Source organism: Tenrec ecaudatus, chromosome 1, assembly GCF_050624435.1.
Source record: "Tenrec ecaudatus isolate mTenEca1 chromosome 1, mTenEca1.hap1, whole genome shotgun sequence".
Taxonomy (NCBI): Eukaryota; Metazoa; Chordata; class Mammalia; order Afrosoricida; family Tenrecidae; genus Tenrec; species Tenrec ecaudatus.
The window spans coordinates 171,690,428-171,762,516 of NC_134530.1; the positions used below are offsets into that span (position 1 = coordinate 171,690,428).

Below are 72,089 nucleotides of genomic sequence, written 5' to 3' on the forward strand. Positions count from 1 at the left end.
TGGCAGGAGAGCAGGCACATAAACTGCACGAAGGGATACCATAGCAAATCCAGACTGCCGACAAACTAGAGGCCCATCACTTACAGTGTGTGGCCAGGGCGCACACACGGAGCTGGGAAGCTCACTGAGGCCAGAGGATTGTGGGATATAAAAAGACTTTCCGCCAGCTTTGTCTCCCCCAAATATATGCCTAACCTAAGAGGATGTTTGCCAGCTCAAGGTGGGAGGTCAGATGCTAAGATATATTCTCCCTGTAGGCCAGGAGTCCTCAAACTTTTTAAACAAGGGGCCAGTTCACTGTCCCTCAGACCCGTTAGAGGGCTGGACTGTAGTTAAAAAAATAAAAACTTGCAGCTGTGTCAAATTCAGTGTCTGCCCCACCCATGGCTGGCACCGGCCCAAAAGGCTGCCACAGAGACACTGTAACTCATAGGCCCTGTTCCTCTGGTGAGGTTCAGGGATAAATTTTGTTACAGACATTGAAAAAACAAAACTATGAACAAATTCCTATGCACACTGCACATATCTTATTTTGAAGTAAAAAACAAAATGGGGCAAAAACACCTGGCAGGTCGGATAAATGTCCGCTGCGGGCCACATGTGGCCCTGGGGCCGTAGTTTGAGGAGGCCTGCTAGGCATTCAGCCACCCAGAGCAATGAGGCACTATTGTTTATCCCACCATAAGTGGGGCTCACTCCCTGCTGTTAAGAGCAGTGGATTCTTTTCCACAGAAAGCTTAGAATAAGTCAAGTCTCCAGTTCAAGGACAATCCAGGTTATGCAACATCTTGAATCTAGGATCTGCCCATCTTGTCACATGTGTACCTCTGATCCCTCCTCTCTCCTCCTGTCCTTTCTCCTCTAGTCCCTAGTCTCCTCCAGCCCTGTCCCCTCTCCTCCGGTCCTCCTTCCCCACTCCCTCTCCCCTCTCCCTTGTGCTCCACATGGACCATCAAGTGGGACTGAGGTAAGCATGCTACCATAAAATGTGTCTGACTCCATCATTTTATTCTCTCTCCTGTCTCTCTTATTCTCTATGACTTTACTATAATCTTTACATAGTATCACTGTATAATTGCGCCTGCCAGGCCTGTGATGATTTGTTAGGGGCTGGCTCCCCTGACAAAAGTACAAAGGGCCCTGTGTATTAGTCTAAACGCCTGGGAATTACTCTGAATGCCTGGCCAAGTGAGGGCAAAGGCAAGCTCTGAATTTAAAAACTCCAGTTAAAATCGCAGACTGCCCATGCCAGCAAAGCTTCCTTAGACAGACACTAACCATTGGTCCAAAAGTACAGACCAGACCAGACCAGTACAGTCCCTCCACCCCTGGAACAGCAGATGTGAACTGAAGGCACTGGAGCTCCCAGGAGAGATGTATCTGCACTGCACCCTCTGGTGGCCAGGCACAGGATCCGGTTTTGTTTGTTTGTTTTTTTAAAGACCAGGCTGACTGATTAGAAAGAGACTGGTGGAACAGCCTGGGACCCTCCACCCAACCCCAAGGACTCTATCCCTAGGCCCCCTTCAGGCCTGGAACTGAACTCATCCCCATGGCTCTGCTTTCAGCCAAACAGTGGCTAGGCCTATCAGGTAAACAGAATGACCAGTGGGGTTCCCACTCCGTGGAGTAATTCACTCAAAGGGCAGCATGTGCCCTGGCTGCAGCTCGGAAGGGAGGAAGGGATAGTGGGGAGGGTGAATAGACGGGAGGAGGGAGGGAACGTGCTGTTGCCTTGCGAGGAGTGCTAGCAGTGGCATGAAAGAAAGTGCACACGGACTGTTAGCTGGAAAAGAAATTTACTCTGTAAACTTTCACCCAATCAAACAAAATTTTTAATCTATGTATATTCCTTACTCATATACACCTACTATTTGTATTTTATTCCATCTGCTTTGTCATTTATTCTATAGATGATGCATACATTTTTTCTGAATCAATTGAAAGTAAATTATATACATCACAGCCCTTCACCCCTAATATTAGGTGTATTTTTAAGTAATAGGGATACTCTCACATATAACTGCAATATAACTAACAACTCCATGTCATTAGCCTTCTCGTCATGTAACTGACACTGCCCTAGGGTGTTCTAGAACAAAGGATTGTCCTCAGTTGGCATCAATACTGACATTTTCTGGTTCTCATTTCCCCCATTTCTGAGGCACTTCCAGCCCATTAAAAGCCCATATTCAGGAGACCTCTCCTGTATGTTAACGACACTCACTGCCTCAAGGCAATTCCAACTCACAGTGACCCTATAGGACAGAGGAGAACTAAATTTAGAGACTAAATGTGGGAGTAGAAAGCCTTGTCCTCCTCCCACTGATCACTGACCCATACAATTGCTCTCCTGGCCACCTCTGATGCCAGTCTGTCCTCTGAGACAAGAGCTGCTATGCAGGGTACATCTTCCTCTCACCCCCAGGCCTTCTCGATCAGCAGCAGGCTCATTGCTGTCCAAGGTGAAGGAAAGGGGACCACCTAACTCCTGTTGGAACGCTTCCGACTTGGGATGCTGACAGCTTTCCCACAGCACCACACCTCGTGCCAGTAGACGCTAGCGTAGCTCTTACAATCACACAAATTACTGGCTTTGGGTTTCTTTTGTTGTTGTTGTTGTTGTTTCGATTAAACATATGGTAAGATAAAGAATGCACAGAGCTTCGCGTCAGTTGCACCACTGTGTAAATAATGTGCACTACAGTGCACGCCTAGGCCATCGGCTTCTCATGCAGTGGTGGCTTGCCTTTTGATGTGATGCTGGAAGCAAGGCCGCTGGCACTTCAACTACAGACAGAGGTCACTGGAGCTTACAGACTACAAAGATAACCTTGAGATCTAGGGCTGAAAAAGCCCGCTGGCCAGTAGAAAGCGTGTGAATGACAGTGGACTATTGCCTGATACTGGGCTGGGAGGGGAGCCCCTCGGGACGGAAAGCACTCAAACCGGGGCTGGGCACCGGCGCCTCCTCAAAGTCAATTCATCATCTTGGTGCAGAGGGGCTGAAGCTCTCAGGATCTTCATTTGCTCATGGGACCTGACTCAAATGAGAAGAACCAATGGCAAACAAACAGCAAACATGCATTTATCATTGGAACATGGAATGTCCAACGTATGAAGCTAGGAAAATTGGAATAGAATGAACTAGGACAGACAGCGTTAAATATCCTAGGTATTAGGGAATTGAAATGGATAGGTGTTGTTATTGTCGTTGTTGTTGTGTGACGTCAAGTCAGTGCCCACTCATAGAGGGGACAACAGAAGGAAACACTGTCTGGTCCTGCACCATCCTCACAATTGTTCTTATATTTGAGTCCACTGGACAGGTGGACAATTCTAATCAGAAGACACGAGACCTGCTCTGTCAGGAATGACAAACTGACGAAGAGTGGCATCACATGCTCTTCTAAAGAACATTTCAGAACCTATCAGGAACTGTCAGTTCATATCCATATACACATACATATCCATAAGAAAGACCAGGTAACACACCTATCATTAAAATGTATGCACCAACTACTAATAGCACACATAAAGAATTTGAGGGTTTTGCCAAATTCTGCCATCTGAACTGATCAAACATACAATATTGCATTGTAGTTCAATAAATGATGCATCCATGCCTACTGGTGTTTGAGATGCAATAATTGGGGACAAAGAAGGACAAGTAGTTGGAAAACAGGCCTTGGTGATGAAAATAATGCCTGAAATCTCAGAAGAGAACTTTTGGAAGATGAATGACTTAATCATTTTAAATAACTTTTGTTTAGCAAAATAAACAGCAGCTACATAGCTGGGCCTTGCCAGGTGAAATATACAGTAATCAAGTTAACTACATCTATGGAAAGAGATGATAGAAAAGCTCAATATAGTCAGGCAAAACAAAGTCAGAGAATGTTGGACCTGGGGTCAGCTCACTGAGAACCTCCTATACCCCCCACGGAAAACTGATGCCAAGACACACAGAGATGTCCAGGGAATGTTGGACACAGATAGTGAAAGGGCACAAGGAAGTTCCCCATGAGCTGACAGAAGAAAAACACTTTCTCCTAGAGCTGGCACCATGAATGGAAACGTCTAGCCTCCTAAATGGTGAGAGAATAAATGTATGTTTGTTAAAGTCATCCACTCATATTTCTGTTATAACAGCACTAAACACTGCAGTGCTATCGACCCAACTCATCGTCTTCTCAGTTGTCAAATAGCATAGTTATTTTCTACTTCAGTCACAAGTGGCATGGAGATAATAATAACTGTTGAGTCTATAAGGGTTGGATGAGCGCCAAATGAATTATAGGTGTAACCCGTGCGGAATGGGAACAGAGGGACTCCACAGTATATGGTCTCACCGCTACCCCAGCAAGGTTTGTAGCTGTTATCTAAGACATCATGGTGCATTTGGGAGGCACATTTGCAATTTTTACTAGAAGATGACAGAGACTTTTCTAAAGCAGAGACCTTCAAAATCTGTTCTCTCACCTACTGCAGAAGACTTCAGCACAGGGCCAGGTCCCACGGCAAAGGGTGAAACAACAAATTGAAGCACCCATCTGGAGGGTCACAAAGAAGGAAGACCTATATGTAGTGGGGAACACCAGCAGACACAGAGTAAACACAAAGGCCCAGTAAAGGTGGTCTGGAAGTGGACCGAGACAATATCACTAAGTGGTGAGAAAAGCAAACCTCTTACAAATGTGCTTGACACAATGGATGGTTTGTGATAAGCGTTGGGTGAGCCCCAATAAGATGATTTTAAAAAGAAAAGAAAACCTTTTTACATCCCCTTGGGGAAGCCCCATTCGTCCTAGGTGCTGCAAACAGATCGTGTGTTTACTGCTAATCAAAAAGTTGATGGTTCTAGTCCACCCAGAGGACCCTCAGGAGAGAGAATTGGTCCATCAGTCAAACTGGATTGAGGACTTTTGGGTTTGGGTTAGTAATTTCTCAAGTGAGGCTATCAATGCATCTCTGTGATAGAGTGAATTGTGAATTACTTTAATATGGCTCTGCTAGCTAGGATGTTTGCAACCCTCACAGAAAGACTGGACCAAACAGAAAGACGATGCAATAAGCTAGTGTGGCCCACAAAGGGGGACTGGGAAGTTTGCCCATAATGTAAATGAGGTGCATGTAACGGTGATGGTGGTGGAACCAGGAAAAAACAGGTGTATGGAACCCAAACTAGAGGATTGGTCAGTTTTACCATTCAGCCAGGCTCAAAGGCAAGCCAATTGCAGAAGCAAAGAAGAAGAGGCACCATGAAGAAGAAATGGTGGGAGCAGTGCATGTAGTTGGCCCCTCTGAGGACCTCCTAAACACAGGAGACAGAGAGAGAACATTAAAACAGACAGTGAGAAGCAACAGCAAAGAATCAGAGGTAGCAGAACCAGGAGACTGGCATGAGTCAATGCTGTGGGCTCCCCAGGCCACAGACTGTGTCATCCTACAAATCAAATGATCGCATTTGGGAAAGAGGAATACTAGCGGAGTGAGGTGTTTCCTAGCACTTGTGGTGACAAAAAATTTCAACACTTTCCCCAGGAGGGCTGAGGTGAGAGAAAGGCCTTCCTACAAACAGAGCTCAGAAGAGGCAGTTCTGATCAAAGGACTGTATCTTGAATTCTTTCTGATTCAGAATTATAACCTGTTACTTCCCTCTGACAAACCTCAAACTGTGAATGTGGTCCTTGAGTTCTATGTGGTCATCACAACAAGTCCCTGAACCCAGCTTAAAAGTAGAGTCAGGTATTTGGGCCTCCACTCAAGTACCCCCTCAATGCAAGATCACTTTGTTCAATTAAACTGGCATTCCATGATGCTCACCTTCCCAACACGGTTGCTGAAGACAAAGCGGGTGCATAAGCAAATGTGGTGAAGAAAGCTGATGGTGCCCGGCTATTAAAAGATATAGCATTCTGGGTCTTAAAGACTTGGAGGTAAACAAATGGCCATCTAGCTCAGAAGTAACAAAGCCCACATGGAGGAAGCACACCAGCCTGTGTGATCACAAGGTGCCGAAGGGATCAGCTACTAGGCATCAAAAAACAAAAAATCAAATCATTGTGAATGAGAGGGAGTGCAGATTGGGAACCCAAGACTCATCCGTAGGTCACTGAAATCCCCTTACAGAAGAGCCGTGGGGAGGAAAAGAGATAGTCAAGGTGCAGTGCAGCAACAATGAAACATACAACTTTCCTCTAGTTCCTAACTACTTCCTCCTTACCCTCACCACCACTATCATGATCCCAATTCTACCTTACAAATCTGGCTAGACCAGAGGATGTACATTGGTACAGACAGGAACTGGAAACACAGGGAATCCAGGGCAAATGATCCCTTCAGGACCAGTGGTGAGAGTGGTGATACCAGGAGGGTGGAGGGAGGGTAGGGTGGAAAGGGGGAACAGATTACAAGGATCTACATATAACCTCCTATCTGGGGGACAGACAACAGAAAAGTGGATGAAGGGAGATGTCAGACTGTGTAAAATATGACAAAATAATAATAATTTATAAATTACCGAGGGTTCATGAGGGATGGGGCGTGGGGAGGGAAGGGAAAAATGAGGAGCTGATACCAAGGGCTCAAGCAGAAAGCAAATGTTTTGAGAATGATGATGGCAACAAATGTACAAGTGTGCTTGACACAATGGATGGATGTATGGATTGTGATAAGAGCCCCCAATTTAAAAAAAAGTTTTTAAGAGTCAGGAGAGGAATCACTGAGGTCAGAATTGAGTGGGTTTTTTATTTTTTTTAAATAGGTTGGAGGATGGAGGTACATCTGACCTCTATCTCATAGCATTGAGCCTTGGGCTGATACTGATGATGGCGATTCTCTCTCCTGCTCTTTGTGAAGTTAGACAGTCTCATGGGGGCTATAATCAGGATCAAACAAGATGATTTATGAGTAGCACTTTGTAAACCATAAACGATTGCACAAACATTCGTTTCTAGATAACATTCATTTCTTTAGAATTCTAAAAACATCTGCTCCCTAGTGTCTGCTCCCCAGATAGTGGGGCATTAAAAGGGAGCTGCACAGGGGAAGCAGAGCAAAGGGATCCCGAGGGAGTATAAAGGATGGACTTTGGGGCCAGGACGTGGCACCTCACAAGTTTCATCTAGAAAATACTCCTAAAGGCCAACAAACTGACCTTGAACTACTAGCAATTTTTCTTTTAATTTTTGCTATCTTTTTGTTTTGTCTTTTTTTTTTACCTTGTAAATTTTGTATGTTAATGGCTTTTCTGATTATCAGCGTGTCAGTGTTGCTGCTGTTGAAGCCATGTTCATAGGTGCCACTTAGGCACTGTCAAAGTCATTTGCATTTGTATGCGCATATTACTATATCAGCAGGTCCACCTAGACAAGATAGGCTGGACAAATAATGAGAGAAGAGAATAACGGGACCAATGGTCCTGGAGGGACAGGAGAGCGTGGGAGGTAGGGGAAGGGAGGAGGTGTTGCCCAACACAGGGACAAGGAAACAGTGAGTGGTTCCAAACCAGAGGAGGGAGGGGAGAGGAGGACTGGTAGGGAGTGACCAAGAGCAAGGTAACTGAGAGGAATTACTGAAACCAGAATGAAGGCTGAACATGGTAGTGGGACAGGAGGAAAGCGAAAGGAAATGGAGGAAAGGAGTAGGAGGCAAAGTGCATACAGAGAAGCCTAAATACAGACATGTACATATGTAAATATATTTATGATTATGGGGGCAATAGACCTATGTGCATATATTTATAGGTTCAGTAGTAGCACAGCAGATGGACATTGGGCCTCCTCATGCATACTCCCCAATACAATAGCACCTCGCCCTGCTAAATGGTCATTGCATGATACCCACCTTCCCAACATGATCACTGAAGACAGACGTGTGTGTAAGCAAATGTGGTGAAGAAAGCTGATGGTGCCCAGCTATCAAAAAGATATAGCGTCTGGGGTCTTAAAGGCTTGAAGGCAAACAAGCGGCCATCTAGCCCAGAAGCAACAAAGCCCACACGGAAGCAGCACACCAACATAGGTGATAGTGAAGGGCAGAGGAGAACAGGTCTCAAGCAACAAAGGCGGGGGGTGGGGGGGAGGTGGGAATCACATCACCGTGAATGAGGGGGAGTGCGTGATGGGGACCCAATGCCCATCTGTAGACAGCTGGACATCCCTTCCAGAGGGGTAGTGGGGAGGAGATGAGTCACTCAGGGTTCAGTGTAGCAACAATGAAACTCAAAACCTTCCTCTAGTTCCTGAATGCTTTCTCCCCTCCCAATTATCATGACCCCAATTCTACCTTGGGGACCTGGTTATACCAGAGGATGTACAGCGGTGCAGTAGGGATCTGGAAACACAGGGAATCTAGGACAGATGAACCCCTTAACACCAGCAGTAGAAGTGGCGACACCAGGAGGGAAGAGGGTGTAGAAAGGGAGAACCGATCTTGGAGATCTATGTGTAACCTCCTCTCTGGGAGATGGACAATGGGAGGTGGGTGAGGGGAGACGCCAGGCAGTGTAAGATAAAATATAATAATTATTTATAAACTATTAAGGGACCAGGGGGGAGGGGGGAGGGAGGGGGGGGAAAAGGAAAACCGAGCTGATTCCAGGAACCCAAGTGGAAGGTGAATTTTGAGAATGACGAGTACAACAAATGTATAAGGGTGCTTTGCTCAATTGATGTATGCACGGATTGTGATAAGAGTTGTATGAGCCCCAATAAAAAGATTTATTAATAAAAATAAATAAAATAAGTTTTCAAGATTAAAAAAAGTGGGGGTAGCTGCAGCCAGCCCAAACAAACTTGACTGAACCCAATTGGGACAAATGGTCTGGGGGGTCAGGAGAAAGAAGAGGAGGGAAGAGGGCACAGATGAGAAGCTGTACCTGAAAAGGTCTCCTTGATAATTCATAAAATCCTTGTTTCCAGGAATCACTTGTTGGTCTCTTATGTTTGTTAACTAACGTCAGAATCTCACCAACATTTCCTTTTACTTGAATAAACAATCAACACCCAGGAAAGCAGCAGTGAAGAAATCAAATGATGCATTTCTCTGGACAAATTTGCTGCAAAAGACCTCTTAAAAGTATCAAAAGGCCAAGATGTCACTTTGAAGACTATGGTGAGCCTGAGCCAAGCCTGACATCTTCAATCACCTTGTCAACAGGGAAAAGCTGGATAATAGATAAAAAGAATTGGTGTCTTTGAATTATAGTTGGCAAAAATACTAACTGTAACTTGGACCACCAGAGGAATAAATCAATAAATCAATCTGCCTGAGGCTTATTAGAAACAAGGAGGCCAAAGCATCCACTCACATATTTTGGACATATTACCAGGATGGATCAGCCCTGACGAAATTGGTAAAATCGAGGGTCAAAGTAAAGAGAAAGACCCTTACGGTGCTGGATTAACACAGTAGCTGCAACAAGGATTCAAACACAGCAACCACTGTGAGGACAGCACAACATGGACAGGATTTCATTCTGTTGCCATGTACCATCACTGTAAGTTGGAAACAACTCAATGGCACTTAACAACAGCAATTCAATATAAGATATGTGATATTATATGGCATACACAATACACAATGTAACAATATACACTTTGCCCACAAATCATAAGGGCAATGTTCTGTATGTGACCAAAAGTCCATATATTTTCACATCCTTGTTACCAGCAACCAGATCAAATAATAGAATATAACCAGACACTCACAGCTCCTCTTGTTGTGGTTGTTGGGTGTCATCCAGTCCATTCCAACCCAGAGGGACCTTATGCACTACAGGACAGAACACTGCTGGGCCTGCACCATACTCCTAAGTGCACCTATCTACGCTTGAGCCCATTATTGCAGCCACTTGGTCAAACGATCTCATGGAGGGCCTTCCTCCTTCTCACTGCCCCACTGCTTTGTCAAGCACGCTGTCCTTCTCCGGGGACTGCCCTCTCCTGACAACATGTCCAAGTCATATCGGTTGAAACCTCGCCATCCTTGCCTCTAAGGAGCACCCTGGCTGGACTTCTTCCAAGTTTGTCCTTTGGGTAGTCTACGGTACTTTCAATCTTCTTTCCAATCACCGCAATCCAAACGTAACAATTCCTCTTCAGTCTTCCTTATTCAATGTCTACTTTTCATATGCATATTAGGCTGTTGAAAATACCAGATGATGTACACTGGTACAAATGGGACCTGGAAACGCAGGGAATCCAGGACGGGTGATCCCTTCAAGACCAGTGGTGTGAGTGGCGATACTGGGAGGGTGGGTTAGAAAGGGGGAACCGATGACAAGGATCTACATGTGACCTCCTCCCTAGGGTATGGACAGCAGAAAAGTAGGGGAAGGGAGACGTCGGACAGGGTAAGACATGACAAATAATTTATAAATTATCAAGGGTTTATGAGGGAAAGGGGAGTGGAGAGGGAGGGGAAAAACGAGGAGCTGATGCCAGGGGCTTTGGTGGAGAGCAAATGTTTTGAGAATGATGAGAGCAATGAATGTACAAATGTGCTTTACACAATTGATGTATGTATGGATTGTGATAAGAGTTGTATGAGCCCCTAATAAAACGATTTTTAAAAAAACTTGAACTGCCTCAGTGAGGGGAGTCATAATAGTGGCGTTTGTGGGGTTTGTTTTTGTTTTTGGTGAGTATTTTTGTCTGTTTGTTTTAAATCATCTTATTGAGGCTCTTACAGCTCTTATAACATTCCATACATCAATTATATCAAGCATATTTGTACATACATTGCCATCATCATTTTCTAAACATGTACATTCTACTTCAGCCCTTGATATCAGCTCCTCTTTTTTCCTCTCCCCCATCCTCGTTACCCCTTATTAAGTTATAAATTATTATCATTATTATAGCTTACACCAATCTCTGTCTCCTTTTGCCCACGTTTCTATTGTTCATCCCCCAGTGGTGACGGATTGTGCTCAATGACCTACTCTGATAATCTGGTGGTCTGGCTTTAACTGTCCAGGCCTATTTGCATGCTCTCCAGCTCTAGCAGGTCCTGTTTCTCTTGTCTGGTATAAACAAAGCCATGGCATTCTAACAGCTGAGGAAATAACTGAGGATAAATTTGACAAATTCTTTCTTAAATTTTTCAAGCTTTTCAGAGAGGTTTTAGCTTCTCCTTACAAGAGCTCAGATCTCCATGAACAGTTTTTAATAGAGATGTGATATTCGTTGAAGGCTTTTATTACTGTTACCTGACGTTGAAAATCTTCCATAGAGAATCCACCCCTAGAATGTATTCTGCCAAAAGGATGGCCTGAGATTGCTCTTTTTCTTTTTTAAAGAAAAGGGTACATTTTACACCTGTGATAGGTAGGTTTATTGTGCCAACATGGCCAATGAACACATGTGGGATTGATTGAAGGGCAAAGAGATCAATGGCTCAGTGAGCCTCGCCTTTCTTGTCTCTTGCTCTTTGATGATCAGACCAGTGTGCAGCTGCCTTGCTTGTTCTGTGCCTCAATTTGCAAGCTACACTACCTGTGGGACACCTAACCCATGTACTGTGCCGCTGTAATTTGACGTTCCTTCAAGACCTGCTTCGCCACGCTATTGGAATATACATCTCTCTCGAGCTGGGGACTGTCAGACCCTGACATCTTCTGATTGTTGGTGACCTGCCTTGCTGTTTGCTGACTGTGACCGGATAGCCTGAATTGTTCTACAGAGGATTACCCCGCGCGGCCCTCAAGACTTGAAGGACTGCCAGTGTACTAGCTGTCTCATGAAAGTGAGTTGCACTGAGCCATTTGTGCTGCGTTATAGATTAATTAACTATTTCTTATGTTACATATATGTCTCTCTCTCTCTCTCTCTCTCTATATATATATATATATATATATATGTGTGTGTGTGTGTATATATATATATATATATATGTGTGTGTGTGTGTATATATATGTATATTTATTAGTGTCCTGGTTTTATTTCTCTAGAGAACCCTGTCTAACATAATTGGTACCATAGACCCAAAAACGGGGTGTCCTGAGGACATACCCTTCACCACAACTATAAGGAACAATTTGTGAAGTGGGCCCCAGCAACTCAGGAGACTCCTATAATTGTTATTTTACGTGCACCAGGATTACTAGTGGGCACTGCCCTAAGAGAACTCTGACATTTGCCCACAATGAGGCTGATTGGGCCTCGTGGTGGTAGAGGGCAGGTGTCAGCATTGAATCAACAAAGACTGGGTGGGCGTGGTTATAATTGACAACAAGTTTTCCACAGTAATCAAAGCAGCCTGTCTCCTGTGGACTTATGTCATTGACTACTTAGCCACGGTATCCCTAGGAGTGAAATACATGGGACACCTACTAAATATTTATGGCGGAAGATCTATACAGGCAGAAGAATGCTAGATCTGGTGAACAGCAGAATAGACAGTCACGATCACTCAATCAATTCCAAGACCTGAGCCACAACCCACAACCCCTTGAATGAGGGAGAGGCTGGGTCCCTTTGAAGGAGGACCCTGCTACATCGTCGAAGTTCTATACTGCTAGTCTTTCTTCTAGCCTTCCCCAAAGGAAGCCTTTCACAAAAGTGACTGTTCATTGGGGGAATGTAAATAATCAAACTGTTCAGGGATTACTGGACACTGGTTCTGAACTGACACTAATTCCAGGAGACCCAAAGTGTTTCCAAGGCCCACTAGCCAAGACTGGGGGCTTATGGAGGTCAAGTTATTGATGGAGTTTTATCTCAGGTACCCCTCATTGTGGGTCAAGTGGGCCCCCAAGCTCATCCTGTGGTTATTTCCCCAGTTCTAGAATGCATCATTGGAATAGACATACTTAGTAACTGGAAGAACCCCCATATAGGATCCCTGAAATGTGGAATAAGGGCTATCATGGTAGGAAAGGCTAAGTGGACACCATTAGAATTGCCATTGCCTAGGAAAATAGTAAACCAAAAGCAGTACCGCATTCCTGGAGGGATTGCAGAGATCAGTGCCACCATCAAAGACTTCAAAGATGCAGGGGTGGTGATTCCTACTACATCCCCATTTAACTCACCTATTTGGCCTATAAAGAAGACAGATGGATCCTGGAGAATGACCGTGGATTATCGTAAACTTAACCAGGTGTGACTCCAATTGCAGCTGCCATTCCAGATGTGATTTTATTGCTTGAGCAAATTAATACTTCTCCTGGTACTTGGTACACAGCTGTTGATCTAGTCAATGCCTTCTACTCAATACCAATCACAAAGTACCGCCAGGGGCAACAATACACTTTCAAAACTCTCCTCCAGGGGTGCATCACCTCTTCCACCTTGTGCCATAATTTAGATTGAAGGGTCCTTTGATCACCTGTCTATTCCACAAAATGTCACACTGGTCCATTATATTGATAACATTATGCTGATTGGAGCCACTAAGGAGGCTGTATCAAAGACTCTAGATTCATTGGTACAACATCAGAGTACAAGAGGTTGGGAAATAAACCTAATGAAGATTCAGGCACCCTCCAACTCAATAAAATTTCAAGGGGTCCAATGGTTGGGGCAGGTCGAGATATTTCTACTAAAGTGAAGAATAAACTATTACATCTGGCCCATCCATCAACTAAATAGGAGCTACAATGCCTAGTGGGCCTCTTCAGATTTTGGAGGCAACATATCCCTCACTTGGGTGTTCTACTTTGAACTATTTGTCAAGTGACATGAAAGGCCTCCAATTTTGAGTGGGGCCCAGAAAAAGAAAAGGCTCTTCAACAGATTCAGGCTGCCGTGCAAGCTACTTTGCCACTGGGACCATATGATCCAGATGACCCGATGGTGCTAGAGGTGTCAGTTGTACATAAAGATGCAGTGTGGACCGAGGCAAAGCACTGGGGGAGTGCAGAGGAACAGCAAGGGAATGGAGCGGCAAGGTCCCCAGGGAATGCTGAAAGTGGACTTTGGGGCCAGGGCGTGGTGCCCCAACACACTGGACTGGAAAACACTCCTAAGGGCCAACAAACGATCCTTGAACTAACTACAAGCTTTTCTTTTGTGAAGTGTTTTGTTCTGTTCTTTGTCAGCGGGTTGTTTTTGTTGTCTGGTTGTGTACTGCTGCTTTGTTTCCTCTGTCTTGTTTTCGTGCATGTTAGTGTCTCCACAGGTCTGCGTGAATAGGACAGGCTGGATGAACTATCTGGAGGAAAAACAATGGGACCAACAGTTCGGGGGGGGGGGGACTTGGGGTGGGGGGGTGGGGGGGTAAGGAAGTGGTGTTAACAAACACAGGGACAAGGGAAAAACATGGGACCCAAAATGGTAGGTAGGGGGGAGTGGCAGGCCTGGTGGGGAATGATCAAGGGTAAGGTTCCGTAGAGAAGAGGTATAGCTGTAGCCCAGGTGGGGACAGAGCATGGTAGTAAGGCAGGAGGAAAGTCAAGGGAGATGGAGGAAAGAGCTAGGAGTCAAGGGGAATTTATGGAGGTCTAGACAAAGACATGTACATATGCAAATATATATATGAGGCATCATGCAATATATATATATATTGCAATATATACATATATATATATATACCATAGTGAATGAAGGGGGAAGTGCAGAGTGGAGACCCAAGGCCCATTTGTCGGCCACTGGAGATCCTCTCATAGAGGGGTTTAGGAGAGGAGATGGGTCGGTCAGGGTGTGATGTAGTACCGATGAAGAACACAGCTCTCCCCCAGATCCTGGATGCTTCCTCCCACCAACTACCATGACCCGAATTCTACCTTGCAGGACTGGGTAGGGCAGAGGTTCTACACTGGTGCATATGGGAGCTGGAGGCACAGGGATTCCAGGGTGGATGATACCTTCAGGATCAGGGGTGTGAGCGGCGATGCTGGGAGAGTGGAGGGTGAGTGGGTTGGAAAGGGAGAACTGATTATAAGGATCCACATGTGACCTCCTCCCTGGGAGATGGACGGCAGAGAAGGGGAGAAGGGAGACTCCGGATAGGGCAAGATATGACAAAATAACAATCTATAAATTATCAAGAGCTCCCTGAAAAGAATTTGTTCCAAAGGACGACATTGACTCAGCAGCTCCGGGAGATGAACATATCTGATCAGAGCACACGGGAGAAGATGAAGGGGCAAGAGGAGAGAGTGGAGCACAGCCTGGCCCACCAGGTTGTGATGATGATGTTCCTGAGTAGAGCAGCCAGTCCACAGAGAGAACATCATGGCTGGCCCCACTATGAGAAATGATGCCAATCAGTGACTAAGGGCGATACAGGGGACTGCACCGGAGACACAGTGTGGGAATTGCACCTGACCTGATCCCACCACACCGAGGCAAATCACTGGGGGAGTGCAGCGGAACAGCAAGGGAATGGAGTGGCAAGGTCCCCAGGGAATGCTGAAAGTGGACTTTGGGGCCAGGGCGTGGTGCCCCAAAAGACTGGACTGGAAAATGCTCCTAAGGGCCAGCAAACGATCCCTGAACTAACTACAAGCTTTTCTCTTGTGAACTGTTTTGTTCTGTTCTTTGTCAGTGGTTTGATTTTGTTGTTTTGTTGCCTGGTTGTATATGGTTGCTTTGTTTTCCTCTGTCTTGTTTTCGTGCATGTTAGTGTCTCCACAGGTCTGCGTGAATAGGACAGGCTGGATGAACTATCTGGAGGAAAAACAACGGGACCGACATTTCCTGTGGGACTTGGGGTGGGAGGGGTAGAGGGGGTAAGGAAGTGGTGTTAACAAACCCAGGGACAAGGGAAAAACATGGGACCCCAAATTGTAGAGAAGGGGGAGTGGCAGGCCTGGTGGGAAACGATCAAGGGTAAGGTTGCTTAGAGAAGAGGTATACTCTAGCCCAGGTGGCGACGAAGCATGGTAGTAGGGCAGGAGGAAAGTCAAGGGAGATGGAGGAAAGAGCTAGGAGTCAAAGGGCATTCTTGGAGGTCTAGATAAATACATGAACATGCAAGTATATATAGGAGGATGGGGAAATAGATCTATGTGTCTATATTTATAGGTCAAGTATTAAGGTGGCGGAAGGACCTTGGGCCTCTACTCAAACGCTCCCTGAATGCATGAATACTTTCTTTTATTAAATTGGAACTCTATGATGCCCACTCTCCCGACACAACTGCTGGAGCCAAAGGGGGTGAACAAGTAAATGTGATGAAGAAAGCTGATGGTGCCCGGCTATCAAAAGAGATAGTGACTGGGGTCTTAAAGGCTTGAAGATAAACAAGCGGCCATCTAGCTCAGAAGCAAAAAAGCCCACATGGAAGAAGCACACCGGCCAGTGCGATCACGAGGTGCCAAGGGACCAGGTATAAGGCATCATGCAAAAAAAAAAAAGATATAAGTGTGTGTATGTATGTGTATATATGTGTATATGTATATATGTATATGTATATATATATCATATTAAATGAAGGGGAAAGTGCAGAGTGGAGACCCAAGGCCCAAGTGTCAGCCAATGGAGATCCCCTCATAGAGGGGTTTAGGAGAGGAGATGGGTTAATTAGGGTGTGAGGTAGTACCGATGAAGAACACAGCTTTCCCCCAGATCCTGGATGCTTCCTCCCCCCAACTACCATGATCCGAATTCTACCTTGCGGGGCTGGATAGGACAGAGGCTGTACACTGGTACATATGAGGGCTGGAGGTACAGGGAATCCAGGGTGGATGATACCTTCAGGACCAAGGGTGTGAGGGACAATGCTGGGAGAGTGGAGGGTGAGTGGGTTGGAAAGGGGGAACTGATTACAGGGATCCACATGTGACCTCTTCCCTGGGAGAGGGACAGCAGAGAAGGGGGGGAAGGGAGACTCCGGATAGGGCAAGATATGACAAAATAACGATGTATAAATTACCAAGGGCACATGAGGGAGGGGGGAAAGGGGAGGGAGGGGGGAAAAAAAGAGGACCTGGTGCAAGGGGCTTAAGTGGAGAGCAAATGCCTTGAGAATGATTGGGGCAGGGAATGTAAGGATGTGCTTTATACAATTGATGTGTGTATATGTATGGATGGTGATAGGAGTTGTATGAGTCCCTAATAAAATGTAAAAAAAGAAAGGAGAAAAAAATGATTAGGGCAAAGACTGTACAGATGTGCTTTATACAATTGATGTATGTATTAGTATGAACTGTGAAAAGAATTGTATCAGCCCCAATAAATTGTTAAAAAAAAATTATAAGGGCTCATGAGGGAGGGGGGAGCAGGGAGGGAGGGGAAAAAAGAGGACCTGATGCAAAGGACTTGAGTGGAGAGCAAATGCTTTGAAAATGATTAGGGCAGAGAATGTACGGATGTGCTTTATACAATTGATGTATGTATATGTATGGATCGTGATAAGAGTTGTATGAGCCCCTAATAAAATGTAAAATAAAAATTTTTTTTAAAAGATGCAGTGTGGAGTCTTTGGCAGACCCCTATTGGTGAACCACAGCGTAGACTGTTGGGATTTTGGAGTAAAGTCCTACCATCCTCTGCAGACAACTACTCCCCTTTTGAAAAACAGCTGTTGGCTTATTACTAGGCCTTGGTGGAGACTGAACGCCTCACCATGGGCCACCAAGTCACCAGGAGGCCTGAACTACCCATCATGAACTGGGTATTGTCTGACCCACAGAATCATAAAGTTGAACATGTGCAGCAACACTCCATTGTTAAATGGAAATGGTATATACGAGATCGGGCCAAAGCAGGACCTGAAGGAACAAGTGGCATGAAGAAGTGGCCCAAATGCCCAGTCTCCACTCCTGTCACATTACCTTCTTTCTCCCAGTCTGTACCTATGGCCTCCTGGGGAGTTCCTTACCATACTGTAACTGAAGACCAAAAGAGTCATTCTTGCTTTACAGATGGCTCTGCACGATATGCAGGTGCCACTCGTAAGTGGACAGCAGCAGCATTACTGCCCCTTTCTGGGATCTCCCTAAAGGACAGTGGTGAAGGGAAATCCTCCCAATGGGCATAACTTCTAGCACTGCACCTGGCCGTTCAGTTTGCACATAAGGAAAAATGGCCAGATGTGAGACTGTATGCTGATTCATGGCCTGTGGCTAATGGCTTGGCTGGATGGTCAGGGAATTGGAAGGACCATGATTGGAAAATTGGTGACAAGGAGGTGTGGGCAAGTGTTATGTGGATAGACCCCTCTGAATAGGCCAAGAAAGTAAAGGTAATTATATCTCACATGAACGCTCACCAAAGGATTACCTCTGAAGAGGAGGACTTTAATAATCAAGTGGATAAGATGACACACGCTGTGGAGACTGGTCCTCCTCTTTCCTCTGCCACTCCTGTTATCACCCAATGGGCACATGAACAAAGTAGACATGGTGGCAGAGATGGAGGTTATGCATGGGCTCAGCAACATGGACTTCCACTCACCAAGGCTGACTTGGCCACTGCCACTGCTAAGTGCCCCATTTGCCAGCAGCAGCAAACAACATTAAGTCCAACATATGGGACCATGCCTTGGGGAGATAAAACAGCAATGTGGTGGTATATTGATTACATAGAATCATTTCCATCATGGAGGGGGCAGTGTTTTGCTCTTACTGGAATAGACACCTACTCTGGATATAGATTTGCCTTCCCTGCACGCGATGCTTCTGCCAAAACTGCTATTCGTGGATTTACAGAATGCCTCGTCCACTGGCATGGCATCCCACATAGCATTGCTTCAGATCAAGGAACTCACTTCACAGCAAATGCAGTGTGGCAATGGACACATTCCCATGGAATCCACTGGTCATGTCATGTTCCTCATCATCCTGAAGCTACTGGCTTGATAGAATGATGGAATGGGCTCCTAAAGACATAGTTACTGGGGCCAGGGCGTGATGCCCCAACAGACTGGACTGAAAAACGCTCCTAAGGGCCAGCAAACAATCCCTGAACTAACTACAAGCTTTTCTCTTGTGAACTGTTTTGTTCTGTTCTTTGTCAGTGGCTCGTTTTTGTTGTTTTGTTGTCTGGTTGTATACTGTTGCTTTGTTTTCCTCTGTCTTGTTTTTGTGCATGTTAGTGTCTCCACAGGTCTGCGTGAATAGGACAGGCTGGATGAACTATCTGGAGGAAAAACAACGGGACCGACAGTTCTGGGGGGACTTGGGGTGGGGGGGTAGGGGGGGTAAGGAAGTGGTGTTAACAAACACAGGGACAAGGGAAAAACATGGGACCAAAAATGGTAGAGAGGGGGGAGTGGCATGCCTGGTGGGGAATGATCAAGGGTAAGGTTGCTTAGAGAAGAGGTATACTCTAGCCCAGGTGGCGACGAAGCATGGTAGTAGGGCAGGAGGAAAGTCAAGGGAGATGGAGGAAAGAGCTAGGAGTCAAAGGGCATTTATGGAGGTCTAGACAAAGACATGTACATGCAAATATATATAGGAGGATGGGGAAATAGATCTATGTGTCTATATTTATAGGTCAAGTATTAAGGTGGCGGAAGGACCTTGGGCCTCTACTCAAACACTCCCTGAATGCATGAATACTTTCTTTTATTAAATTGGAACTCTATGATGCCCACTCTCCCGACACAACTGCTGGAGCCAAAGGGGGTGAACAATTAAATGTGGTGAAGAAAGCTGATGGTGCCCGGCTATCAAAAGAGATAGTGTCTGGGTCTTAAAGGCTTGAAGGTGAACAAGCGGCCATCTAGCTCAGAAGCAAAAAAGCCCACATGGAAGAAGCACACCGGCCAGTGCGATCACGAGGTGCCAAGGGACCAGGTATAAGGCATCATGCAAAAAAAAAAAAAAAAAAGATATAAGTGTGTGTATGTATGTGTATATATGTGTATATATGTGTATATGTATATATGTATATGTATATATATACCATATTAAATGAAGGGGAAAGTGCAGAGTGGAGACCCAAGGCCCAAGTGTTGGCCAATGGAGATCCCCTCATAGAGGGGTTTAGGAGAGCAGATGGGTTAATTAGGGTGTGAGGTAGTACCGATGAAGAACACAGCTTTCCCCCAGATCCTGGATGCTTCCTCCCCCCAACTACCATGATCCGAATTCTACCTTGCAGGGCTGGATAGGGCAGAGGCTGTACACTGGTACATATGAGGGCTGGAGACACAGGGAATCCAGGGTGGATGATACCTTCAGGACCAAGGGTGTGAGAGACGATGCTGGGAGAGTGGAGGGTGAGTGGGTTGGAAAGGGGGAACTGATTACAGGGATCCACATGTGACCTCTTCCCTGGGAGAGGGACAGCAGAGAAGGGGGGGAAGGGAGACTCCGGATAGGGCAAGATATGACAAAATAACGATGTATAAATTACCAAGGGCATATGACGGAGGGGGGAATGGGGAGGGAGGGGGAAAAAAAAAGAGGACCTGATGCAAGGGGCTTAAGTGGAGAGCAAATGCCTTGAGAATGATTGGGGCAGGGAATGTATGGATGTGCTTTATACAATTGATGTATGTATATGTATGAACTGTGAAAAGAATTGTATGAGCCCCAATAAATTGTTTAAAAAAAAAATTAACAAGGGCACATGAGGGAGGGGGGAGAGGGGAGGGAGGGGAAAAAAAGAAGAGGACCTGATGCAAAGGGCTTAAGTGGAGAGCAAATGCTTTGAGAATGATTGGGACAGGGAAAGTATGGATGTGCTTTGTAAAATTGATGTATGTATATGTATGGATTGTGATAAGAGTTGTATGAGTCCCTAATAAAATGTAAAAAAAGAAAAGAGGAGAAAAAAAGAAAAAAGTGCTAATAAAACTTTTTTAAAAGGTCCTCTAAAAAAAAAAAAAAAGACATAGTTACAGTGCCAATCAGGAGGCAACAACTTGCAGGGCTGGGGCAATGTTCTCCAGGAAGCTGTATACGCTCTAAACCAGCGGCCAATATATGATGCTGTGTCTCCAATAACCAGAATTCATGGGTCCAGGAACCAAGGGGTGGAAGTTGGAGTGTCACCACTCACTATTACTCCTAGTGATCCCCTTTCAGCATTTTTGCTTCTTGTCCCAGCAACCCTGTGCTCCTCAGGCCTGGAGGTCCTGGTATCAAAGGAAGGAACTCTCCACCTGGAGACGCAGCATGAATTCCACTGAACTAGCAGCTGAGAATGCCCCCTGGCCACTTTGGGCTTCTCATGCCTTTGGATCAAAAGGTCAGGAAGGGTGTTATTGTACTAAGTGGTGTGATTGATCCTGATTACTAAGGAGAAATTGTACTGGTGTTACATAATGGAGGTAAAGAAGAATATGTCTGGAATCCAGGAGATCCCATAGGCTGACTCTTAGTGATACCATGCCTTGTGATTAAAGTAAATGGTAAGTTATAGCAACCCAATCCTGACAAGATGTCTATGACTCAGACCCCTCAGGAATGAAGGTTTGGGTCACCCCACCAGGCAAAAAAACACAGCCAGCTGAGGTGCTTGCTGAGAGCAAAGGTAATACAGAATGGGTAGTAGAAGAAGGTAGTTCTACCTATCAGTTATGACCACGTGATCAATTGTAAAAGCGAGGTTTGTGATTGTCAATGTGTTTTATTTATATGTGCTTATTGAATATCTTTCATTTGTTCATATTTTTTCATTTATATGTATGATAGATGCTTGACGTTAAGTATAAGTGTGATTTCCTTAATGTCTGAAAAGTATATGTGGCTAAAGAATTGTGTACAGGTGCCAAGTTGACAAGGGGTGGATTGTGATAAGTAGGTTTATTGTGCCAACATGATCATTGAACACATGTGGGACTGATTGAAGGGCAAAGAGATCAATGGCTCAGTGAGCCTCCCTTTCCTTGTCTCTTGCTCTTTGATGATCAGACCAGTGTGCAGCTGCCTTGTGTGTTCTGTTCCTCAAATTACAAGTTACACTACCTGTGGGACACCTAACCCGTGGACTGTGTCGCTGTAATTTGAGGTTCCTTCAAGACCTGCTTCGCCACGCTATTGGAATATACATCTCTCTTGAGCTGGGGACTGTCAGAACCTGACATCTTCTGATTGTTGGTGACCTGCCTTGCTGTTTGCTCCCTGCAGCCAGAGAGCCTGAATTGCTCTACAGAGGACTTCCCAGTGGCCCTCAAGACTTAAAAGACTGCCAGTGTACTAGCTGTCCCATGGAAGTGAGTTGCACTGAGCCATTTGTACTGCTTTATAGATTAATTAACCATTTATTTCTTATGTTATATATCTACCTATTTATAACATAAACAGTCAGTGTCTGTTCTTTTCCGCATCCTGTGCCCTTGCTTACTGAATAACAATCCACTGTTCTTTACCAGCCTTCCTTCTCTTTCCTTTTTACTCTTAGTTCTCTCTTTCTCTGTTCGCTTTTCTCCCCCAGTCCCCCCACCCCCTTTCTCCCTCCATTTCTTCCTCCTAATTCAGGGTTCTGGAAGAAATATACAGTACACTCAAACAGAAATGATGAAGAGTTTAATAAAAAGAGTATTTACCAAGCTATGGGTAGAGTTAAAAGGAACCAAGAGACGTGCAGTGTCCTAAAGTTAACAGTTGTTAGTTGCTGTTGAGTTGGTTCTGATTCTTACTGACCCTTTGTACAACAGAATGAAACGGTGCCCAGTTTCCTACTTGACCGTGCACGCATGATGTCCTTCTCCAGCACTGGTTTCTGCTGACAACCTGTCCAAAGTATGTGAGACCAAGTCTAGCCGTTCTTGCTTCAAAGGATCATTGTGGCTATGCTTCTTCCAGGGTAGATTTGCTGGTTCTTTTGGCAATCGATTGTCAGTCCAAAGGAGCGCTGGTGGTGCAGTGGTTCTGTGTTGGACTGTGATTCACCTGGTGGGCAATCAAACCACCAGCAGCTGCTCGGGAGAAAGACTGGGCTGTCTGCTCCCACGAACAGTTACAGTCTCACAAACCCACAGGGGCTCACGATGAGTCAGTAATGATTTGATGGCAGTGAGTTTTTGGAAATCCATGGGATTTTCCATATTCCTTGCCAGTACCATAATTTAAATATATAGATTCCTCTTCAGGCTTTATTTTTCAATGTTCAACTTTCATATGCATCTGAGGTGATTGAAATACCATGACTTGGGTATTTTCAATACCTTAATCTTCAAAATACACTCTTGCTTTTTAACATTTTAAAAAGATCATGTGCATTAGGTTTACCCCATGCAATGTGTCCTTTGGTCTCTTGGACTACTGCTTCCATGAGCATTGATTGTGGATCCAAGCCACATGACTTCTTTGACAACTTCAACCTTTTCTCTATCATGTTACCTTATTGGTCGAGTTAGTGGCCTTAAAACTGAAGGGTCGGGAGTGGGAACAATTATAAGAAGCCCAGAAGAAAACAATGTAAGAGAAATATGCCAGGCAAGAACTTGGTCTTTAGCAGAGTGATGTAGCCAACCCATGGGGAGGGAGCTAGGGATTTATTATCTCATTGTTGTGCTCCTAGATATTGTTGGTACCTTTTTCTGGGTAAGCCCAACCAGAAGCAGAGGGCACAGGCTCCCATGAATGTATTTCATAATAGTTATCCTCCTGAGTAATTAAACAGTGAAGAAAATGGTGGAGAATGAATCTTGAGGATGAATGAAAAATATCCAGCAAAGTCCATCATGTTTGTTTATTATTACTGATGGTGGTGAAAGGTCAAAATGACTCATTTTTTCTGTAATTTTTGAATAATGCTAGACCCATTTTCTTTATTCCCTAAAGCATAGATTCCCAAATTTATTTAGCTTATTACTACAATCACAAGAGACACCACAAGGGACAAGAGACAGTATGCAACAGGGTCATAATACAGAAGTTAAAAAAGTGCACAGACAAGTCCTAACATGATTGACATAGGTGTTATGCTAGACAGAGTTCTCTAGAGAAACAAAACCAGGACACTGTGCATTAGTCAGTAGTGCTCCACCCTCTTGCTCAACAGCGGTCAAGTGAAGGATCTTCAGAAATTAGCAAATTTTCCCCTGGGGCAGGGTTTCCAGATATAAAAATTGCATTGGACATATGTATACTAAAAATGTTACGTGTTGCTCATTGGAAATTCACATCTCAGTGGACCCCTATGTTTTACTTTGCTAAGTATAGGAACTCTGCCAGGTGGTTAGGCTCCCCCTTCCCAATCAACTGAAGAACCGCTAATCTCGTCAAGGAGCAATGGACACAACGAGTGGTAATTTGGGTGGGAGATGTTATGATCAGATTTGCATTTTGGGAAAAACCATATAAAAGGTCTTGTGAGTCCTAGTCACAATCCAGGCCTGGGGAAGTTATCATCCTGTCTACCCAGATGTTATGTTGAGACTGACTTGAATTCTCATCCCCCTTTTGAATATGGAGCCAACGATGGAAGCCCAGAACTTGCCAGCCACAGTGACTATTCCAGTTGCCAAAAGTGGAATAGTAAATATTGGTTGTGGTTCCTATTTCCTTTTTATCCCCCTGTTATGTCTAAATAATAGTAATATTTTCTTCTTTACAATATCTATATTGTTAGAGGCTGGTTATGGAAGCAATTGTATAATTATTTTTAATATGATTGAACTATGGAATGAGATGGCATATGTATTAACTCCCAAGTTAATGCAAATTAAAAAAAATAGATCCAGAATGAATTTTGTATTCACATTAAATGCTAGCTCCAACTTTAAGGATAATCAGTTCTTACATGATGGCCCTGTTTGGTATTCACCTTCATGCAATGATCACTGAAGATAAGGGCACTACAGTAAAGTGTGGTGAAGAAAGCAGATGGTGCCCAGCTATCAATCAGAATAGTGTCTGGGTTCCCCCAGAAGAATTTCTTTCAGAGGACAACACTGAAGCTGCAGCTCAGGGAGAGGGACATGTTTGATCAGAGCATACAGGAACAAAGGAAGGGGGAGGAAGAGAGAATGGAGCACATCCTGGCCCACCAAGCCTTGAGGACGATATTTCTGTTCAGAGTAGCCAATCCACAGAGAGGACCACATGGCTGGCCCCACTATGAGATAAGACATCCCTCACTAACCCATACACCTACAGGGGACAACACTTGAGACACAGTGTGGGAATTGAGCCTGATCTGATCCCACCACACTCAGGCAAAACACTAAGGGTGTGCAACAGAACATCAAGAGGAACAGAGCAATGAAGTCCCCAGGGAATACCAAAAATATACTTTGGGGCCAGGGCTTGCAACCCCATCAGACTCAACTGGAAAACACTCCTAAAGGCCAACAAACAATTCTTAAACTAACCACAGCTTTTATTTTTTTGTTATAGGTGTGTTCTGGTTTTTTTTTGTTTGTTTTATTTTTGTCATTGGTTTTTTGCTGTTGTTTTATTTTCTTTTGTTGCTTGGTTTTGCTCTGTCTTGTTTTTGTGCATGTTATTATCTCTGCAGCTCTAAATAAGATAGGCTGGATGAACAATCTGGAGGAGAAAACAACGGGACCAACAGTTCCAGGGGAACATAGGAGAGGGGGAAATGGGGGGAAAGGAAGTGGTCTTAACAAACCCAGGGACAAAGGAACAAGTGATCCAAATTGGTGATGAGGAGGGTGTAGGAGGCCAGGTAGGGCGTAACCAAGGGTAATGTAACTGAGAGGAATTACTGAAACCCTAATGAAGGCTGAACATGGTAGTGGGATAAGAGGAAAGTAAAAGAAAATATAGGAAAGAACTAGGAGGCCAAGGACATTTATAGAGGTCTAAATAAAGGCATGTACATATGTAAATGTATTTATATACGAGGATGTGGAAATAGATCTATTTGCATATATGTGTAGAGTTAGTATTAAGGTAGCAGATGTACATTGGGCCTCCACTCAATTACTCCCTCAATGCAAGAATATTTTATTCCATTAAACTGGCATTCCAAGATGCTCACCTTCCCGACAAGATCGCTGAAGACAAAGTGGGTGCATAAGCAAATGTGGTGAAGAAAGCTAATGGTGCTCGACTATCGAAAGATATAGTGTCTGGGGTCTTAAATGATTGAAAGTAAAAAGTGGCCATCTAGCTCAGAAGCAACAAAGCCCACATGGAAGAAGCACACCAGCCTGTGTGATCACGAGGTGCTGAAGGGTTCAGGTATCAGGCATCAAAGAACAAAAAATTATATCATTGTGAATGAGGGGGAATGTGGAGTTGAGACCCAAAGTCCATCTGTAGGCAACTGGACATCCCCTTGTGGAAGAGTCACGGGGAAGAGACGAGCCAGCCAGCCACTATAATGATTCCAATTCTGCCTGGCTAGACCGGAGGATGTACACTGGTACAGACAGAAACTGGAAACACAGGGAATCCAAGGCAGATGATCCCTTCAGGACAAGTGGTGGGAGTGGCGATACCCAGAGAGTGCAGGGAAGGTGGGGAGGAAAGGGGGAACTGATTGCAAGGATCTACATATAACCTCCTCCCTGGGGTACAGAACAGCAGAAGAGTGGGTAAGGAGAGAGGTCAGGCGGTGCAAGATGTGATAAAGTAATGATTTATCAATCATCAAGGGCTCATGAGGGAGGGGGGAGCGGGGAGGGTAAGGTGAAAATGAAGAGCTGATGCTAGGGGCTTAAGTGGAGAGTAGGGGTTTTGAGAATGATGAGGGCAATGAATGTACAAATGTGCTTTACACAATTGATGTATGCATGGATTTTGATAAGAGTTGTATGCGCCCCCAATAAAATGATTTAAATAAATAAATGATTTTTTTTAAAAGAATAGTGTCTGGGGTCTCAGGCAAGCAGCCATCTAAGTGAAGAGCCAACTAAGTCCACATGGAAGAAGCACACCAGCTTGTGTGATCAAAAATGACAATTATAAAATTTGAATACAGTGAAGGAGAAAAGCATCAGGGCTAAAATTATGAACACCCAAGTTGTGGAAGTTTATAGGGGACGGTGAGAGCCCCAAACCCATCTGCAGAGTATTTAGTCAGACTGAGCCACTGGCAGATCCTATCTAGCCACAGGCAAGAGTTGTGATCAGCCTTACTATCAGGCAGAGACCATTGCAAGCTTGATTATGCTGACTCAAAGCCGACCCTTGGCCGGTTGACCATCTTACAGACGGACGTGATTTGTTCTGGATGCGAGTACCTCCTACTGGTTCCATGACAGAAATTCTTCCCTGGCTTTTTGAATGTTGATGGAGGTCTTTTCCTTCTTGCACATCATTTATATTTTTGTCTTTGTACCATTATATTTTTATCCTTACCACCTTAGTCCAGTTTTGTTTTTCGTTGTTTTCCATCAGCTCTCCCAGCTGTGAGGCACAGTAGTAGTGGATACATAGTGATAATAACTGATGCAGGGGGATATAGGGAACACACAGGTGGGTAATAAGGGCAAAAGGGGATTTCGGGAGTAAATCATGGAGGTGGGAGGGGGAAGGGAGCATCAGAATGGATTGTGATTGTATAACTCATCTTAAAGATGATGTAATCATGGGGGGTTGGCAGGTGGAATGCTCTAAAATTGATGTGGTAATGATTGTACAATTCTCCTTGATATGATTGAACGAGTTAAACTAATGAATTGTATGATATGTAAACTATGCGCCAATAAACTGTTGGGGGGAAATATATTTATCTTGAGGGCTTCATTTGATTAGACCATAAGGGTGAGTTAGATGAAATTAAGAAGAAATTATTTTCCGCTGCCTTAAATCTAATTCCGAGTGTCCTGGAAAGAGGGGCATACTATGTTCTGGGAAACCTACGACTTCAAATTCCAAAGCCCAGAAACTCTCAAGCACAACAGGTCTTCTTGTAAAACAGCCCTCAGGATCTCAGGCAACTTGTCAGAGGAATTCAAAGACACCCAGAGTCATCCATTGATGCCATTTATTACTCTCCTCCTCATTAGCATTCCAGCTTTTCCGTCTCCAGGACTGGGCGCCAGGTGAGGGCTCGCAGCGCACGGCTCTCACCGGTAGAACAGGAGCACGGCGGCCTCCGTTATCTGCCGGCTATTGCTGTAGCATTGCTGAGTTCCATATCCATCCGCATCAAAGGCAGAGAAATCGCCACACTGGTGGGGACTCTGTTCTGGGAAGTAGCCTCCTCCTCCAATGCAGTGCTAGAAAACCAGAAGAGGGCAGTGTTGCGACACCAACAGGCTTCCTGGAATCTTTGATTCCTCCTCCTTGGCTGGACCACGTGCTTCACGTAGTGTTATCACTGCAAGGTCTTGATATCCGCCCTCTAGTAACCGGTACCGTCCTCTCTCCTAATGTTCTTTCCCCTTACTTACATTCATGCTTAAAGTGCCTTTCCCGGCCTCTCCTCCTCTGCCTAATCCGGGAATGTTATTCCTCAAACTCAGTCCACACTTCACATACTCCACGTTGGCACACATCTTCTCCCATGACTGTAACTATGAACTGTATGCTGGAGATGCCCAGATCTCTGGGACTAGCTCACGCTGTCTCATGTTTAAGACCTCCATCTCCAACCAGCCTTTGCCTGGATGCCTCCCCATAGATGTCGCACTGATATCTCATGTTCCACCTGAGCAAAAGAAAATGGTCACCTCTTGGCTTTCACCTGTCCCACAGTCTGTTATCCTATCTGGAATAATCATTAGTAGCACTCAGTCACCCAGAACAAAAGCGTGGATGATGCACGCTTTTTCACTTCCTGGCTCCAGAAATCACCAGGTCATCAAGAACTGTTGATTCCCTGTCACCTGTGTCCCTGGAAACCTCCCCACGCCCATCCTTCCCTCTCAAGAAAGCCCTAGTGAAGGCCCTGAGCACTTCACATCCGGGCCTTTGCACCTGCCTCATAGAGGAACTGCTGGTACCTAACTTCCCTGCTCTAGAACGCAGGGCCTCCGCACGGCTCTCAGAGGGGTGTTTGTGAACCAAAAGCTGATCCAGTCACTGCCACTGCTTTATTCAAAATTCTGCACTGATTCTTATCACACAGCCCCTGCCGATATTTCCAGAATCAGTTCCTACCTCTACTCAGCATACACCAATGCCCGAAATGTACAAAACAGCTGACCGCTTCCTCAACACTCCATATTCTCCCAAGCACCTCGATTGTGCTAAGATCACAGTGCTATCCCTTGCTAGGCAGTTCTGCAGGTGTGCTGGTTCCGTGTTTGGCTGCTAACCCAATGGGTGGCAGTTCAAACCCTGCAGGGAAGCTCTGCTCTCTCACATGAGGTCCCACTGCATTGCAATCAACTCCACAGCACCTAGCAGCAACGACAACAACCTTGACTATTTTTTGAACTCCAGACTGCTTCTGACATTCAACACAATGCCACCATCCCTGGAGAATCAGCTATGTGCCTCTAGTAGAGATAGGCGAACTTCGGTTGTGTCCCCAGAGCATTTCTCTGATAGTTCACACCACGAGATGGCAACTATGCATTTACATTCCTGCTCCCCTCTATCTGAGCTCCTTTAGGGAAAAGGCTATGTCTAACACCAAACACATAGTAGGTTCTCATGTTTTTAAGGAAAAGATTCATGCAAGCATCGATGCAGACATGCACTGATGAACAGTGTAAGGGGCCATGGAAGCCAGTGTCAAGGAAGAGAGTACAGACTCACCTGCCCCTTTGCCCATATTCCCATCATGCTCTAACTGAGTCTAAGGCTCTTTCCATGAAAACGGAGCTGCCTCATCCTGGCTGGGCGGTGGGGCTAACTGATTGCGGAGCGGGCAGTGAAGCTGGGACTGCCCTTCTCTTGGTTTCTTAGTTGGGAGCAGGAAGAGGCTACTGAGTGAAAGACCTCATTCATTCTAGATAGACGTGACTCCCTCCTGTCCCCAGTCACAGATGTCCCTCAAAGAGAGCCTCTCCTCTACCAGACTGAAATATATACATGCACATAACTTCTAGAAACTAATATGGGGAGATAACTTCATGACCTCAAAATAGTGAAATACTTCTCTAAACACAAAAGCAGTTCTCACAAGTGAGTATCAATACATGGGACTTGATTAAAAGAAAGTATATCCAGGAGACACCATCAAGGGAGTAAAAAGGCACATCACTGAACACACACACACACACACACACACACACACAATCTCCCTAAAGACTCACGTGCTCGGTGTTGCAGCCGGTGACTCTCATCCCGGCACACAGGGCATTGGCTGCTCCCTCTCTATTAAACACTCTGAACTGGACAAATCCTGCAACAAATTCTTCTGCAAGGCAAAAGGCAGAGAGATGACTGACATGTTCAAAGGACAAACCAGGGGCCGCTTTTCTTTGACCAGCTCTGGGATTCCCACACCAAAAGCTCAGGCTTCAGGCTTGCATTTCAGTCTGTGGGGTAGAGCCTGGCTCATCCGTGACAGAGGTTGGTGGACAGGCGAGGCGGTAACCTCTGCCCAGAGCCCAGAGAAGATTGAGAGCACCGTTGTCTGTCTGTCTAAGGCTAAAAGGGATATAAAACCTTACAGAAAGATCATTTACGGAAAGACTTCAAAGGATACAACAGGAACACACAACTACCGAGGGCGGCCACAGGTTTCAGTTTACACATTTCTCAATCGATTCCATCGGTTTGTTTTCCCGACAGCCACCTGCTTTCGTTGACATGCCAAATGCCAAACGTGATGGCTTTGATTTTCCCATCAAAGACTCAACTTGTATGACTTCCTTAACCTAAACTCTGTTGACCAACACTAATTATACTTGACCTTGAGTCAGCAATCAGAAACCACCAGCCTTCCTTGGGAGAAAGATGAGGTTTTGAATTCCTGTTAACAGTTCGTTTCAGAAACTCGCAGGGACATCTCGTCCCTGCCCTGTGGTGTCTCTGTGAGTTAGCATTGACTCGATGGCAGCAAATTTGGGGCTTGGGGGGGATTTTTTGGACCATAAGAAAATGAAGATTTTATTTCTTTTATAATAAAGGCCACTTTGCTAGTTCTCCTTTCCTATGAGCGCTAGCCCACACTTTTTCTTAACTCCTCTAGTAACTCATACATAAGAGTTCAGAGAACAGGCTCTTGGCTCAGTGGCTGCCTATAGACCCTGGCTCTGCTGCTTATGCGCCATGTGGTTCTCAGAACGTCCACTCGCTCTCGGTGTCCGTCTCCCACTATATAAAGTGGGCACAATCGCCATTCTAAGGTCAGAGGGATCTCATCATAAGTAAATGGCACAAACCCATGTGAAGATCCTAAGAAAACGTCGGCCACGTTTTAAGTGCTCAGCAAATGTTGACAGTTCGTATTCTTGCCAGCGACAGTCCTTTCCCCAAGGTCACCCAGAACGGATGGCTGAGCTTCGGGAGCGAGCACTTACTTTGACCAAGCGGTGAGTAGTAAGATGCCGTTTCCTTAGCATCGCCAAAGTCATAGACCACAGGTATCGCTGGGCCGTTGTTAGTCCAACACTTCCCTGTTCCATATTTGACTGGGTAGTTCTGCAGACACCAAAGTTAGAGTTTGTGTGAGAACAACAGGCAGAGATGCTGCGATGATCAAATGTGGAGGTGAGAGTGGCTGGGGTTTCTTCAGAAACGCGTGGCCCCTCTTCCTGTGACTATGTTTTTCCACTAACAGAAGTGCCCTTGTTCTTCTCCCTCTCTCTCTCCCCCCACCCTTGACTCCCACAGAGCTGACTCTGAGTTCCTAGAGAGGAACATGAGATCACAGAGAAGCAGACAGAGAAAGTTAGTCCAGGTACCTCGCAGTGACTTGGGACTGTGGGAAAGAGGCTCACTCCCCACCACAAATCCTTTAAGAAGAGGTACCCAAAAAATAAACAGAATTTTTTTCAAAGCTAGGTATTTAAAGTTTTTTTACAGAGCAACCTTATCACCTTCAAAGTACTCTCCATTATACTTAGTATATTTGTCAAATCTACAATCCCATTCTTGGAAACATTTTTCAAACTCATCTCTTTGGGTGGCTGACAGCACCTCCCCTCATCTTTTCCTTCACCTCTTCTACATCTCCAAATTGTGGTCCTTTCATGTCCCTCTTCATTTGAGGAAACAAAAAGAAGTCGCACAGAGTGAGGTCAGGTGAAAGGTGTGGGGCAAGAGAGGCATGCTGGTTTTGTGCCAACAACTGGCACACTAAGAATGCTGTGTAAGCAGATGCAACAATTTGTGGTGGCAAAACCAGTCCGCTGTCTGCCACAAATCAGGCCTTTTTTGTTGCACTCTGTTACACAATCTTTTCATAACCTCTAAAAAGAAAGCTTGATTAACAGTCTGACCTGGTGGAACAAACTCTAAATGCACTACAAGATCACATTTTTGTCTGTTTGGGAAGTTGATGGACATCCAGAATGAGATTTGTCATCAGTCAACATTTCACCTTTTTGAAATGAGAAACCCATTCACACACGAGTTTTTCCCATAGCACTGTCCTTGTAACAACATCACAACAGTTTCTGCAGCATTTTTTCCTGAGCAGGATATAAAATTTTACAGTTGTACAGGGTTCTCTTAAATTGGCCATCACAAAACAAAAACAGAGGTTTGAGGGAAACTGCTTTTAGGAAAAAAATTACTGTGACCAGAGAGAACCTTCCCAGGTGATTCCACTGGGTGCACTACCTCAGAGCAAGTCTCTCAATGATCACCTAGTGGGAAAATGCATGCTAAGAAACCTCCACTCTGCCCAGCGCAATTCTGGGTTTGGGGGTGCACCCTCACGTACTTTCTGACCGCCAAACAAACTGACTCCTACCCAGCAGCCCACTTACCTGGTAAAGGCCAAACAGATTATCGTAACCCAGATTCTGGAGGAATCCATTGTTGGTGCGGTACCTCAGCAGAGATTGTCTCCGCCAACTTTTCAATGGTGCTAGGTTGGGCACATGCCAGATGCCCAGGTTCTTCGCCTGAATGTCATAGTAGCCAGGGTTCTAGAGAGCAAAAGACACCAATCCTAGACAGCCTGAAGGTCACATGACACCACAGACTCAACACACAATTGCACTGACAGGGCTGGGATCCAGGTGACCAGATGGTCAACAAGGCTCAGACTAGCAGAAGAAGTTGGGATTCAAGACATGCAAATACTCCACTCTTTTTCTCCAGTCCCAGCTCCACATCCCCATCTTCCAGCCACATCAACTCGTCCCCATTTCACAAGTGGGTGGTGAGTGATACCTACCTTGTAGTCATCGCTTGTGGCCGCCTCTGCAGACCCAAAGGTGTTGTAATTGGCCCAGTTGTTGTCCCCCTCTGGGTAGTCTGCTCTGTTGCCCTGCTGACTCGACCAGCGATCGCCCACCGTGCACTTCCCTTTCATGTGGTTCTCGTGTACACTGGCCACCAGGGTCCAGCCGCCACCCGCAGAGGTCATGTCACAGAAGGTCTGGTAGATGACACCATTCTCAGTGCGGAGGAAATACAGGCCATCTGCAGAGGGAACCACCCAGAACCTTTCTATCTGAGAGCACATGGCCCAACTCAGGCCCATAACCAGGAACACTCTGGGAAGTTAAGACTATGCGCTTACTGTTTCCACACAAGCACCTGTTAGAAGATAACTGGCTTCTGGTCTCCATCATACCTGCTCCTCTTATTGGCTGACTGACTAACTGGCTGCTTTGTTCCATACATTTTTACTGGAGATATTTATATAACAAAGAAACAGAGAAAATATTGTGTCTCCCTCTGGGTAGACATTGGATAAAATTGAGGGGGTGGGGTGGGAAACAATAAGAAAAAACTCACTGACATTGAGTCAACCTTGGGGAAAAGAGTAGAGCTGCCTCTGTGGGTTTCCAAGACAGCAAGTCTTTACAAGAGCAGACAAGCTCATCTTTCTCCCATGGAGCACCTGGTGGTTTCAAACTGCTGATCTTTTGGTTAGCAGCCCACCCTGTAACCTACCATTCTACCAGGGCTCCTGGCCTCAGTGTCAGAGAGGGACCCTCCACTTCCCCACTCTCCAGCCTTTAACTGCTAAACTCTGTGCATCTCAGAGCAAAGGGCACCTGCTGATCTTTTGGTTAGCAGCCCACCCTGTAACCTACCATTCTACCAGGGCTCCTGACCTCAGTGTCAGAGAGGGACCCTCCACTTCCCCACTCTCCAGCCTTTAACTGCTAAACTCTGTGCATCTCAGAGCAAAGGGCAGACCTGGCTGCTTCCCTTGTAAACAGAGTCACACTGCCCGTGACTCTGACAGTCCTCTCTGGCAACACAGCACTATGGGAGCAGGGCTCCACCCTGGCACTGGTGCCCTCCCCTGTGCTGTCTCTACTGAAGTAAGGCCTAGCCACAGCTGACCTAGCCTTCACACAACACAGGTCATCCTCCCAAACATGGGCGCCTTGTGGGGGCGCTGTTTCAAGGTCCCTTCTCACCCACTGCCCAAACTACTGGAGGTGCTGTGGTGGGGAAGCTCCTCCTCACCTCCCGGGGCCTGAGGAAGAGCCAGGTACCATCCCCACCGCAAGGTGTTGCCCAGCAGCCGCCCCGATTTCTAAGCAGCATGGACTGACTCCCCAGCAACAGAGCACCCCAGCGCCTGTGCGACATTTGCACTGGGACCTTGTGTTTGAATGGTTGTTTCTTTACTGGTCAGATTTGTGTCCCTGCTTGACAAAGCCACTACCTGCGCAGATGCACCTGGTTTTCTCTGCATCCTCCTGTGGGAATTAGGACTCGGAGAACCAGCCCACACACAAATGCTGATAGTCAGGCTACTGCTAGTGCTGTGAGCCAGGATGCTTATCGAGGACCCTGTGGGCTCAGATGCCAGGTCAGCATCTATACGAGTATAGCAGGCGACCTTATGGGTTTACAAGGAGAGTCTCAGACCCTCCACGTTTTTGCCACCAGCTCCAAGATGGGGTCTGATGTGACTGCGGTGGCCTATGGAGGCCTCAAACTCCTCCCAGGGTTTGAAAGCACTTGGACTAGGAGTCAGAGTCAGATTGACGGTATTGGTGGGTGGTTACTGGGCCCCACTCTGCGAAAAAGTGCCCTCAGAGAGATCCCATGCTAGCAAATACCACTCACCACTTGCTTGGTGGCAGCTGTCTTTGATTTCCTTGCAGCTTCTAAACGAAGGATGAAGGGAGTGTCCGCAGGCGGTGGTCTCCTGGGTCGAGGCTAGAAAACGTGATCCTTCTCATTAACGGTCTTGAACCACTGACGCCATGTTTCTTGGCCCCGGTTCCCAGCCCCTGCCCACTGCAGCAGTCACTCACTGCTCTCGGTGTGAGTCAGGGATGCTTTTACCAAGACTGTCCACCCCAAGATCTGGTGCAAACTTCCCACCTGAATTCTTCCACTCAGTTAGCTTTAGCAAAGGCCGTCTTACAAACACCACATAAGCACTGGGCAGTAGAGAGGGTACGACACGTTGGTTGAAGAGATGGAGTTCTGGAGGGAGGGAGCACTTAGAAATGGGGCCCAACCGAGACGGGCTCCCGAGAGGAAGGAAACTTTCAGAAGAAGGGGCCGGTGTAATTCGGAGAAGGTTGACTGTGACAGGACAAAGAGGAGCTGGCAGAGAGGAAGGGGAAAGGATGCTCTTGGAAGAGGGGCGAAGGAGAGAAGGTAAATGTCATAAAGCATGGTCCAACTCTGATGGTTCACTTTCTCTGGCACAGTAAATGCGGTCATGCCAGGGGGGAGGAGTGAAACACAGAGCTGAGAAAGTAGCTTAGGTCAGAGGATGAGAGGCTTTGTTTATTAGTCTAAAACCAGATCCCAAAGCCAGACTCTGCCGTTAAGTCGATGCCGACACATACCGACCCTATAGGACAAGGTCAAAATGCCCCTGTGGGTTTCCAAGACTTGTGACTCTCCACAGGAGGAGAGAGCCCAGTCTTTCTTAGTCTAGGAGCCTAGATATTATCCGGAAGACCTGGCCAAGTGAGAAAAGAAGGCGAGTTTTGAATGAGATAATTCAGGTTGAAATCCCAGAGGGTGCACAATGACAAGGCTCTCCCCAGGACAGACGCTTAAGCATACCTCTCCCCTCCCCCACCCCACCCTGCAATCGGTAAAGGGTGACTAATAAGCGCTTTTTGCCCCTGGAGATCAAACAGGATATGTGCTTTTTCGATTACTTTTTAAATAATGGAGCCTAATAACCATGAACACTGTCAACATGATACCTGGTGGGAGGAACAGTAATAGGAGGCCAAGTATTAGTGGAGGACAGTCCCTGAGCACATCACTGACCACACAGCTCCCTCCTGCTGAGACCGCAGGAGCCAGACCACGGGGAAGGAGACCCATCCATCTCTGAGTCCCAGAGCATGGGCCCTAGGACATGTCTCGGCTACCACCCTGACTTTGTGAAACTGGGCCCCAAGAAAGGCCAGAAATCAGCACCCAGTCCGTGTCTCACACCTGCTGCTAAGTGTGGTCTCTTGTACCTCAGTGGCTCCTCTTCACGTCCAGATGGACAAACCAGCCCAGACCAGCCCAACGCATTCCCTCCCTCCACTCAACACAAAACAACACAACTCAACACACAACAGCAGGGATGAGCTAAAGAAAAGGCTGCTCCCTTGAGTTAGTTACCTGCTCCCTTGGGTTAGTTACCTGCACTGGGGCACCCTCTGGTGGCCAAAGCCAGGAACATCAGGAAGCAGAGTTGGGCCATTGTCCTCTATATGGAAACAAGAGGCACAAGATCATTGGCTAAACTATCCTTTCTGAATTAGGAATTCCCAAATGGGAAGTGATGAGGTCTGGACATTCTAGCGCTTCGCAGAGTACTCTCCACCCCTAGCCACCTCGCACAGACTCAATGGGCCATGAGTTCCTTTCCTGACACTCCCCATCCCTCCACACAAGGACCTTGCCTCAACCGCAGAAGCCCCTTCCCACCAGCACTGGAAGCGCCCTCCTTCCGGCTGAGAGTTCTCTGCCAGTCAGGGCCTCTCACAGTCTCCCCTGAAGAGAGTCCTCATGTACAGCAAAACGCAGCGCTTTTTATGGAGAGAATCAAACTAGGTAAGCCCAACCCAGTCCTGCTCCACGTTGCCAAGCCCTGCCCAACCACGGTTGTAGGCCCCTCCCGCTGCCATCTTTCCTTGAAGGGTGCCACTGTAGAATGAACAAGGGGGTGTAAATGGATGGAGGAACAGGAGCGGTGGTCTTGGCCTCACACGAAGTGCTCTCACTCACTCCCTGAGAGAAGAGGAATCCTGCTCTGTCAGGTGTTTCAGGGATAAGCTGGATAGATAGACAGACACCCAGTGTGACATCTCATAATGAGACGGTCAGGAAAGGTCAGACCGCATAGTGCTTCCCTGCATCCTACCTCCAACCAGATGCACTAGGACCCCAGGCCCAAGGGTCAAGCCATCACTATGAAGGATTTCTCTATAAACTTCTCTGCAAAGCCTTTTCTGTTTGATATCCCAACCCCTGGCAAAGCTGTTATCTTCTTCCTCTGTCGGAACATCAATTGCTGTGTGTATCTAACTATAATTGTATTACTTAATTAACTCTTTTCTTTGAAATTATTTGTAACAGACAAACATTGCAAAGACATAAGAACAGTACCCAGCCTCCAGTAACCTGAGACCAGAAGAACGAGATGGTACCCAGCCGCCACTGCGGTCCACTCAAACTTAGCTGGGTTCACAGTAGAGGGGCCCAGATAGAATGAGACGAAAAGATAGAAGACATTTCAAGTTCACTAAGAAATAATTAAAAACAGACGCACTACTCTGATAGAAACTAGTGGAATCCTGAAATTACGTTTCTTACACATCGCTCCACCTTAGAATTCAGGATGCTCCAGAAATCATCTTTCAGCCACCGAAAAGACAGGCCTATAAATTGGACAATAACAGGGGAACCGATTACAAGAATCTACATATAGCCTCCTCCCTGGGGGATGGACAGCAGAGAAGAGGGCAGGGAGAGATGTCGGACAGTGTAACATATGACAAAATAATAATAATTTATTAATTATGAAGGGTTCATGAGGGAGGGGGAGGGGTGAGACGGGGAAAAATGAGCAGCCAATATTAAGGGCTCAAATAGAAGGCAAATGTTTTGAGAATGGTGACAACAAATGTACATATGTGCTTGACACATGTATGTATGTGTGGATTGTAATAAGAATTGTATGAGCCCCCAATAAAATGATTTTTTTAATTGGAAAATAACAGCCTGTAGGAAAATGTCCCTAAGGATAGTCAACTGTATCCAGACCAAAAGAGCATCATTTGACCAAAAGCAAACTTAGACAGGAGACAGAAAAGGGCAGGGGGGAAAAATGGGTGAATGGGAACCCAAGCTGGAAATATCCGGTACATTATGGGGATTACCAGCAATGTCGTGGAAAATCTATGTCAAAATTGTTTGTATGGTGAAAAACAAATAAACTTTCACCTAAACCACAATAAATACATGTGTTATATATATATATATATATATATATATATATATATATATATATATATATATATATATAACATTACATTACAAGAAGGCTTCTAAAAGTTCTTGGAAATTTTCTGTTATCTTTCCATTTCATTTTTCCATGAATTTTTTAGCCCCCTCATATAGCCTTTACCTGGATTCACATATTCATTTATTATCTCAGCTACCTCACCAATTACACCAGATATGTAGATAGTTACACATCCACTTCTTTAGCCACTTTGAGGCCAAATTATATACTTTGTGGCCTTCAATGATAAATATCCCATTGTACATATTTTAACAATACAGTGTCCTTATTTTATAATCACAGTACAATGATCACTTTTATGTCATTAGCTTTTTCTTAATTTTTTAAATCCTTTTATTGGGGGCCCATACAATTCTTATCACAATCCATACAGACATCCATTGTGTCAAACACATTTGTACATTCATTGCTGTCATCATTCTCCAAACATTTGCTTTCTACTTGAGCCCTTGATATCAGCTCCTCTTTTCCCCCTCCCTCCCAGCTCTCCCTTCCCTCATAAAGCCTTGATAATTTATAAATTATTATTATTTTGTCATATCTTACACTTTCCGACATCTCCCTTCACCCACTTTTCTGTTGCCCATACCCCAGGGAGGAGATCATATGTAGAGCCTTGTAATCAGTTCCCCCTTTCCACCCCACCCTCCCTCCACCCTCCAGGTATCGCCATTCTCACCACTGGTCCTGAAAGGGTCATCTCTCCTGGATTCCCTGTGTTTCCAGTTCCTATCTGTACCAATGTACATCCTCTGGTCTAGCCAGATTTGTAAGATAGAATTGGGATCATGATAGTGGGGGGGGAGGAAGCATTTAAGAAGTTGAGGAAAGTTGTGTGTTTCATCGTTGCTACCATGCAACCTGACTGGCTCGTTGCCTCCCTGTGACCCTTCAGTAAGGGGGCATCCAGGTGCCTACAAATGGGCTTTGGGTCTCCACTCTGCACTCACCATCATTTACAATGATATGATTTTTTTGTTCTTTGATGCCTGATACCTGATCCCTTCAACACCTCGTGATCGCGCAGGCTGATGTGCTTCTTCCGTGTGGGCTTTGTTGCTTCTGAGCTAGATGGCTGCTTGTTTACCTTCAAGCCTTTAAGACCCCACATGCTACATCTTTTAATAGCCAGGCACCATCAGCTTTCTTCATCACATTTGTTTATGCACACATTTGTCTAAGCACTTTCTTAATTTAACTGATACCTCTCTAGGTAGTACCAGCCCTGAGGATTATACTTAGTTGTCATTAAAGGTGCTGAAATTTCTCTGGTTTTAACTTCTCCGTTGTTGGGAGCTTTCCAGCATGTTGGAAGCTCACAATCCCCATAAGACCCACACCAACAAACAAGAGTGTTTGAAAAAAAGAGTGTTTGAAGCCATACACACTTCAACCTACCATGGCTCCTTTCAGCACCGTCTGTTGCTAAGATCCAGACTGACCACTGAACCATACACACAGCGGCCTCCCAGCCAACTCTGCCATTTGGTCTACTCTCTGGGACATAAACTGATGCTCGGGCACAGCTCCCTTTCACTCTCAGTCCTCCTTCTCCAGCACTTCTCATTTCTACCCAAGGAGTGGGAGCCACAACCTTGTTCTGTGATGGATACCAAAGCAGGTTTATTCCCTGTTGTCCAAATGAAATCGACGAAGCTACTATTTCTGTGGCCTGCCAAGGGGATTAAACAGCCTGTTGATGCTAATGGGATGCATAGAGTCCTAGTGAGGATGAGACTAGGCAGATAGATGTTTGGACCCCTAATGAGACGGTCAATTTTACCATCCTGCTGGGCTTACAAGCTGAGAGTGAACCTCACTACCATGGAGAAGAAGGGCTGAGAGTGGAGCGCATCCCTGGCACTCAGGAGACAGGGAAAGAGCTGGAACGCCAGAGCTGGCAAGAAGCAGTGGCAGAGAAAACGAGGCAGCAGAACCAGCAGATGGACAGAGACAACACAGTGGGAACCCTGGCCCATGGAGGGAGATGGCAACAGTGAGTGTGCTGGCACACAGAGCAAGAGAGTTCAGCGGCCTGGCAGGAGGCTTACCAGAAGAGTTCAGAATCTCCGTACTCTTGGTGAGACTGAAATGTGTAACCATCATCTGAGCAAGGCAAAGGCGAGTGAGCCAGCCCAGAACTGGGTGGGTCTTAAGGGACAGTTATGGAATGGAACGGAATAATTAAACAGACACCAGACAAGGCATGCAAGGGTTCACCTCTTCCATGGCAGTAGGAACCAGAGAGAGAGAGCTAATATATCCTTTTACAAGCTTGTATATCCTTAGGATTTACAGACCTCTTCATTACATACGAAATAAAGTGGGCAGTATCTTAACCCTAGAGGTCCCTGATCTCACTGGGGGAGAAGCCTAATACTAGCATTGGAGGCAGGGAGAGGGAACTTGACTGCCCCTTGAGCAGGGAGAGCAAAAGAAACATGTCTGCTTCTATCACTAAAGGCTTTGGCCTTATAGTGATCAGCCATGGGCTTGTAAGAGGTCATTATTTTACTTAGGAGGATGTGACTGGGACTCTTCTCCAACTCACAGATGTGAAGGCCTCCCTCCACCCAGAACCCTGGCCTCCCAGACTTCCTGGATCATGAAAATAGAGAATTTGTCTGCATATACTCTCTTCCCAGTCCTCAGTTTCCCACATAGGAGTTGGGCAGAGAGGCCAGAAAAAGGCTTGCCTATGAGCATGACTCAGAAAAATGCTGTTCTGGTCAAAGAATGAAACCCTAAATCAGTTTTACCCTAAACTGTACCCAGTTACTTCACTAATAAACCTCATAGCTCTAAGTAGAGTCTTTGAGTCTGGTGTGGTCATTGCAGTGAATTATTGGACCCAGCAGAGAAGTAGAGACTGTGGGGAAGGGACTGCTGAGGCCAAAATAGGTATAGAAGTTGGAGGATGAAGGTATATCTGTCCCCCACCTCAAAGCACTCAGCCTTGAGCTGATGCTGATGGTGGTGAGTCTCCCACCCCACCCCGGCCCTTGTGAGGTTAGACAAAAAGGACTGGTGATACCTCTTCACTTTCACAATCTCCTAGAACTATTGTGAGGATCAAATGGATGGTTTATGGGTGAAATTCACAGCCATCGAGCAGATTCAGACTCATAATGACCCTATAGGGCAGAGTAGAGCTGCCTGTGTGGGCTTCCAAAATTACAAATCCTTATCAGAGCAGAAAGTCTCATCGTTCTCCCACGGAGCGGCTGATAGATTTGAACCTCCAACCTTGCAGTTGGCAGCCAAATGCATAAACCACTTTGTAAACCATTAAACGTTGCACAAACATCAGATAACATTTATTTCTTAGAAATTGTGAAACATACCATCTGTTACCTAGTGCCTGCCTCACCCAACCCAAACTCAATTGAATGAGCTTTGTTGTGTCAACTGATCTGTGGGTTGAGAACGAAGGAGGAGGAAAGGAGCCCAGGTGAGGAGTCGAACCTGAAAGGCTTGGTTCACAAATACCCTGTGTCCTGTCATCACTTGGGATCGCTTCGTGTTGATTGACTAATGCCAGAAACTCACTCATTGTATTTAGATCCACAAGCAGCAGTCAAGAAATCAAATGACATATAGTTATGCATATTATGCCCACAAATTGTAAGGGGACTTTTCTATATGCATGCAACAGAAAATCAATAGACTGTCACAATTGCTCTACAATAAAGAAATAATTCTAAAAAATAAAAGTGGGACTACCTGAATAAAATGTAAGTAAAAACTCTAGTCAAAGAGCAATCACAAATTTCAATTGAACATAGTTTTATTAAATATACTTTCAGTATCATTACAGCTTATTGATTTATTATGCGTGACAAAAATTGAGAGATTCTAATTGTCTTAAATTATCAACTGTGAAAAAAAATTATCAACTGTGCCCTGAAAACTCAAGAAATAGAACCTACTCCATTTCCCTAGAAGAATAATCTTCATAAAAGTTCATACACATCGAGAACAACATGGCTGGCCCCACTATGAGAAATGATGCCAATCAGTGGCTAAGGGCGATACAGGGGACTGCACCGGAGACACAGTGTGGGAATTGCACCTGACCTGATCCCACCACACCGAGGCAAAGCACTGGGGGAGTGCAGCGGAACAGCAAGGGAATGGAGTGGCAAGGTCCCCAGGGAATGCTGAAAGTGGACTTTGGGGCCAGGGCATGGTGCCCCAACAGACTGGACTGGAAAACGCTCCTAAGGGCCAGCAAACGATCCCTGAACTAACTACAAGCTTTTCTCTTGTGAACTGTTTTGTTCTGTTCTTTGTCAGTGGTTTGTTTTTGTTGTTTTGTTGTCTGGTTGCATACTGTTGCTTTGTTTTCCTCTGTCTTGTTTTCGTGCATGTTAGTGTCTCCACAGGTCTGTCTGAATAGGACAGGCTGGATGAACTATCTGGAGGAGAAACAACGGGACCGACAGTTCTGGGGGGACTTGGGGTATGGGGGTAGGGGGGTAGGGGAGTGGTGTTAACAAACCCAGGGACAAGGGAAAAACATGGGACCCCAAATGGTAGAGAAGGGGGAGTGGCAGGCCTGGTGGGTAATGATCAAGGGTAAGGTTGCTTAGAGAAGAGGTATACTCTAGCCCAGGTGGCGACGAAGCATGGTAGTAGGGCAGGAGGAAAGTCAAGGGAGATGGAGGAAAGAGCTAGGAGTCAAAGGGCATTCTTGGAGGTCTAGATAAATACATGTACATGCATATATATATAGGAGGATGGGGAAGTAGATCGATGTGTCTATATTTATAGGTCAAGTATTAAGGTGGCGGAAGGACCTTGGGCCTCTACTCAAACACTCCCTCAATGCATGAATACCTTCTTTTATTAAATTGGAACTCTATGATGCTCACTCTCCCAACACAACGGCTGGAGCCAAAGTGGGTGAACAAGTAAATGTGGTGAAGAAAGCTGATAGTGCCCGGCTATCAAAAGAGATAGTGACTGGGGTCTTAAAGGCTTGAAGATAAACAAGCGGCCATCTAGCTCAGAAGCAACAAAGTCCACATGGAAGAACACACCAGCCTGTGTGATCGAGTGGTCCCGAAGGGATCAGTTACCAGGCATCAAAGAACAAAAAATCATATCACTGACTGCACACCTCCATGATAGGATCGCTGAAGACAATTGGGTGCATAAGCAAATGTAGTGAAGAAAGCTGATGGTGTCCGGCTATCAAAAGAGATAGTGTCTGGGGTCTTAAAGGCTTGAAGGTGAACAAGCGGCCATCTAGCTCAGAAGCAAATAAGCCCACATGAAAGAAGCACACCGGCCAGTGCGATCACGAGGTGCCAAGGGACCAGGTATAAGGCATCATGCAAAAAAAAAAGATATAAGTATGTGTATGTATGTGTATATGCATATATGTATATATATATACCATATTAAATGAAGGGGGAAGTGCAGAGTGGAAACCCAAGGCCCAAGTGTCGGCCAATGGAGATCCCCTCATAGAGGGGTTTAGGAGAGGAGATGGGTTAATTAGGGTGCGAGGTAGTACCGATGAAGAACACAGCTTTCCCCCAGATCCTGGATGCTTCCTCCCTCCAACTATCATGATCCGAATTCTAGCTTGCAGGGCTGGATAGGACAGAGGCTGTACACTGGTACATATGAGGGCTGGAGGTACAGGGAATCCAGGGTGGATGATACCTTCGGGACCAAGGGTGTGAGGGAAGATGCTGGGAGAGTGGAGGGTGAGTGGGTTGGAAAGGGGGAACTGATTACAAGGATCCACATGTGACCTCTTCCCTGGGAGAGGGACAGCAGAGAAGGGGGGAAGAGAGACTCCAGATAGGGCAAGATATGACAAAATAACGATGTATAAATTACCAAGGGCACATGAGGGAGGGGGGAAAGGGGAGGGAGGGGGAAAAAAAGAGGACCTGATGCAAGGGGCTTAAGTGGAGAGCAAATGCCTTGAGAATGATTGGGGCAGGGAATGTACGGATGTGCTTTATACAATTGATGTATGTATATGTATGGATTGTGATAAGAGTTGTATGAGTCCCTAATAAAATGTTAAAAAAGAAAAGAGGAGGAAAAAATGATTAGGGCAAAGACTGTACAGATGTGCTTTATACAATTGATGTATGTATATGTATGAACTGTGATAAGAATTGTATGAGCCCCAATAAATTGTTAAAAAAAAGTTCATACACATCTAAATACTTACAATCTCACTTGTGCTGCCATCAGGTACCATTGTAGTACCATCTTGCTTGGGTCCACAATGAAGGCCCATGGAAGCAGAAGTCAGGAGACAAAATGACAGATTGCACTGGGAAAATTTGCTGCACAAAACCTCCTTAGAGGGTTGAAAAGCAGGGAGGTTACTTTGAGGACTAAGCTGTGCCTGAACTAAGCTACGGTATTCCTATGCACGTGAAACTTGGACACTGACTAAGAAACCCTGACAAGAATCGATGCATTTGAATTCGGATGCTAGCAAAGAATATTAAAAGTGCCATGGGTTGCCAAAAGAACCAGCAAATCTATTTTGGAAGAAATGCAATCAGATTGCTCCTTAGAAGCAAGGATGGCGAGACTATTGTCTCACTTTGGATATGTTGTCAGGAGAGCATCATCCTGGAAAAGGTCATCATGCTTGGTAAAGCAGAGGAACCGCAAAAAAAAAAAAAAAAAAAAAAAGAGAGAGAGAGAGAGAGAGAGAGAAGAAGGAGGAGGAGGACGAGGACGAGGACGAGGAGAACGAGGAGGAGGAGGAGGAGGAGGCAGGGGCCCTGGACAGGATGGGTTGACACAATGGCTCCCCAATGAGCTCAAACAGTCAGAAATGGCAGTAGTTCATGATGTTGTACATGGATAGGGTCACTGTAAGTTGGAGCTGACTCAGTGGCCCCTAACAACAACAGCAACATGTGAGAGAGTGCATTTATGTTTGTTGAAGCCCTCCACTCGGTTATTTCATGAGAGCCCTAGATAACTCAAACAATAACTAAGGGACGATGTAAGATAAGGAAAAATCATCTTTAACTTATCAAGGGTTTGTGAGGGAGGGTATACGGGAAGTGGGGGGAAGAAATGGGGAGCAGATATCAGGGGCTCAAGTGGGAAGAGAATTCTTTGAAAATGATGATGGCGGCTTATGCGCAAATGTATGTGACACACTGGAGGAATGTATGGATTGTGATAAGAGATGTAAGAGCCCCCAATAAAAGTATTTTTTTTAAAACATGAATGAGAGAAATAAAAGGAGACAAAGACGTAAAAAAATACTAACAATTATAACTAAGGTTCAGCTGGTCTAAGCCATTGTCTTTTCAATTGCCAAGCTGTAACATAAAAAAATGCAAAACCTTAAAGCCATTGAGTTGATTCTGACTCGTAACTGTTAAACAGGGTTCTATGAGCCAAAGTGTACTGTAAGTACAAACCACACAAAATTGAAACTACAAGGTTTCCATAGTACATGTTCGCACTAGTACCCCAATAACGCTTGTTACTTTTACCCAAGATATCATCGTGTTTGGGTGATATATTTGCAATTTTTAATAACAATTGGAAGAGATTTTTCTACCCAGTGGTGCCTCAGAAGAGAGGCCTAGACATTCAAATGGGAAGGCAACTGATTTTTCGGTGGGAGGGGGTTGGGGGGGTTGTTTTTTACATGAAGGTATTACTGTATCTCCACGGAGTATTAATTACTTTAACGTGGACCTCTTGACAATCCATTTTCCTCTTTTCTTGAACTTCTTAATATCAGTTCCCCTTTGTCCCCCATGTAAATGATGATGGCAACAGTTACACAGCCACTCCTGATCTAATGGAACTATGAATTGTAATGACATCTGTAAGAGCTCCTAGTAGAGTGTTTTCATAAATAAATAAGTAATTTTTTAAATATGGCCCTTCTAATCACAATCTTTGTGACTCTCAGAAAATTCCATGGTGAGACTATGCAAATAATCTGCTATGGCCAGCCAAGGGGATTGAACAGACTGCTAATAAAGCAAATAAAGTGTTTAAAATCCTAACAATAGATTTAGTCAATTTTGACATCTCACAGAGCTCTCAAAACAGAGCCAATTCTAGAAGTAGGGGGTGGACCTTACTACCATCAAGAAGAAGAGCCTGCACCTTCCCGACACGATCGCTGAAGACAAAATGGGTACATAGCAAATGCAGTGTAGAAAGCTGATGGTGCTTGGCTCTTACAAGATACAGTGCCTGGGGTCTTAAAGGCTTGAAATTAAACAAGCAGCCATCTAGCTGGGAAGTAACAAATCCCACAGAGAAGAAGTACGCCAGCCTGTTTGAGCATGAGATACTGATGGGATCAGGTATCAGGCATCAGAAGATCCAAAACAAACAATTATATTGATATGAACAAGGGGAGACAGAGCAAAAACTCAAAGACCATCTGTAGACAATTGGACATCACCTCACAGAAAGATCACAAGGAAGGGAGGAGTCAGCCATGGTGCAGTATAGCACTGACGAAACACACAACTTCTTCTAATTCTTTAATTCTTCCTCTCCACCCACCCACCCCACCACCACTTTCATGACCTCAGTTGTACCTTTCAAATCCGGCTCCACCAGAGCATGTCCACTAGAACAGATAAGAGCTCTCGACACACAGAATCCAGGATAGATAAGCCCCTCCAGAACAGTAATGGGAGTAGCAATACCATGAAGGTGGAGAAGAAGAGGGAGAAAGAGGGGAACTGATCACAATGATTGGTGTGTTATAGCCGCCACCACTCCTCCACCTTCCAGGGAAACAAACAACAGAAACATGGGTGATGGGAGGCAATTGATGGTGTAAGATGTGAAAAGAATGATCATTTATCAAGGACTCACAAGGGTGGAAGGGAAGGGAGAGAGGGAAAAAAGAGTAGCTGATACCAAGGGCTTAAGTAGAAATAAAATATTTTGAAAAGGATGATGGCAACCTAAGTACAAATGTGCTTAATAAAATTGATGTAGGGATGGTTACAGAGCTGTAAGAGCCCAAATAAAGTGGTTTCTTTTAAAAAGAGGAAGAAGAGCCTGGAGTGCAGCATGTCCTTTGCACCCAAAGTCCCTGCACTAAGAACATCCTGGACCCAGCAGGCAGAAGGAAAGCTATGGCACCAGAGAAATGAGGAGCAGCAACAGAGAAATTGGGTCACCACAACCAGGAGACTAGCATGAGACAATGCAGTAGGCTTCCCAATGTACAGCAGAGACTCACTACAACAGGTATCCAAACATACACAGAAAAAGATGAGCATCTTTGGGCAAGAACCTTATTGGAGGAGTGGAGTGCCTCCAGCACTTATTGGTGGGGCTAAGAAGTTGCAACGTACCCAAGCAGAGTAAGAGAAAGGCCTGGCTTCGGTATAACTCACGACAAGCTGTTTTCATCAAAAAGTGGTGTCTTGAGTCCTTCCTGATCCTCCATTATAACCTGTTACTTCATCAAAGCAAGTAATGAAGAAGTTAAATAATTCAATAATACCTTCCATCAAAAGCTGAACATACGTGCAATCAAGATGCACTGATGATTCTTGGCAATTGGAATGCAAAAGTTGTACACACAGAGGAACAATATTTAGGAAACATGGTGTAGTACTTAGGGATTATGTCAAGAAGACACTCCGGACTAGGGGTGGAGTCAAATGTGGTAACTTGATGACACCTCCTTGAGAGTATGGTCTTTTATATAAGGGTGAGAGACCCTGAGAACTACCTCTCTTCCTGCTCCATCGCCTTCCTACTTGCTAGGATTCTGCTACCAATTCTGAGATCTGTTGATGCCCTGCCATGTTTCCACCAACTTTGGCTACACATGAAATGGAATTTGGAATATGCACCCACTGGCCTGTGATCTCTCTGCTCCCTGGTTCACCATTCTGTGTTACCAGCATGTGGCTGCATGTGAATCTCAAGAGGGACTTATGGGCTAGCATGAGACTTATGGACATGAGTTGGACTGGGCTGGGGTAACTTCTTCATATAAACTTGCTTCCTAATATAAAGATCTTTCTTATACAAAGATGAGTGGCACTGGATTTGTTTCTCTAGACAACCCAGCCTAACACACAAAGTCTTGGTGATAGAAACAGAGTCAAACACCCTCAACTTGGTGGATGACTGCAGTAAGAAGCTCAAAAGTTTAAAAACAATTAAAAAGAAGAAGAAGTTCAAAGGTAGCAGCAATTTTAATGAAGGTGCAGGACTGGGCAGGCTTTCCTGTTAGAGCTATACTATTAACAGGTTGTAACTCAGGTTACAGTTCCTTGGTCACGGCAGTCCTACTTCTGCTCTGCTTGGTCTAGCAACTATTTAGCTACACCAAATACTTGGAGGCACTCCATTCCTGTCTGCGACCTGTTAGTTCTGTGACAGCCACCATTTGTTTGTCAATTGGTCGACTGTGGTAGCTTGTGTGTTGATGTGATGCTGAAAGCTAAGCCACCAGCATTTCAAATTCCAGCAGGGTCACCAACAGTGTATAGGTTTCAGAATAGCATACAGACTACAAAGGAGGAATTGGTTGGCCACTTCATAGAAAGTAGCTGCTGAAAACTTTATGCATACAGTCAAAACATTGTCAGATACTAAAGTCCTGACGAATGGAACATTATCAGAGGTAGCGCCAGAGAATGGTCCCCTGGGTCAGAAGGCCCTTGAAATATGACTCAGGAGGAGCTGTCTTCTCAATGTAGAATCAACCATGGTGACATGAATGGAGCAAAGCCTGTGGAAGTAAAGCCAGCATCTTCATTTGCTGACGGGGCACAAGGCAGAAGAAGAAGAAACCGCTGCAAGCACCAATTAATAAAAGCAAGTTGGAATGCACAAAGCATGAATCTAGGAAAATTGGAGGTCATCCAAAATGAAATAGAACTCCCGATGATTGATATTCTAGGCATTAGAGAGGTAAAGTGGACAGCTACTGGCCATTTTGAATCAGAAAATTATAAGGCTTACTATACTGGGAATGACAGCTTCCAGAGGAATGGTATTGCATTTATCATCAAAAAGGACATTTGAAAGTCAACCTTGAAGTACAAAGCTGCCTGCAATAGGATTATATCTGTACACATGCAAGAAAATCCAATCAATAGAATTATTATTCAAAATTATGTACCAACCAATAAAGCTAATGATGAAAAAAATTGAAGAATTCTACCAATGTCTTCAGTCTGAAATTGATAGTTATTGGTGATTGCAATGCAAAAGCAGGAAACAAGAAGAAGGAACAATAAATGGAAAAGATAGTGTTGATGATAGAACCAAAGCTGGATATTGCATGACAGAATTTTGCAAGACGAACAACGTGTTCATAGAAAAATACCTCTTTTTCAACAACACAAAAGGCAACTATGCAAATTGACTACATCTGTGAGAAGGGACAAGGGAGATGTTCAATATAAATAGCTACAACCAGACCAGGGGCTGACTGTGAAATAGACCATCAATTACTCATATTAAGTTCAGGTTAAAGCTGAAGAAAATTAAAACAAGTCCATGCGAGTCCACAGCTTTGACTCTATCCCACCTGAATTTCAAGACCATCTCAAGAACAGATTTGATGCACTGAACACTAATGACAGGCAGCCTGGTGAGCTGTGTGAGGAAATCACGGGGATCACACATTGAATTTTGGCCTTGCCCTGAATTCTAGCCCCAATCTAAGAACGATTAGACATGGCCCTACTTTGTGCTTGCTATCATGAAGAGCTCACTGATGTCATGAGTGCTATAGCAAAGTGTGGCAAAGAAACTAGATGGTGCCCAGCAATCCGAAGGAATAGCATCTGGGGTCTTAAAGGATTGTCTTCAAACAAGAAGCTATTTATCTAAGTGAATTAGCAACCAAGTGTACATAGAAGAAGCACACTAACCTGTGTGAACCAAGAATTGTAAATAATATAACCCAAGTTCAAAAGAGGAAATCAAGTGACAGAGTAAAAATAATGACAATTGGACCTATAAGAGGTTCAATTAAAATCTTGGGATCTGGAAGTGGAAAGGATGAAGAAACAGATGTCTTTAAATAAAGGTTTGCATATATTTTTTCTTAAAAGATATGAGAGCTTAAATTGTGAACACCTGGTTTATAGAAAGCTATGAAGAACAGTGGAAGCCCAAGTCCATTTGCAGGGTCCACACTTGGGTTAAACCCTTGGTGAATCCCCTCTGACCATAGTTGAGGGACATGAATACCTTCATTATCTCACCCGATGAGAGTACTGTAAAGTCAATTGTGGTGGGTGTAGTTAGGTTGAAATGTACATCTGATCATTTGATCTCCCTTTTGATCCATTTTTAAATCATTTGGGATTTTTGGTTGTTGTTGTTTTTAAGTGAATGGGGAAATACACATGGATTAAGCCTCTGGTGAACCCCCAGGACCAGGGATTAGACATGTTAATAGCCTTCCTGACATGCAGATGCATTGGAAAGTGGACTATTGTAGATGCAGTTCGGTTAAAATGTAGCATCTTATCCTTTGATCACCCCTATGATCCATTTTAAGTTTGTTCTACTTTTTAATATTTCCTCCTTTTTATTGAGGTTTTATCTGTTTTATTTTGTTGTTAGTATTGTTTAATGCTTTTCTATATAATAACTCCAGGATGAGTAAGTCTGTAGAGACAGTAACTAGACTAAGATGCCTTGACGGGATGGTCGGGGTGGATGAAGGGCTAATAGCAATGAGTACAAGAAAAGTAACAAGTTCTAAAACTGATTATGGTACTGATTACATGACTTTTCTTGGTGTGATTGAATTTTATGTGCTTTGAATTATATGATATGTGAGTTATATGCCACTAAAGTTTTTTAAAGAACATCATTCCCATAGAAAGCAAAAGTCATTAAAAAGATAGGAAAGAAAGAAACATCAAAGTAGATGCTAGAAGAGACTCCAAAATGTGCTCGTAATTATAAAGTAGCTAAGACAGAAGGAAGAAATGATGAAGCCAAAGAGAGCTGAATAGAACATTCCAATGGGCAGCTCAAGAAGACAAAGTGAAATGTTATAACGAAATGTGCGAAGACCTAGAGTTAGGAAATCACAAAGGAAGAACATGTTCAGCATGTATTAAACTGAAAGGACTCCAGGAAAACGTAAAGCCTAGAGGTGCAAACTTGAAAGATTCTATGGAGGAAATATTGAATGATGCAGGAAGCATCAAAAGACAATGAAAAGAACACTGACTCGCTGAAACAAAAGAATCAGTAGACATTCAACCATTTCTGTTTTTAATTGTTTTATTAGGGGCTCATACAACTCTTATCACAATCCATACATACATCAATTGTGTAAAGCACATTTGTACATTCATTGCCCTCATCATTCTCAAAACATTTGCTCTCCACTTAAGCCCCTGGCATCAGCTCCTCATTTTCCCCTCCCTCCCCGCTCCCGCCTCCTTCATGAGCCCTTGATAATTTATAAATCATTATTTTGTCATATCTTGCCCTGTACAACGTCTCCCTTCACCCCCTTTTCTGTTGTCCATCTCCCAGGGAGGAGGTCACATGTAGATCCTTGTAATCGGTTCCCTCTTTCCAACCCACCCTCCCTCTATGCTCCCAGTATCACCACTCACACCACTGGTCCTGTAGGGATCATTCTCCCTGAATTCCCTGTGTTTCCAGTTCCTATCTGTACCAGTGTACATCCTCTGGTCTAGCCAGACTTGCACGGGAGAATTCGGATCATGATAGTGGGCAGAGGAAGCATTTAGGAATTAGAGGAAAGTTGTATGTTTCGTCGTTGTTACATTGCACCCTATCTGGCTCATCTCCTCCCCGAGACCTCTCTGCAAGGGGATCTCCAGTGGACTACAAATGGGCTTTGGGTCTCCACCCCGCACTCCCCCCACCCCACTCATTCACTATGGTAATATTTTTTGTTCTGATGATGCCTGATACCTGATCCCTTCGACACCTCGTAATCGCACAGGCTGGTGTGCTTCTTCCATGTGGGCTTTGTTGCTTCTGAGCTAGATGGCCGCTTGTTTACCAGCAGTCAACCATTTCAAGAGATTCTTATGAGCAAGAATCAATGGCACTGAAGGAAAAAGTACAAGTTGCACTGAAAGCATTAGCCAAAATCAAAACTCCAGGAATTGACTGAGTACCAATTAAAATGTTTCAACAATCTGATGAAGCACTGGAAGCACTCACTTTTCTAGGCCAGGAAATTTGGAAGACAGCTACTTGGCCCACTGACTGGAAGAGATCAATATCTGTGCCCTTTCCAAAGAAAGGTGACCCAACAGAATGCTCAAATTATAAAACAATATTAATATCACATTGTGGGATACAGAAAGATTTCTCCCAACTTGTCTCCCCCAAATATATGCCAAACCCAAGACATTGCTTGCTACACATGGTAAATGACTGTACACTAGGTGGTCAGCGAAAGTAGGTCAAAGGTTACTGACTTTAAGGGTATCAGCCATCTAGAGCAACCAGATGTTATAGTCTGACTCACCCTAAGTAGGGCCAACAACCTTCTAATATTGTTCCCTTGAAGGAGTGCCCAAAGGCAAGCCCGGGACCATTCACAAATGACTACAGTTAGGCTACTGTATTGAATCTAGGGTCCTCCCATCTTGCCACACATGTACCCCTATTCCCTCCCTTTACTATTGCGTGTACACCCCTAGGTCATCCTCCTCCTGTTGCTTCTATTGCCTATGTTACAACCCCTTCCTATGACATAGGTCATTATCTGTAATCAGGGGGCTTGCATGCCCCCAGAGATAGATAAGCTTTGGTTAGAAATAAAACCTCATGAGCGCTCTCTCCTGCCCTCTCTGCCTTTGCTGTACACAGACCTGACTGGTGAGAACATGGCCGTTCAGGAGGTGAGCATGCTACCATGAAATGTGTCTGATTTCCTTATTTTACTCTCTCTCTCCCATCTCTTCCATTTCTCTATGATTTTACCATAATCTCTATATATCTTAACCGTACAATTGCACCTACTGAATCCGCGATCAGTTGTGGGGGGCTGGCTACCCCCACATCACATGCAAGAAAACTTTTTCTGAAGGTCATCTAACAATAGTTTCATCACTACAGTGAAGGGAGCTACCAGACAGCTTCCAGCAGGGGTCAAAAGAGGGCATGGAACAAGGGATACCATTGCTGATGTCCGATGGATCTTGACTAAAAACAGTACCATAAAGATGCCTACTTGTGTTTTAATGATTAGGTGTGATCATAACAACTATGGGTATCCTTGAGAAGGATAGGAATTCCAGAACGCTTCATTGTGCTCATGGAGAACTTGAACATGGGTCAAGAGGCAGTTGTGTGAACACAACAAGTGAATACTGTATGGCTTAAAATCAGGAAAGATGTGCTTCAGGGTTGCATTCTCTCACCATGTGTATTCCATCTGTATGCTGAGAAAATCATCAGACAAGTTGAAGTATATGAAGAATTGGAGGAAGGCTTATTAACAACAACCTGCACTATGCAGATGTCACAACTTTGCTTGCTGAAAATGAGGAGGACTTGAAGTACTTGCGGATGAAGATCAAGGATTGCAGTCTTCAGTGTGGATTACAACTCAATGTAAAGACACCAAAGCCCTTACAATTGGACCAATAGGCAAACTCATGAAAAATGAAGTAAGGATTGAAGCTCTCAAGGATTTCATCTTGCTTGCATCCATAATCAATATCTATGGAAGCAGCAGTCAAGAGATCAAATAATGTATGTATTGGGTAAATCTGAGCTCTTAAGAGTGTTGAAAAGCAAAGATGTTATTTTAAGGACTAAAGTGCACCTGAACTAAGTCATGGTATTTTCAAATGCTGCATCCGCATGTGAAAGTTGGACATTGAATAAGGAAGACCAAAGAAGAATAGATGAGTTTGAATTGTGGTGCTGGCAAAGAATATTGAAAGTACCATGGACTGCCAAAAGACACACAAATTTGAAAGAAGTATGGCCAGCGTGCTCCTTAAAGGCAAGAATGGTAAGACTTTATCGACATACTTTGTGCATGTTGCCAGGTGAGCCCAATACCTGGAGAAGAACATCATTCTTGGTAAAGTAGAGGGGCAGTGAAAAAGATGAAGATCCCCAACAAGATGAGTCGACACAGTGGCTGCACCAATGGGCTCAGGCATAGGAACAATTGTGAGGATGGTGCAGGACCAGGCAGTGTTTAGGTCTATTGTGTATACAATCACTATGGGTCAGAACCTAGTGGATGGACCTAACGACTAACAACAATTCTGTAATAGATACCATAATTGTGAGCACTGTCTATGAGCTCTGTGTACTATTGCAATGACAATCAGACCAAACAGAGTAGAGAGTGCCAGAGAATGGACTGCTGGTGTCAGAATCAGTAAAAAGGATGGAGGCTATGTCTACATCTCTACACCGACAGAGCAATCAGTCATGGCTGATGCTAATGATGGTGATTCTCTCTCCTCGCTCCTGAAATCAAATGAGAAAGTTTGACAACACACTAGCCACTTTTCTAATTTCTAAAGCTATTATGAGGAACAAAAGGGTTGGTTTGTGTGCTTCACTTAGTCAATCATAAAACTTTGAACAAACACTAGATTATACTTGCTTCATTAGAACTATAAAGCATAACATCTGCTCTCTAGTGCCTGCTCCCCAGGTGGTATACATCCAAGTAGAGTCTCCCCAAACCAAACAGCCTGGATAGAGCGTGTCATGTCAAACAGTTTGCTGGTTCAAGGGGAAGAAGAGAGAAGAGAGGACACACTTAAGAATTTGGATCTGGCCATCCTCTTTCCACCTCATTTCGCCATCTTTCCCTGCCGCCCTAGTGGTGCACAAGAACATCCCTCTCAAGAGCATCAATACTGCCAAGAAGAGAGGCAAGCCCAATTTCTTATCAGGCCATTGTCCAAAGTCATTGTCTGGTTTCTAACTTCGAGGATGAAGCACGGCTACCTTGGCAAATTTGATGTCATTGATGATCACAGAGCTGGGAAATTAGTTGTGAATCCTATGGCAGGTTAAAGAAGTGTGGAGTGTTCAGCCCTAGACTTGATGTGCAACTCAAAGATCTAGGTAAGTGCTGGAATAATCTGCTCCTGCCCCATCCCATCAGTTCGATTTGGTTGTGCTGACCACCTCAGCTGGCATCATGGACCGTGCGGAAGCCTGGCAAAACTGCATGAGGGGAAAGTCCTGGACTCCTTTTGATAAAGGCGCAATGCATTGAAACAAATAACACGCCTAATGGACTCCCCTCCAAAAAAAACTGGACCCGAAAAATCTCCTTGATGGTTTAGAGAAATCTCCGATTCCCAAGAACCCCTTGTTGATCTCTTGAGTTTGTTAACTAATGTCAGAATCTCATCGAGAGTTCATTTTACTTCAATCCACAATCAGAGACCATGGAAGCAGCAATGGAAGAAATCAAACAACAAATTCCATTGGATAAATTTGCTCCAAAAGATATTTTGAAAGCACTCAAAAGCAAAGATGTCACTTTGAGGACTAAGATGCACCTGACCCAAACCAGGGTATTTTCAATTACCTCATATACATGTTTAAACACTGGACCATGAATAAGAATAACTAAAGGAAAGTTAATGCCTTTGCATAATGATGTTGGTGAAGAATATTAAATCTACCGTGGACAGTTACAAACAACAACCTGTCTTGAAAGAAATACAGTCAGAATGTTCCTTAGCAGTAGAAATGTCGAGACTTCGTCTCACATAATCTAGACGTTTTAGAAGTGACCAGTTCCTGGGGAGACACATCAGGCGTGGTAAAGTAGAGAGTCGGACAAAAAACGAGGAAGTCCTTCAACCAGATGAGATGATACAGAGGCCGCAAAAAGGAGCTCAAATATAGCTATGATTGTGAGGGATGGTGGCCAACCAGGCAGGGTTCTGTTGCAGATAGGAGCGAAAGGAGTTGAAACTAATTAGATGGCACCTAATCACAAACAAAGCAATATATAGGATATCATCTATGTGAAATATATGTTAGCATACAATTTACACACACATCATAAGGGCAATTTTCTACATGTAAAAGAAAGTGAACGTATTTTCCCAGCACTATATCCAGCAATCAGATCAAGAAACAGAACATAAGCAGCTACCCAGCAGCCTCCGTTATGCCTCTTTATTAACAATTCCATTGGTCCGCAATAGGTCACCACTGTTCGTTTCTGGTTTTGACACCTAGCAAGTTATTTTGTCTTCATTCCCATTTCAGAACATTTTTTTGTATTGGGGAACTGCAGATAAAGAATTGTGGACTTGTACTGGCTCTGTGAGATTTCTAACTCATAGGCCACACACACTTTGAACACTATCAAACACTGGAAATCATTAGAGAGTATTTATTTCGTTAGATCTGTTGAGTTTACCATCTGCTCCCTAGTGCCTGCTTTCCAAATAGTGTGACATCAAAGGGGAGATAACACAAGCCCTCTTGAACATGCCTTTTGTGTCAAACGGCCTCTTGGATTGAGACGATGGGGAAGGGCATGGATGACAAGGGAGTCTGTGGAAATTTCTGTGGCCCAGTGCACGTCACGAAACGCCCTGTTTGCAGGAATCACCAATAGGTCCCTTTGATGTGGAAAGTCAGTACCTGCCCAGCACTGTGAATATATATGGTGTGCTGGTACAAAATTCTAGATATTCCTCTGAATAGTTTTTAATTGATTGGGTTCAATATTCCTTAGAGTGGTTCCACAAGGGAAAATACTTATTAAAAAGGTGGTAACAACTGAGTAAAATAAAAAATTATTATTATTTCAAGCAGGACAGCACATTTGAACTGAATGTATTTTTATTAAATTTGTTTTTAATATCACCCCAGTATTATTAAATATTTTTTAATCTCTGACAAAAACTAGGAAATTCTCATTGCTGTAATAAATTGTAAACTATGCTTTAAAAATTTTTTTTAAATAAAATAAAACAGAATCCATTCCCTTTCCCCCAAAAGAATATCCATAAAAGTTCATCCTAAAAATAAAAAAATTGAAAATTCATTCTAACTCTAATGTTTGCCATTTCACCTAGAGGTTGGTTGGGCCAGGAAGAGGAACCTTGAAAATATATTCATACTTGCCACTAGCTAAATTTATTACTTCGCCGGTCACTTGTGGGCTACAGAAAGATTTCTCCCAAGTTGTCTCCCCCAAATATATGCCAAACCTATCTGCTTGCTACACGTGGTAAATGACTATACACTTGGAGATCAAGGAAAGTGGGTCAGAGGTTATTCTCCCTAAGGGTCATCAGCCATCTAGAGCAATCAGACTGCGGGGCCCACTCCCTTCTGATAAGGATAGTCGTAGATTGTTTTCCTGAAGGAGAGCCCACGGAGGTCAAGTCCACTCAAGGGTGACCAAGGTTAGGCTGCCATATTGAGTCTAGGGTCTGCCCTTCTTGTCACATGTACACCCTTAGTCCCTCCCCTTCCTCTTAAGTGAACACCCTAGCTCATCCCCTTCCTGTGATGTGTATGCCTATTGTACAACCCCTTCCTGTGACGTATGTCTTTACCTGTAATTAGGAGGCATGCACGCCCCCAAAGGTATATAAGCCTTGGTTAGTAATACATTTCGCTCACTCTCCTGCCCTCTCTGCCCGCGCTGTGCACAGACCTGGCTGATAAGATCATGGCCATCCAGGAGGTGAGCATGCTACTATGAAATGTGCCTGACTCTCATTTTACTCTCGCTCCTGTCTCTCTATGACTTTACTGTAATCTTACATACATTTTAACTGTTCAATTGCGCTTACTGAGCCCGTGATAGTGGGAGGGGCTGGCTTCCCCCACAGTCACTAATTTCACTATTCTCACCAGCTACATGTTGGTAGTTACCATCGAGTCAGCTCCAACCCAAGGAAGGAGACCTTTGTGTATGACAATGAAATGTTGCCAGCTCCTGAGCAATCTTCTTGGTCAGTGGTGTATGAGTCTATTGTTGCAGCTATTTTGTTAATCCATCTCATTGACTGATTCCCTCATTTTCACTGACCTCCTACTGTAGCAACCACCATGTCCTTTTCCAGCAAAGGGTCTTCCCTGCTGACCCATCCAAAGTAAACCAGTTGAAGTCTCTCCATCCTCACTGCTGAGGACAATTCAAGTTGAATATCTTCTAGGACTGATTGTTCTATTAACCGCCCATAGCTTATTTCATATTCTTTGCCAGCACTGCTGTTTGAGCACAGCAATACTTCTGTCTTTATTATCCAACTTTGCCATGCATATGAAACTAAGGAAATGATGAGTTAGTTAACGTTTATTGTGCCAACCTGGCCGATAAGCACATGTGGAGTTTATTGAAGGGCGGAAAGATAAATGGCTCGGTGAGCCTCGCCTTTCTAGTTCTTGGGTCTCTTGTTTTGTGATGGTCAGACCAGGGCGCAGCTGCCTTAGCCAGTTCTCTGCTTCAGCTGGCAAGGCTCACTTCCTGCAAGACAGCCCTGAGGAAAAGCCGCATGGACCTACCCCGATGCAGCCCTGGGTGCTGGAGCAGCCGTGTGGAGACCCCTGCCAGCGCTGAGATGCTTACATGTTCACTGATGCAGCTTTCCTCCTGCAGTCGGCATCATTGCATCTGTTTTTTGAGATGGAGGAGGACTTTGTGGTTTAGTGTTGGACATATTGGTTAATGGGTTAATGTTGGACTTGTGGGCTTGGGCAACACTGGGTTGGGATGTTTTCTTGATGTGCACTTACCCTTTAGATAAAACTTTCTCTTGTACATGAGTTTCCGTGGACTTGTTTGTCTAATGTACCCAGACTAACTCATGATGAGAGGGGGGCTATGAGAGTATTGCATTGGACAAATCGGCTACAAAAGACCTCTTTAACGTTTTCAAAGCAAAAATGTCACTTTGATGACAATTATGGATTGACCCACATCTAAAAGAAATAGTGTCAACTTGGATGACAGTATTATGTCATTCATTATCCACTATTTTATGAACTGATGCAGTTATCCTATGCATTATCATTCTTTTTTATTTTTAAGATCATTTTTGTGAGGACTCTTATAACATTCCATACATCAATTGTATCAAGCATATTTGTACATGTTGCCATCATTATTTTCTAAACATTTACTTTCTATTTGAGCCCTTGGTATCAGCTTTTCTTTTGCATTAGAATTCTTAACTTCTACAACATTTGCCATGCCCTGGTTGGGCAGTGGGTTATGTATTGGTTGTTAATCTCCAGGTCAATGAGTTAACTACCAGCCTTAGAAGCAGCTATGTTCAAATGGCAGGATACATTCTACTGGGTTTAGTTGTTTAGTCCATCTCTTTTAAAATATAAAAGAGATTAAACAAGTTACCAGGGATTAAAGAAGGCTCAATATGACCAAGAAAGTAGAACCAGGGGCAGAGTGCAGCCTTTCTACTTGGGGTCCCTTTACTGAGACTGTCCTAGACCCAGAACAGATTGATGCCACAGCGCATGGAGACCTCCAATAGATGTTGAAAGGAGTCAAAGACCAAGGGGTGGGGGGGGAAAGGCCGGGTAGGGCACGATATGACAAAATAATAATCTATAAATTATCAAGGGCTCATGAGGGAGGGGGGAGCAGGGAGGGAGGGGAAAAAAGAGGACCTGATGCAAAGGGCTTAAGTGGAGAGCAAATGCTTTGAATGATTAAGGCAAAGAATGTACAGATGTGCTTTATACAATTGATGTATGTATATGTATGGATTGTGATAAGAGTTGTATGAACCCCTAATAAAATGTGTTTTTTTTTTAAAAAAAGGGAGTCGGCAGGACGGCCCTGAGCCTGGCCTGAGTGATGGCGACGTGGAGCTGCAGGATCGCTTCGAGATGACAGAGGTGGAAGAAACCCTGACGCGACTGCAGAGCCAGAAGGGTGTGCAGGGGATCATCGTGGTGAACACGAAGGCACTCCCATCCAAAGCACCATGGACAGTCCCACCACCGCACAGTACACCAACCTCATGCACAACTTCATCTTGAAGGCCAGGAGCACTGTGCGAGGAATTGACCCCCAGAATGACCTCACCTTCCTTTGAATTCATTCCAAGAAAAATGAAATTATGGTTGCACCAGATAAAGACTATTTCCTGATTGTGGTTCAGAATCCAACCGAATAAGCTACTCGGCTCCTTATGTTCGTCCTTAATCCCCTGCCCCCAAGCATTAATCATCCCAATCCACTACAAATGGAATCATACACTTGAACCAATCCAGTGACCAAGAGAGAGCTGCTGCCCCACCTGTGGAGGGAACCCTCTGCCCCACCTGTGGCTGCAGAGAAGGTCCCGCTGCTGGGCCTTCTCCTTCCATGAGACCCCCCCCCCCAACATGGCACCTGGGGGTCGGAGCAAGAGCTGTGAGGAGCCCCCACCTGCTTCCTCCTGACCTTCAGTTCACATGTCCCTTGGAAAAGTCTGTTTTTCTTTACCTAAAAATAAATTAAATGCTTGTTTCAAAAAAAAGGGGGGGGGGGAGTCAAAGACCTACCCCTTGAGCCAACACAGAAAGAAAGTCGCGCATAGAACTGACACTCTCAATGTGGACCGCTAGCCTCTGAAACTGACAGTATAGATGTAGGTCTGTTAAAGCCATCCACTTGGAGTATTTCTGTTACAGCAACCCTAAATAATACGACAAAGATAAAGGCGCAACTGACTCGAGCCATGGTCTTGTCGATTGCTAACCATAACATAGAGTGTGGTAGTTACCTAATCCGGTGCCATCTTGAGACTACTAAGAGTGAAAGGGTGGAGTCTAGCCTGGCAATCAGGTCACAGCTTGAACACCTCATGTGGAGACACTAAGGAGATAAATAGCTCACTGGAGGCCAGATACAGAGAATACTCCCTGCAAGACATTCCATTATTTTTTTTGCTTCCACAAAAATATAATAAGCTTGTATATAAAAACCACACACTTAACATTTTCAACACTTCATCAGTAATTGAAACAGAATCTAACTAGGAGTACTTTGTATTTCTGAAGACTACCTAAACTATATTTACTTATTTACAAAACAGGTAAATGAAACTGAATAGCAACTTTGACGAATGTTAAAATTCACCAAATCCTAGAGACGTAGTTAAGGGCTGAAAATGTCTACATCTGTCTGTAATCAAATGTATGCACTAATCAGGAATAACATCTGGACAACTATTCAACCAAAAGGAACAAAAATTGGGAAAGAAATACACGTTTTTACAGTCCTGTGACAAACTCGTAGAAGATATAAAAGTAATGGAAAATGCAATTAATAAACAAGAATTTCTTATCGAATTCCTGATTGTCATTTTTGGCAACGTAAGCCGCAGACCCTCCATTATTATCATAATTAGAATATGTACCTCAAATAAAATTTCTAAAACCACTATCATATATATATGTATGTATGTATATATATATATATAGAATACTCCACAGTTTGCCTATGACATTTTTCCTGCAGGTATAATTTTAAAAAAGGATACTATTTTGAATTCTGCACACCCAAATATCATAAACATTTTTTTCATGTTTCTACATGTTCTTCATAATTATCCTGTTTAATAGCTGCATAATATTCCATTGGCTGGTGTGCAATAATTTACTTAACAGCCTGTTTATTGTTGAAACATTGGCTACGTTCCAGTTTCTCACTCTTTCAAATCATGTTACAATGAACATCTTTCATTTTCATATATCCTTTTGCTTGTTTAATTATTTCCTTAGGGCATGTTCCCATGAGAGGGATTCCTGATCTCCAGGGTGTGAGCAATTTTGTAAGCACTGAAATACGATGCTGTGCTAATCACTAGAATAGGACGTCGCTGCCAGCCGTCCACTAATGTCCCAGTTTCCCATGGTCACCAGTGTGATGGCGTTTGGGGTTGCTGCTTTGGTTGGGTTTGGTTTTGTTAGTTGTTTTTGCTATAAATTAATACATATTTTTAAAAGAAAATTAATGTTAAAATATCTATTTTAATGGTAGTTGTAATTTTCCATGTCTCCGTTTCTTAAAAAAAATTTTTTTGAGAAAAGAAGATGTTCTTGGGCCATAAGAATGATTCCTAAAACAGAAATACCAATACCACTCAACCGTGGAAAACATATAGCCATATTTTTATTTTATTTATTTTTAAATTTTATTTATTTATTTTTCAGAAACTTGCAGCCATCGAGTTGATTCCAACTCAAGATGACCCGCATGTTAAGGAGTCAAACTGCCCTATAACTTAATGGAAGAAGAGCTCCAGGCTCGCTTTCCCCTGAGCCCTGGTGGCGTAATGGACAACCCACTGGGCTGCTGACCACAAGGTCAGCAGTTTCAAACCACCAGGTGCTTCGCAGGAGGAAGATAAGACTTTCTCTTAAAGATAAGACTCCCCTAGAGAACCCTGCCTTCGAGGGTGGCTGAGTAGTTTTTGGTAAAGTGTGTCCGACCACCACTTGAGAGGAGCCTCATAGCAGGGTCTCCTCCAAAAGAGGATTCAGAGTGAAAGAAAAAAGGGGCGCTAGACTCTAGGCTGCATAATGAATAAAACTCAAAAACCAAACCCACTGCCATCCAGTCAGGGGTGACTCAGAGCCTCCCCCTATGGGTTTCCGACCCCGTCACTGTTCACAGGAGTAGAAAAACCCCAATCTTGCTCCCAAGGAACTGTTGGTAGCTTCGAACTGCCGATGCTTCGTTCCAAAGCACAGTATTTTTTTAAAATCATTTTGTTGGGGGCTCATACAACTCTTATCACAATCCATACATCCATCCATTGTGTGAAGCATATTTGTTTTTTGGGGTTTTTTTCACGCATATTTGTATACTCGTTGCCCTCATCATTCTCAAAAACATTTGCTCTCCCTTGGTCTCAGCTCCTCATTTTTCCCCCTCCCTCCCCGTTCCCTCCTCCCTCATGGACCCTTGATAATTTATAAATTATTATTTTGTCATATCTTACACTGTCCGACGTCTCCCTTCACCCACTTTTCTGTTGTCCTTAAGCACAGTATTAACTATAATATTTGTAACAACTTTGTAGACATAACTCAGAATTTGGTGAGGTTACTGGGCCTCAAAGTGAAGAGGTACAAAATAATTAGAAAAATGAATTTCTCTTTTTACACTACGTCAAAGGGGGTGGGGTGAAAAAAAGCGGGGGAGTGAAGTCCTTAATCTAACACTTTCACAAGCCCTTTTTTCTGCTTCACCTGCTCCCAACAGCGCACCTCGCCTACAGAAACTCCACGAGCAGGGGCAGCTCCCTCGCGGCCCTTTGTTCTGTAGATTAGGAAACTTCCTCCTTCAAGCCTGCCTCGCCAGCTGCAGCCTTTCCGCCTCAGCCCTTTCGGTCAAGGCCTCACCAAATGAAGAACCGGTCCTGCCGGATCAACTTTCCCTAGAAGGGAGGAGAGTACAGGAGCTGGGGCTGGCAATCATTGTTACCTCCTTAAAGTCGCCCCCCGGGGAGCCCTGGTGGCGCAGAGGTTGCCCATTGGCCTCCTTTAAAAAAAAAAAACGTTTTATTAGGGGCTCATACAACTTTATCACAATCCATACATACATCAATTGTGTAAAGCACATTTGTACATTCATTTCCCTCATCATTTTCAAAGCATTTGCTCTCCACTTAAGCCCTTTGCATCAGGTCCTCTTTTTTTCCCTTCCCTCCCTGCTCCCCCCTCCCTCATGAGCCCTTCATAATTTATAAATTATTATTTTGTCATAACTTGCCCTGTCCAACATCTCCCTTCATCCAATTCTCTGTTGTCCGTCCCCTAGGGAGGAGGCCTCATGTAGATCCTTGTAATCGGTTCCCTCTTTCCAACCCACTCTCCCTCTACCCTCCCAGTATCGAGACCTCTTAACTATAAGGTCAGAAGTTCGAAGCCAACCGCCACTCCACCCCAGAGAAATAGGAGACCTTCTGTTCGCAGAAAGGTTACAATCTCGCAAACACACAGGTGGCATTCTACCTTGTGCTGTTGGTCGGTTTGTGTTTCTCTCTCCCCCACCTCCTTGACCTTGTGCCCTACAAAAGGCAGCTAAGCATCCCGGTGCTCTCTGATCCCTTCCTGATGCCGCCTGGCCTCTCCACGCTTGGAGGCGTCGCCAGCAGAGCCTCGCCGTCCAAAACTGGCGGAGAGCGGGCAACTTCTTAGTCCACCTGGCCTGTGGATTCTTCCAGACGTGGGTCTTCCACGCAGCGAGGAAATAGAACCCGAGCACAAGTCGCCAGCAGGTGTCCCCTTTGTCATGGTCCAGAGCAGTGCACTGCGCCCCTAAGGCCACTCCAGCCCACAGCGGGCAACTTCAGGTCATGGTCTCTGCTTGGGTTCGTTTCAACAGGGCGACCACTGTGGGATCTGGGAAATTCATTGGCGTCTACTCTCAGGGATCTCATGCCTGTCATCTTTGGATATCTGCTCAGGTCAGCATCTCTCCCAAGCCCCTAGACACACAGAACCCGGTATACCCGCCCCCGCCCAGGTGCCGGGGTGGGGGGACAAGAGAAGCAGAAGTTATCTCAAGCTGATGTCGAGATCATTTGTACTTTCGTGTATTGTGTACTTACAACACATCCTCCCACGTTGTCAGCTTCTAGTTCTTCATGGCCTTTGTTGTTTTAGATTGTAGATAACACTCGTAGTTGCGCTCTTGTCTCTTTTTGAATGGGCTATACCATCTTCGTTTTCTCATAGACGCTAACTAAAACCTTCAATGTGCTTATCTTGATATCTGTATGAGATTTCATTTTACCTTTTCCTCAGAAATGTCTTTTAACACGGGGAGGGAGTGGGGCAGAGGCAAAAGGCCTGGTGTCATAGTGGTTACCCATTAGGTTTTTAACTGCAAAGTCAGCAGTTCAAAACCACCAGTCTGCCCTGGGGAGAAAACAGGACTTTCCACTTGGGCTGAGTTACAGCCTCTGCTGTGTCTTATTGGGTCTTAATGAGTTGGAACCAACTGGATGGCAGTGAGAGGTTTTGATTTAAGGGGCAAAAATGCGAAAGGTTAGGAAGGCTTAAGCTGACGGAGACTTCCTTTCCCCTTCATGATGTTAGAGGAGGTCAGATGGCTGCTTTGGGGGAGTTCCTACTGCAGTGTAACAGCCCCCACCCCCACAGGATCCATCCTCAACTCTCATGAACTCTCCCATGCCATTCATCTTTTTCCTCGATGATTTATTCGTTTTTCAGTGCACAAACTAGAAAAAGTTTAAACTAGACAAAATGTTACACCTGTCTAAAACCTAAATGCTGCTTAGAGAAACATCAAAAATCCATGTCATCGAAGATCATGATGGTGATCTAAGATCATGATGGTGAGTAAATCGGATTTGAATCTAGCAGCATTACTTGAACAGATTGTGAATGTGCTCCAGAGAGAGAAAACTAATTGAAAACTGGGTCCCTTTAGATCTTTGTTATGTTAATTCATCAGAAGATAAGCGTCAAGTACTCATAGTGTTTCAAGCTTCATCAGTTACAGAAAAAGAATCACCAGGGATTCACCATACATCCTGGAGTTCCTGCTACTTGAAGATGGCTTCATGGAACTATTTTTTTTTTTAATGGCTAAGGTCAAATGGTCTCCATTAAATTACTTCCTAAGCAATTACTTGACCTAGAGGAATCTAGGAGAACCAAAATATTTGTTCAACACCCCTCTCCTACCTTGAATGTACCCCTCTTATAATCAGTTTCGTCCTTTTTTTTTCAACTCCTGTTTTTCCGTTTCTGCAAAACTATGTAGCTACAGCACAGTTTCTTACCCCCACCTCTCTTCGTTCTTACCAAAAGCTGGCCTTAATTTGTTTTCTGTAACAATAGATTCTGGAAAGCATTTTAAATTTGTTTATAGAGATCTTTATTGTCTTTTAGAGTAGCAATTATTTCATTATGTGAATAACCCATAATTTTTTAAATCATTGGGAGCTGAACCATAATTTTTTTAAACCAAATACTTCTGTATTTTTCAGTTGTCAATATGTTGCAATTGTAAACAGTGCTGCACTCCAATTACTTTGTGCAGGGCAGTGAATTATGTAACGTGGCTCCTCTAGCCAAAGTCTCCAATCCTGCCACATGCCCTTTCCCTGCATGATCTAGGAAGAATGTGGGGGAGATGCTGATAGATTATTCATCTGTGAGTAATTGCAAACACGCTTCCCTGGTGTGCCATCCTGCTGGGGATAAAACGAGCCCTCTGAAAAGCAAGAGGAGGGATCTCATTACCAGTAAAAGCCAGGGTGGAAGCGGATCCCATCACCAGCAAGAACCAGGGTGGAAGCAGGTCCTCTGGACCCATGATTCCTGTGCAGTAAATCTCCTGAATCCAGATGACAGTTTTGACATCAGAGGAGCAGTGATGGAGCTAAAGCATGGAACAGAGTGACAGACTTCCCAATGCAGGTGTTAGGTAGCCAGAATAGGTACAGGGGATTGTCCCATGCCTGCAAATGCTCCCATATAGGAGGTTGGGAAGGGAATCAGGAGAGCATTAGTCACCCATGAAGACCCCTGAACTGGGCATGCTCAAATTCAGACCCCAAGTCAAGTGGGCGGCACACCTGAGTGGTCCAAACTAGGCCCAGGCTCATGACCCTTCCCAGGTGGGCTCAATTAAGCCAATGGGGTCAACCAATACCTTCAGCCATGCCTCCCCAGCCAGAGGTTTGAAGCACCCTGGCGGTGAAGGCCAGGCTCTTTTTACCCTGCTCCTACTCCTGCTCTTCCGGTGCCACGCTCTCTCTGGCCTCAGTGCCACATGTATGGGTGCGCTGTGCCATGAGATTGCTTCGTGCCCAGCTGTGAACTTCTGCGAGGCTTGGCATGCTTCCCTGTAATAGCATGTACTCTTTTGAGACTGTAAAACCTGAAACTTCTCCCATCCTTCATAAAAACTCACTTGGATTACAAATGGATTTGGGCATGAATTCTTTCTCATTCGAAGCCAAGAAGCAAGGTATTACCTCACACAGGAAGCAAGTAAAGCTGAGTGCTTCAGTGCAAGAGGCTGGCTTTCAGAGTGGGGTGCCTCTGGGCACTTAATTGGGGAAGCTGCGTTTGCTGACTCAGAGCGCTTGAGCTGAATGCCTTCAGTTGAATGCCTTCAGTTTGAGGCTTTTACACCAGCGTGCTACACCCCTTTGGACAGTTATTAGCAGATCTGTGGGAAACAGAAGGATTTCTCCCAAGTGTCTCCCCCAAATATATGCCAAACCCAAGACGCTGCTTGCTACACATGGTAAATGACTGCACACTAGGAGGTCAACGAAAGCAGGTCAGAGATTATTCTCCTTAAGGATATCTAGAGCAACCAGACTGTATAGTCTGACTCACCCAAAGCAGGTCCCACTCCCTTCTGATACTGTTCCCTTGAGGGAGTGCCCAAAGATAAGCTCAGGACCACTCAAAGATGACTAAGCTTAGGCTACTCTATTGAGTCTAGGGTGCACCCATCTTTCTACATATGTACCCCTATTCCCTCCCTGCACTATTGTGTGTACACCCAGGTCACCCCCCTCCTATTGCTTGTGTTGCCTATGTTACAACCCCTTCTCATGATGTACATTGTTATCTATAATCACAGGTCTTGCATGCCCAAAGATATATAAGCTTTGGTTAGAAATAAAACCTCATGAGAGCTCTCTCCTGTCTTCTCGTCCCCCACCTCCACGTGTATGACCAAGAGAAGCTAAGGTGAGCATGGTACCATGAAATGTGTCTGACTTCTTTATTTCACCCTCTCTTCTATCTCCTCTACCTCCATATGACTTTACTATGATCTTTATATATCTTGACCATACAAGTGCGCCTATGGAGCCCGTGATTAGTTGTGGGGGCTGGCTATCCCCGCAACAGGCATTTCTTTTATTTGGTCGTTGGTTTTGTTGTTTTCTTTTCTTTTGTTGCTTTGTTTTGCTATGTCTTGTTTTTTGTGCACATTATCATCCCTGCAGGTCTATCTAGATAAGATAAGTGGGATAAACAAGCTGGAGGAGTAAACAACGGTACCAAATGGTTCTCCATGGTGAGGAGGGTGTAGGAGGCCTGGTAAGGCTTGATCAAGGGCAATGTAACCCAGAGGAATTACTGAAACCCACATGAAGGCTAAGCATGATAATGAGACAAGAGGAAAGTAAAAGGAAAGAGAGGGAAGAACTAGGAGGCAAAGGGCATTTATAGAGGTCTAAATATGGGCATGTATATATGTAAATATATTTATATCTAATAATGGGGAAATAGATGTATGCACATATATTTATAGGTTTAGCATTAAAGTAGCAGATGGCCATTGGACCTCAATCTGGCATTCTGTGATGCTCACCTTCCCAACAAGATTGTTGAAGGCAAAATGGGTGCATAAGCAAATGTGGTGAAGAAAGCTGATGGTGCCTGGCTATCAAAAGATCTAGCATCTGAAGATAAACAAGAGGTCATCTAGCTGAGAAGCAACAAAGCTCACATGGAAGAATCATACCAGCCTTTGTGATCATGAGATGTCAATGGGATCAGGTATCAAGCATCAAAGACCCAAAACAAAAAATCATATTGATGTGAATGAGGGGGAATGTGGAGTGGAGACCCAAATCCCATCTGTAGGCAACTGGATAACCCCTTACAGAAGAGTCACGAGGAGGAGATGAGATAGTCAGGGTGCAGTATAGCGCAGAAGAAACATACAACTTTCCTCAAGTTCTTTAATGTTCCCTTACCCCACTAGCATGATCCCAATTCTGCCTTACAAATCTGGCTAGACCAAAGTATGTACATTGGTACAGATAAGAGCTGGAAACACAGGGAATCCAGGACAGATAAACTCATCAGGTCCAATAATGAGAGTAGCAATACCAGGAGGGAAAGGGGAAGGTGGGAGAGAAAGGGGGAACCGATCACAAGGATCTACATATAACCCCCTCCCTGGGGGATGGACAACAGAAAAGTAGGTGAAGGGAGACAGTGTAAGACATTAAAAAATAATAATTTATAAATTATCAAAGGTTTGGGAGGGCGGGAGGGGGGAAAATGGAGCTGGTACTAAGGGCTCAAGTAGAAAGCAAATGTTTTGAGAACGATGATGGCAACAAATGTGCTTGACAAATGGATATCTGTATGGATTGTGATAAGAGTTGTAAGAGCCCCCAATAAAATGATTTTTTTAAAGAAGATAGTAATTAAAACTTTACAACTTGTGCCTATGTATTTTTGTATTGTAAGAGAGAGACCCCACCACTTGTCTGTCAGTCTGTTGTACTCTGGTGGCTTGTGAGCTGCTGTGATCCTGGATGCGATGTCACTGGTATTCAGCATAGGAACCGTTGTGATGATGGCACGGGACCAGGCACTGTTTAGTTCTCTGGAGCATAAGGTCGCTATGGGTCAGCACTGACTCCATGGCACCTAACAACAGAGATATGTCAGCGGAAACCAGCCTCCAACAACCAAAGGGCCAGAAAGTGCAAATGTATGGTGATAATATGTAAAGATGATAGTAGAGTCATAGAGGATAAGGAAGATAGGAGAGAGTAAAATAAAGGAGTCGGACATATTTCATAGTAGTATGCTCACGTCAGCTCTTGACAGACCACATGGAACTGGAAGGAGTGATAGAGACCTTTACTATCTTGAGACATTTATAAGTAGCCATAAGCCATACATATTCAGTGGTTTTGTTAGGCAGGCTAGCGCAGGCCAAAAATGTCCGCTAACGCATGCCCAGAGAGTCAAGCACGGGATCAAGGAGTGGTGCACTGCACATGCTCAGAGGTTCAGGTTTCCCGCTGGTAGGCATGGGTGGGCACTGAACCTGGATTGGCCCACCTAGGCCAGGGGAATTCAATTCAGCCAATGGGGTCGATCAAGAGTCATCCACCACGCCTCCCCGTGGAATCCTTAAAAAGGCAGGAGCCCAGAGTCAAGACACATCTTTTCTGCATGACGCTGAGCAGCTTCCGCCAGGCTGCATGGTCGGGAGGAGTCCTATGGGTGCTGTATAAACCTGAAACTTCTTCTGACTCTCATAAAACTCACTTGGATCACGAACCAGGCTTCGGCGTGAATTCTTTCTCGCGTGGGGCCAAGGATCGAGGTAACTCTAGCTCCAGAGAGATCTAACAGTCTCATGTCAGAGTAAACCAGCCTCTGACAGCCACAGGGTCTGTAGGCACAATTGTATGATTATAATATATCAAGATCACAGTAAAGTCATAAAAGATAGGAGAAAAAGTCAAATAAAGGAGTCAGACACATTTCATAGTAGCATGCTCACCTCCGGGATAGCCATGATCTCAGCAGCCAGGTCCGCACAGAGAGAGAGAAGATATCTTGATTCTTATGTACACTTGTGGGCATGCAAGCTCCCCACTTGCAGGTAGCCACATTCTAACAGGAAGGGGCTGAGCTAGGGATGTGCATGCAATAGGAAGGGGAGGGATTAGGGGTACACATGTGACAAGATGGGTGGATCCTACACTCAAGGTGGCAACCTAACTTTGGTTGTCCTTGGGTTGGCTTGACCTTGTCTCTAGGCTCTCCTTCAGGGAAACAATCCACTATCCTTATCAGCAGGCAGTGGGTCCCACCTGCAGTGGGATAGTCAATAGTGTCTGATTGCTCTGGATGGCTGATTCCCGCTAAGCACTGAAGTTGACGTCCAAGTGTACAGTCATTTACCATGTGTTTCAAGCAGCATCCTAGTTTGGCATATATTTTGGGGGAACAAACTGGGGGGAAACCTTTCTGCATCCCTCAGTTACATGCATCACAAGGTGGGTGGTATCTACATAAAGGTCCCTGAGCTCACAGGTGAGGAAACCTAGTACCTGCATTGGGGGAAGGTAGGGGGGGGAGGGGTTGGGTATCACGGCGGGAAGAGAAAGCAAAAGGATGTCTGCTTCTAGGGAGCTAGAATCAACCATGTGCTCACTTTAAGGCAGCCCAGTTGTTAGGGGAGGATCTGTGGGAACGATATTTAAAGCAGGATAATGTACTTGGACTTCACCTCTAACTTACCAAAGTGAAGGCTTTCCTACAGTGGAATACCAGCTTTCCAGATTCCCTCTGTTGTAAGTTAGGGAATAGAGTCCTCATCATATTTCCCTCAGAGATATACTTTCAGGATGAATTCCTACACACGGGGTTGCCCAGTGGAATTTTGAATGTACATGTTGTTTGTTGCTGTTTGGTACTGTTTGGACTAAGCTGGTGCAGGTCAGAGCCCTGCACGGGCTTCCCTGCATGTCCTGGAAGATCAGCAGCAGACATTGTCCGATAAGATAACCGGTGAAACCAGATGTTCTGGATTTGAAGAAAGCAACAAGGAGTCGAGCTGCTGAACACGACTTCCCTGACCTGTTGACCTAGATCAGGAAACCTTGTCCAAAGCTACTAACAAAGCTACTCCTATTTCTGCTCTCCCTTGTCCTCTCAGCTATGTCTGTCCGTCTCCCTGTGCCTCAGTTTCACCTTTGCAGGTACCCTCAAGTCAGTTCCCACTCATAAGACTCTATACAACACAACAAAGTATTACCTGGTCCGGCACCATCCTCACAACTGTTCTTATGCTTGAGTCCATTGTTACAACCACTGTGTCGATCCATCTTGTCAAGAACCTCCCTCTTTTTCAATGCCTGTGGTAGTCAGGGTTGACTAGAGAAACAAAACCAGGACATTTATGATTTTAGGTAGATGATAGATAGATAGATAGATAGATAGATAGATAGATAGATAGATAGATAGATAGATAGATAGATAGATAGAGCAAGAAGGATTATAACAGATAATTAATCCACACAGCAGTCCAGAGGGCTCAGTTCCGTTAGT

At 44.6% G+C, this 72,089-nt stretch overlaps 1 protein-coding gene, 1 non-coding gene and 1 pseudogene across 2 annotated transcripts; 2 read left to right on the plus strand and 1 right to left on the minus strand.

The window, feature by feature from the left end:
* Positions 1 to 349: 349 nt before the first annotated feature.
* Positions 350 to 482, plus strand: LOC142437676 (small nucleolar RNA SNORA5). Its single transcript, XR_012782214.1, has one exon. It is a non-coding gene; the product is annotated as a small nucleolar RNA SNORA5 (small nucleolar RNA).
* Positions 483 to 27,828: 27,346 nt separating this feature from the next.
* Positions 27,829 to 36,464, minus strand: LOC142438710 (intelectin-2-like). Its single transcript, XM_075540798.1, has 7 exons — positions 36,404 to 36,464; positions 34,865 to 34,957; positions 33,006 to 33,253; positions 32,593 to 32,754; positions 31,180 to 31,300; positions 29,968 to 30,071; positions 27,829 to 27,981 (listed from the first exon to the last, which is right to left on the minus strand). The coding sequence occupies exons 1-7, from the start codon at positions 36,462 to 36,464 to the stop codon at positions 27,829 to 27,831; spliced, it is 942 nt and encodes a 313-aa protein (XP_075396913.1).
* Positions 36,465 to 60,119: 23,655 nt separating this feature from the next.
* On the plus strand, positions 60,120 to 60,428 carry LOC142437164 (dynein light chain roadblock-type 1 pseudogene; annotated as a pseudogene).
* The last annotated feature ends 11,661 nt before the right edge of the window (positions 60,429 to 72,089 follow it).

Bases quoted from the DNA above. Each gene is read 5' to 3' on its own strand.
- LOC142438710 (XM_075540798.1), bottom strand. From the start codon at position 36,464: ATGGCCCAACTCTGCTTCCTGATGTTCCTGGCTTTGGCCACCAGAGGG. The intron at 34,958-36,403 runs GTAACTAACCCA...CACGTTTTCTAG, and splicing joins CAGAGGGTGCCCCAGTGCAG to CCTCGACCCAGGAGACCACC. The intron at 30,072-31,179 runs GTAAGTGCTCGC...TTTGCCTTGCAG, and splicing joins CTACTCACCGCTTGGTCAAA to AAGAATTTGTTGCAGGATTT.